The sequence below is a fragment of the Rissa tridactyla genome, chromosome 1 (genome assembly GCF_028500815.1).
Source record: "Rissa tridactyla isolate bRisTri1 chromosome 1, bRisTri1.patW.cur.20221130, whole genome shotgun sequence".
NCBI classification, from domain to species: Eukaryota; Metazoa; Chordata; class Aves; order Charadriiformes; family Laridae; genus Rissa; species Rissa tridactyla.
Genome location: NC_071466.1, coordinates 162789314 through 162850026, shown reverse-complemented (window position 1 = coordinate 162850026; position 60713 = coordinate 162789314). Strand labels below are relative to the sequence as shown.

The following is a 60713-nucleotide window of genomic DNA, read 5'->3' as shown; positions in this document are numbered from 1 at the left end:
GGCGGTTTGCAGTGGAAAGAGGCAATGAGAACGTAAAACCCAGAACCACCACGTCAGCACTTCAAGCTGGTGGGAGGCTGGGACCCGGGCGTCAGGGGAACACGCTCATTGCTTCCGCCTCTGCTGCGAGGAAGGGTGGCTTTTCCCCACAGGGAGGAGGTCGGGCTTCACCTCTGGGTAAGGCACCTGCCGCGCTTCCTTCCCCTCCTGCCACCCACGGACACGAGCTCCCTGCTTTCCTCCTCGCCGTTCCCGAGTCAGGCGGTGAGGTCAGGCGGCAGGGAAGTTCTTGGGTAGAGCTGCCCTGCTTGCACCTGCCTCTCTTCCTGCACTGGAGGGAATTTTTCTAGCGAAAAGCAGCATCTTTCCTAGGAAAAGCTGATTCAGCGCAGCTGAACTGCTTGTAAAAGCAAATGCTTGGGGGGGGTAGTGGTGACGGTGTTCAGCATTAAGCTTGCTTACTGACCCTTTTCCTTCCAGAGACTATAAAATCTGTGTTTGCTCTAAAAAGTCATGAGCTCTCTCCCCTCCCAGTCTTTTTTTTGGGTGCAATCTTCAACATGTCCTGCAGCAAAGCTAGAGGGAGCTAGAAAACCTGGTCCCACTGGGACACAGCCCTCTCCTGAAGTTCAAGAATGACCAAACACACTCTCACTGTGGAAAAAAAAAAGAACTTGCTTTATTTGTAAAGTCTACAAAATACAGAGGAGTCGGGTAGGACACGTACTGTAAGTCAGAAAATAAATAAGTATTTTTTTTGCTCTATATAAGTATAAGATAAAATGTGATTTGCATATATAAAATATAAAGTACGGCTCTGTACCAACATCCTGGCTGTGCCGAGAGGCGGAATGGCAAAGAGGACGTGAAAATAACTTATGTTCGTGCAATAAATAAACCCAAGAGGAGTTGGGGGGGTGAAGGGTGGGCCATGCTGACCACGGTGCCCCCTCCACAAGTGGCGGGCACCTCTCTCCGGGGAGGGATGGAGGCTGCAGCCGAGGGCGGCTGGCGTGGCAATACCCAGGCAGGGGCAGAAAGGGGGAGATCATCTATGGCAGCAGATGCCACGCTGCCTCTATTTAGCAAACCCAACTCTTCTCCAGCCTTTCAGGCTGCTGAAGAGCCAGTTGTCCCACACCAATGTCCAAGCTGGAGGAAAAAAAAAAAAAAAACACCAAAGGGAGGAGTCTACCTGCCTGCCAGGCGGCTCCCAGGAGCAGGGATGCTCTCTGCCCCCACTTCCCACCTCCTGCACCTCCACCCCTCTCTCTGCGTCCACAGCTCTGGCTCTCGGGGGGGACCAGGAGCACCTTTCTGTGGGCTTTGTAGGCAGTGAGGCGCCGGGGAGCCCTTGGTGGGGCCATACAAGCTGGCCTGGGCCGAGCAAAACAGTGTTTATCTCTGCTCCAGCTGCCTCCGCTTCCTTCCTGCTGGTGCTGCTGTGTTTCATAGACACCCGGCCCCGTAGGCAGGAAGAGGCGTGAAGGATGTGTGTGATGGAGAGAGATAAAACAGCACCACAGCTTCTGCCTTTTGCGTTCAACAGCCTGGGCTGACCCGCTCACGTCCCCCAGCCCAAGGGTCCCTCCTCCATCACTGTCACCTCTGGGCTCCCCCAGCCCCACAAGCTGTCACGGCGCTTTCCCACCCCGCTCACCCTTACCAGGCATCAACCTGCAGCCACTTTCTCTCCCCCTCTGACCTGCCACCTGCCCTTGCCATCTCCATCCCCAGAGGCTCCAGCCATGCTGCCACCTCCCTCCCTGTTCCAGCCGTGGTCCAATTGCCAACCCCCGCCTCCTCTCCCCTCCATCGTATCCCCTTCTGCCCCTCGCTGTGAAACCTCTCTTCCTGTTTCCCTCCCCGGAATATGCTCCTGGGAGCACCTGGCCCACACTCAGCTCTCCCATGCCCTCCCCAATAGAGAGAGGTGCCTGGTGTTTTCCTGACAGCTTGGAGCCATGGGATGCTTTCCCCCCCCACTGCTGCCTGTGTAGGCTCATCCTCTCCTGCCTGCATCCCTCAGGTGGGGGTCTGCAGCAGGGGACAGGGCTGGGTTGGAGGGGAGGGGGCTGCGAGGCTTCGGGGGCCACCAGTGTGGTCCTGTCCTCCGCCCCAGCACCCACACCGCGGCAGCTCTCCCTGCACAGGGGAGCTGGAGGTCAAGGGATGGGAGAAGGAGGACTTCAGGCACAGGTCCTGGTGGGAAGGAGGTCAGGGAGGGTAGGGGAAGGGATTCATGGGGGAAGGCACCCCGGGGGGCCATGCCCAGCCGGGGGACGGAGGCCGACACTAGGAATAGGCGGCCTGGTTGGCACCGGACTTGACAATGGTGATGACACTGGCAGTGGCCACCTTGGCGGGGGTCCCGTGGGCGGCCACGGTGCGGGCAAAGCCCTGCAGGGCCTCGTATTTGCCACGGAGGGTGTCGAGCTCCAGGCGCATGGCAGCATTCTCCCGGGCCAGCTTGTCCACCTCCCATTCCAGCTCCATCTTCTGCTTCTGCAGCTCTTCCTTCTGGCAGACACGCTTCACCCGGCAGCTGGCGGCGTAACCCCGGTTCTTCAGCGTCCGCCGGCGCTGCTTCAGCCTCGCCACCTCCTCCTTGGAGAGGCCCCGCAGGTGATGGTTGAGCTCCCGCACCGACAGCCCCATCAGCTCCTCATCTGACAGCAGCGGTGTGTTCTCCCCCAGCTCCCGCTTCACCTGCCGGAGAGAGGGGCCGTCACCCAAGACCCCCAGAACCAGACCCCTGCTCCCCCCAGATGCCCAGTCCTGCCAGTGCTCACCTTCAGGGCCTTGCTGGAGAGCGGGTCTGCAGCCATCCTTGCTTTACGCTGGCCCTGCCGAGCAGCCAGGAGAAAAGCCGGTTACTGCCTGCCTGCGGCCCCTCGCCTCGGCACAGAGGGCACCGGTCCCGCTGGCCCCCTGCCCGGTGCCCACGTCCCCCCCACGGGCCCTATGACTCACTCCTACTCCTTTAAAAATTACGTAGTAATAATAATAACAGCGATAATAATAGCAATAATGACTGCAAAAAATTCATAATAACGGAGGAAGGCTGGTCCTCCCATCCCTCCTTCATCCCGCCCCGAGGTGGTCGGGATGCTGCTTTGCCCAGGGGACCCGAAACGCCCCAGCCCGGCTGCCGGGTGGCCCAGGCTTCCCCCCGGGGAGGAAACGCGGGCGAGATCCGCCCGTGGCTGAAAAGAAAGTAAAAAGCAGCAGCAGCAGGAACGGCCCCACGGGGCGAAACCGCCCGCCGGGGAAGCCACCCAGCCGGCACCGGCGCGGAGCTGCCACCCCACCGTCCCCACGGCCCGGCGGGCGAGGGCAACGCGGCTCCCGGGGTGAAGGGGTCGGGGGCCCGCGGCTACGCAGCGTGGGCGGGCGACAAGTGGCCTCCCCCGTGATTCAGCAGCCCAGGGAGGGGAAAAAAGTCACCGAAGCGGCGCCCGTCCCCTCGCCGGTGGCCGGTCCCGGGGTTAGGAGAAGGGAGAGCCCCCGGGGAGGAGGCCGGGCCGCCGCTCCTCACCTCGGGGAGCCCCCTCCCCGTTAGAGGAACGGCCGAAGGGGGCCGGGAGCGCCCCGCGGGGAGGCGAGGGGCTGGAGAGGGGCGGCGGGAAAGGTGGAGCCGGGGCGGCTGGAAGCTGATGCAATCCGGGCTGGATAGCCGGAGCCGGGGGAGCGGCGGCGGCGGCTCCCTCCGGGTGGTGCCGGGGACTCGGGAGCGGAGCGCGGACTGTCCCGACCGGGGACTTACCCCCCCCCCCGCCCCCCGGCCCAGATCCCAGTCCCGGCGGCGGCAGAGCGGCCTCCAGCCGGTGCCGGGCCGGACCCCGCCGCCGCCGCCCTCTCCCGGCCGCCCCCCGCCCCGGCGGGGTCTCCCGCCCCCTCCCGTCCCCTCCGGCGCTCACCGGGCGGCTGCGCCGGTCCCCTCGGGGCCGCTGCCGAGTCGGGCCGTCGGGCGGCGGCGCCTCCAGCCCCGCTCCCCGCGATTACTCACCCGCGGATTCTTTTCATTCATAAAAACACAGTCATGCGCTGACGTCACCCTCGCCCCGCCCCCCCGCCGCCGCCGCGCGGGGGGGGGCTCCACCCTGTCCTTAAAGCGGCGGCTCAAGCTGAAGGCGCCCGCGGTGACACGCTGCCGGGCTATGAATGCAGCCACTCCCCAGAACTGCTGGTTTCCCCCCAAATTCTGGGGTGACGCACGCCACACGCGGGAGCGGAACGCCCCCGCCCAACCCCAGCACAATGGGGACGCTGCCACTTTAAGAAGAGCACCCCTTCCCTCCCCGCCCCTCAACAAAGATGGCGCCCCCCGCCTTTCCGCCCTCCTCCGCGATGGCGGCGGGCGTGACGCAGCGGCGCTGGCCGCGCTCCCCCGCCCCCATCGCCCCTCCCCGGGGGGGGGGAGCGGCGCCGCTGATTGGCCCGCCCCCGGGGGGCGGTGCGGTGATTGGCGGGCGGGCCGTGCAGCGGGCCGGGGGCTCCGCGCGGGGGAGGCTGGGGGCCCGTCGTACTCCGCGGCCACCGCCGCCACCGCCCGCTGGGCCCCGGGCCCGGCACTGCCAGGCCGCGGGTCCGCCCTCAGCCCCGGGCTCCGCTCCGCCTCCCCCGGCCGCAGGCGCCTCCTCCCAGCGCGGGCAGGTGGCGGAGGCGGGAGGTTTCCCGCCGGGGCGGTGGGGTACGGCCGGCGGGAGGGCGGTGGGCCTGAGGCGCTGAGGAGAAGCGGGCGCGCTTCCCCCGAGGCGCCAGGAAAGCGAGCCGCAGGTGCCGGCTCCGGGCTTCCCCCCCCTCCCCGGGTGGGGCGTCACCCCGGCGGCTCTCGGTTCTCCTTTCCCCGGTGACTGAGTTCAGGGAAGGACAGGGCTCGGGCCGGTCACCGCGTTTCCCTCAGGCCGCGGGGGCAGAAGCCGCCTGAGGCTCCAGAAAGATGCAGTTCTTTGGGCGGCTGGTGAACACCATCAACAGCGTCACCCAGATATTCACGAACCCGTACCGGGTGAAGGAGGTGCCGGCTGCCGAGTATGCAGCTCACACCTGCCTGAGGAAGGAGGGCAGGGTGGCCCTGTATAAGAACAGCCTCGCTCACTCGTGGGATTGCGTGCTGGTGAATCCCCAGAGCCCGCAGGTCGCTTTCCGGTAAGTGATAGACCTTTAGCAGTCAGTACTGAAGCATGAAACGAAACAAAAGAGACGAAATCTCCAATCTCGGGACCGCGGTGCTCCGCGGCTGTGGGTGTGGGGTGATGTGTCTGGTCAGCGGGTGGGCTCGTGAGGAGTGGGAGGCCCCTGCGTGTGCTGGTGGAGGAGCTGTCATCAAAACATCTTGCAAGAACAGGGCAGGACGGAGTCCAAACACACTGAAAACAAGCAACTATGAAATAGGTACCCAGGTCAGAATATCCACAGGTACATGCACTTATACATATTGCTGCTGTAGCATCTGGAGCACAGGATACTTCAGCCCAAAAGTTAATGTTCCTCAGGAAGAGGGGGTGCTCTCTGCTAATGAAGTAGGCTCCCTTTGTCTTTGGAACAAGTGTGACACCAGACAAGGAGGAATAGGAAAGTCCCCAGCACTAATGTTTGGAGAAGAGCTGCTTATCTCACATACGTGGGATGGAGGTTACTTCTTTGAGCAGGACCAACACTGCGTTTGCCTTTCCTCCAGGCTCTTCCAACTCGATAACGAAGCAGATGCCCTGGTGCGTTTTGAGCAGTATGCTGGGCAGCTGCGCCCTTTCTACGAGAGCTCGTGCCAGCCCTTGTCACTGGAGGAGCTCCAGCAGCTCAGTGACTGCTTTCGCAACCACCCCAGCTGGTCCTCGGCACACATTGCAGTGGAGTTCGGCCATCGTGAGAGCTTCCGGCACAACCACATTCTGAGGCAAGGGGCAGGAGGGGTCTCTGGTGGGCCTGGTGCTGGGAACAAGCTGGGGAGGGCAGGCTAGGCCAGGTTACGGTATCCTGGATTGATGTACCAAAGCAACGTGGGCTGCTGCTTGGGAGACCTTAACACCTATGGTTATTGCAGAGGTCGAGTTTAAAAGCGCTGGCCTTGGTGTGTCTTGCCTGAATGACAGATGTGGTAGCAAAGTGGGTCCGATGGTTGCTTAGTGTAAGCTTACTGGTGGGCTTTCAGCCTGCTGCTGTGGACCAGAGCTCTGGTGTTTGAGGTAAAGGATTAAACTGTAGGTAGAAACACTAATTAGACTCTTACAACCCTTGTGGAGCTGCTTTTTGGAGGGGGTTATACCTGACTGTAAACCACACAAGAGGAGGAACAGTAGGACTGTCTCTCTGGAAACAGTTTTTGGCCACACGCTCTTGCTCTCTTTCTGTGGGGAAGTTCATTGAGGATAGGGGAGACTAGTGAGGAGTCAGGGGACTGGGGGACTAATGGCAGCACCTCTGCCAGGTTGCTGACTGTAACGTGTCTCCTGCCTTCCTTTGGGCAGAGGGAGCTGCTCGCATGTAGGGGCGGAGGAAGGAGCAGTGTGTCAGGGAGAGGGTCCATGGCAGGGCTGCTTGGTGGCCCTTCACTGTGCTCCTTCCTTTGCAAGAGGCCAAGCTTTTGTGAACATCGTGGTTCGCACCAGCTGGGCCCGTCACAGGCACAGAAAGTACCTTCGTATCAGCTCCCAGGGTGGCTACATGTCCTTGTCTTCACACCCTTCCTTGGCCTCACGTTGACGCCTCTTTTGCAGCTGTGTGAACAGCACTGACAGTGAGGATGGCTGCACCCCACTGCACCTGGCGTGCCGCAAGGGAGACATGGAGTGCTTGCTGGAGCTGCTGGAGTGCCACGCGCGGGTGGACATCACCGACAGGAACGGGGAGACCGTTTTCCACTATGCTGTGCGAGGGAACAGCCCCCAGATCATTGAGGTGGGACCGACTTCAAAGCTGAGGGGGAGTGGGACTAGAATGGGTCCTCTCTGTGCTGTGTGGAGGGAGACAGGAAAATAGCTGCAGACAGGGGAGAAAAAGTCAAATCTCTCTGCTGCAGCATCAAGTTAATGCTTGAGGCTGATTTCAGCCTTTTTCTTCCCCCTTTACTGGCGCTATTTCCTGTAAGCTGGCTCCATATTCCACCCTGCAGTGGAACAGGGATATTAAGCAAGTTTCCTCAGAAAGTGTCCTTCGTTGCTATTTGCATCAGGGCTTCATCCTGCCTTTCCCCAGGCCCTTGGCTGTCCCTTCTCACTCTCCTCTGAGCAGGGTATTTGCTTCTGGGCAGAGTGCTCCCGTGGGGGAGCATGTGTTTATGCTGCTGTGGGGGAGTGTGTGCTGCGCACAGGACAGTTTGGAGCCGCCGTGGTCTCTCCTGAGCCTACAGAAGCTGTTGTTTGAACTGAACAGCCTTGCGTGGGGGACAGTCATCAGAGCCTCGAGGCAGAGACGGTCTGAAGCCAGAGGCGTTCTCGATTGCTGAGAAGTGCTGGGCCGAGTGGCAGGGTTCGTGAGGGTGTGGGTGGCATTCCACCTTGGTTCCTCAGGTCTCTCAGCTCCCTAGCACCTAGTGTGAGACCAGCTCTCCTCTGCTGCTGCACCCCCTACATTTGCCCAATACCTGTTGTGACAGCTCTCCCTCTTCCTGCCAGACTGTGCGGGGGTTTCCTAAGGAGCGATGGGGGAGGGATGACAATCAGGGCTTGCCATGCTGTAGAGCAGGGCAGTTAAGATCTTTGTATTAAAAAGATTTTTCTGATGGCGGCAACTTGGCTTGTAGTTACAGAAATAATTCCCAGTCTGATCTGTCTCCTGTTTGTTTCTTTTCTCTCTTGATTCCGTGATAAAATAGAGAAAAGCAACTTTAAATTCCTGCTTCTCTTGTGCGCAAGCAGGGCTTGCAGGGTTTCCCCAGCACGGCAGTGGGATATTTTTGTGTAACAAATCAGTCAGCTGGTAACAGGTCTAAACTTTACATGGAGAACAGGAAAATTCCTTCAAACATATCCCTACACGTGTATTTTAAAGATAATCCTGTCTGTATCCAAAAGCAATGGTGGGCTTGCAGGGAAGGTTGAGCCCCTGCTTGCTGACTGACCGTGGTAACTGGTGGGACCGTACCAGGAGAGGAGACTATTGGTTTCAGTTATTGCGCTCATTCAGTTGGGCTGACTTTTGCTCACTCGGTGTTACTGTTCTGCAGCTGATGGTGAAAGTCTTCTAGGCTGTGTTGTTCAAGGTTGTGTAAACCCTTTGTGACTGAGGGGTGTCTCAGGGGCACGTGGGCCAGAGGAATAGGGCACAGAGAGTAGTGATCAGCCCTCTGGGGAGAGAAAACAGGGAGCACTTCCATAGCTACTGTTGTTGGAAGCAGGGGTGGAGAGGACAGGCTGTAGCGTTGTGAGGAGCCCAGTGCTCCGGAGTGTCCTCCGAGCTCAGAGAGACAACCAACACTCTTCCATGTCTCTCTGTATGTATTTATCTATTGTCTCCTCTTCCCAGCTCCTGGGCAGAACCCCGACTACTGGCTTGGACCACCTGAGCCACGAAGGGCTGACTGCTCTGCATCTCGCTTGTCAGCTGGGCAAAGAGGACATGGTTCGGTCTCTGCTGAAATGCCGTGCCAGCTGCAGCGTCATGGGGACGCTGGGCTACCCCATCCACACAGCACTGAAGTTCTCCCAGAAGGGGTAAGGAACCGCTTGGCTGCCAGAACAGGGCTCTTCCTCCAGTCTGGGGACCTGTCCGCTTGCTCAGGGTTGTCCGAGACTGAACCCCTTTTAGGGCAGTGCTTGGTAGGAAGATGTCCCGTGCTGTCCTCTGCTGCGTCACCAAGATGGCAAAAGAACAGAGAAGTGCTGGTGTGGAAAAGCAAGAAACACTTTCAGGAAAAAAAAAAAATGTTTTTCCCTGAATTTATCTGTATATATTATTTAGTATCAGACATCAGCAGAAAGACACAGATGTTTTAAAAAAAAATGTTGGTGAAATACTTTTTTCTCAGAATGACCCATGAGAAGATAATGTACTGATGCTTAAATAGTATTGCTAATTGCTGTACCTCTGTCTTTGAGTGCTCTGATCCTAATAAGCTTTCATTTCAAAGCCTAGTTATTCCTGTCTCCTGTGGGCCAAAGGTACTCTTGACTCTTAATAACGCTCTCTGGAACTGAATCAAAAGAGACACGATGTTTACTCCCTGATTTGTTTTCCCTGGAGAAATTTGATTCTCTTTGTATGTGCTTTATAATACTTAACTTTCATAGAGTGTCCGAGCTCTACCAATAGGGCTTTCAAGTCAACACTAGCTGCTGCAGCATTTTGAAAAGTGCTTTCCAACCTTAGAGATACATTCACAAGTCAAAAATGTACTTAGGTCCCTTAGTTTGCAGTGGGGCTCGATCTCTTGTACATGGTTTATTTGGTGTTGTTTCAGAGTGGAGAGCATATACTTACTTGTTTCTTAAGTGTGCCTACCCACGCTTTCTAGGCACTAGGTACTAGTCGAGTCACAGTAGGTGTGATTTTTCACTTGTAGGGAAGTATACAGATTCTTAATTTAAGCAAGTATTTAACTCTTTCAGTTTTATCCCTACATTTCCACAGAGAGAGAGAGGGAGAAGAGAAGAATTTCCCCTTGGGTCTTGAGAGTTTATAGAAATGCCATATTCCTGTATTGGAGAAGCACCCAGATGTTGCTCCACCACTTGGATTTGGGAAGGAATTATCCTGCTTCCTCCAAACGCTGTGCTGTTTGTACGCTTCCTGCTGCGCCCTTCCTTTCTAAAAAGAGCAAAACAAAGCTGCAGCTGAGGAACTTGCAGGTGTTGCAGGGAGCCTGCTGTTGCTGAAGGGTTTCCTGAAAGGCTCTGGGCGGGAGGCAGCTGCTGATACGAGTGGAGGTGTGAGTCAAGACGGCAGTTACCCATCCCTTCATCTCATTGTCTTTGCCAGGTGTGCCCAGGCCATCCTCGAGGTGGATGCCAGCCAAGTTCGCTCCAAGGACCCACGCTATGAAGCTACTCCGCTACACTGGGCGAAGAAGGCAGAGGTAAATGGAGCCAATGCATGGCCCATGCTGCCACTCAGCACCTGGTTAATTCCTCCTGCTGCCAACCTCTCCCTTTCCTGAGAGCATGTACAGAGCCCTGGGAGTGTCAGAGCCCAGACAGCACCTTGGTGTTTGATTCTCTTTGCCCTGTGCTGATCAGTCCTGTTTGCCACAGGGGACGGAGCAGTGGAGACTTGCAGTGAAACAAACTGATGGGCTCATCCCTAGTATGTCATCCGTGTCTGTCAAACTGACAGCTTGTCCCTTTTCCGTTTTTGGTGGGGGAATTGCAGCAGTGTCACTGTTACCCCTGGGGGGAGCTCTTTTCTCTCATTAGTGGCAGTTTCATGGAAGGATGGAAGGAAGCAGACTGATGTCTTGAAAACTGCAGGAAGTGTGTGAGGTAGGCACAGGGTGGTGGCGTGTAGGTTACGGTCCATCTTCTGCCAGAGATGGGCAGATCGGTGGTGTGATATGCCATGCTGGAGCACCCAAATGGTGCTTGTTGCAAGCAGAGGACGTTCCCTGTGGCAGGACTGTTTTCCCGCCTGCAGTATCACATCCCTCTTAGAAATGTCGTGTGGAGTTTCAGAGCAGACATAAATCTGCTTGGCTTATAAAGAGGAGAATATCAAAAAGCAAACTTTTTCCTTCCAGTCTGCAAGGATTCTGGCTTGAGTAGGAACTGTTTTTTCTCCGTTGCTCTCAGACAGTTGCTGCACTTGCATATAAGTCCCAAAACATCCAGAAGCTCTAGCCAGAATGTGAAACCACCAGCTAGATCTGCGGTAAAACAGAGAAACCCCATCCCCAGTGCTTGGAACAATGCAGGTGGCATCTGCCAGCCAGCTGCATCCAGACTAAGGCTCCCTCCTCTTCCTCTGCTTTGCTTGCCATGAGACCTGGATCATTTGAGCACCCGGGCAGTTGTCCTCATGATCGCTTTCTCTCTTCCTGACCTGCCATGTGCATGCTTGGGCACAGATGACACAGCTGCTGCTTGAGTACGGCTCTGAGGTGAATTTGACCAGCCGTACGGCTGACATGGCTCTGCACATTGCGGTCAAGAGGGGACGCTTTGACTGCGCCATGGTACTGCTGACACACGGGGCCCACACCAACGCCAGGGGTCAGGATGGCAACACACCGCTGCACCTGGCCATGAAGGTGAGTTTTCTGCAGAGGCTGCTGGGAAGGAGAGAGAGATTTTTCTTGAAGGGTCGAGGCAGGGACAGACTCCTTTGAAATCCTAGCTGTAGTCTTTCATGGGATGATCCCTTGTGGGTGCTTTGGCTAATGAAAGAGGAGGGAGGGAATGAGAGATGATGTAGCCAGGCAGAGCATGGCTCTTGACTGAGCTTTCTCTTGTCCCCTAGCATGACCACCTGGATATGATCAAAGCGATCGTCGTGTTTGGAGGAGATGTCGAGATCCCCAATGATTTTGGGGAGACACCGGGGCTGTTGGCAGCCAGGAGCAGCAAAGGTGAGGGAGCATGTCGGCAGCCTTGCAGGGTAAACCCAGCATTCTGTCTCCCCTTGGTGGCCAAAACAGTGTCTTGTGGAGAGGTGAAAACATGCCAAGCATGGGTGATGCTTCTCCAACACGCTTTCCCAGCTTCTAGTTGCTTACAGGGTAGGCACTTCCTGAGCTAGCAGCGTAGGCTTTGTATTAACAGCCCTTGATGAATTTCTCTTCTATGAGACAGAGATGCAAGAGGAAAAGCTGGCACGCGCTCCCCCTCTTTGAAGCCACAGTGTCGGGCACTGCAGGCTCACAACGGGATGATGCAGTGCTGCTGAACCACCCAGGCGTAAGCAGACACGGGGGTTTCTGCAGTGGCAAGAAGTGTGTGGCACACACCCTTGAAGCTGCACAGCATTGGGTACTCCTGCCGTGCACAAGTCCTGATGCTTGGTGTTAGGGGAGAGATACCCAGGACATGCTTTCCCCTTCCCCAGGTCATCCCAGAGGGTTTCGTGAGGGTTGGGGCTGCTGTGGATTTAGCAGAGCCCCTCCCAGCGTGTGCGTGCACTGATTCTCTTTCTGATCTGTGACTCCCCCTTCGTCACCTAAGGTGCGAACCGGAAAGTGCTCTTAGACCTGCTGCAAACTGTAGGGACCGAACGCTGCCACCCACCCAACCCTGACTCCCCAAGCCTGGCACCATCTGCCGCCTCCTTCCTGGAAGGCCAACCTTCCTCGCGGAGCAGCTTCAGCAGCTTAGGTAAAGCCTTCCCTAGCCCTCCCTCGCTCTCCTCCCTTCTTGCTTCACAGTGCTGTCTCAGATCCCTTCTTCAGATGGGCCGTGTGCTGGGGACAATCTCCTAGCTGTCTGGTGTCCTCGTTCAGCTTTTGCAGGATCTTGTCACTTTTCTCTGTTTCTCCTGTGTGCATACTCTGAACTCTTGCACCATAAAATTTTGTCTTCTAGACGATGCAGCTCTGTAAAAAGGAAAGGGACAACTGATTCCCTCATCCCTCTGGAAGAGGTGTAGGACTTAGTTGCTTGCATGTACTTTATCCACTGGGTCGTGTACAGAAGGGGAGGTACTTGCTGGTCTGCCTTGAGGACCTCCCAGTGTCATGCTGGTCACAAGGAAATTAGAAATGCTGTTCATTCAGATCCCTGGAGGCCAGCGGCTGGGAGAGGGAAGGGGTGAAGCCCTAGGATAAGTGACCTTGGTTACAAGGTTTATGTTATGCGTAGGACAAGCCAAAGTTGGGATATATGGTTGTGCCATAGCTTGTGCTGCATACTGCGCAGACTCTGTGAATAAGCCCATGGGTCTATATTAAGTGCTTGGCTTTCCTCTTCCAGGGAGCTCTGGAGCTCAGGCACAGGCAGCATGAGGGGTTACAGAGTGGGCAGTGGGTGAGTTGGCTTGGAGGGAGGCTTTGACCCTTGTGAGGGCTGTGCAGGCAGATAACAGCTGCCTGGGGTCCATTTTCCCTCTCAGGTTGGTGGTTTCCTTTGCAAAGGCGCTCCTGTGGGGCTAGAGGAGAACACCCTCACACTCCCTGGAGTGCCTCTGTGTTGCCACAAGTGTCACTGGCTGGTGACACCAGGATTTTCATCTCACTGTGGACTTGTGAAGGCGACCCCCCAACTTTCAGTTCTGATGCAGTGACAGAGCAACGCCCTTTTTCGTCCTGGACTCTGGCCCTTGAAGAAATTCCTCACCACATTCGTTGTCATCCGCAGCCACCTTCCGGCCTGGGTGCTGGCAGGAGTATTTAACGTCTCTCCCCCTGTTCTTTCTTGTTTTGGTTTCACAGGCTGGCTTCTCACCTAGGCTGGATTGGTGCCCCACACCCAGGGTGGCCTGGGTGTACATCAGCTGTGTGGTAATGACAAGCCACCCTGTCCCCACAGCTCTCCTGCCTAGGTTACCTCGCAGGAGTAGATTTAGGTTTTATCTTACGGCTTGCAGTAAACTGCGTAGTGGGCACGCTGCTGGGCTCTGCCTTTTCTCTCACCTACTGTGCTCATCACCTGCTTCTACAAATCCTTCATCTTTGCCAGTGCATCTCCAGCTGCCTGCTCTAAAGGATGGGGCTTCTCCTCTTTGGTGCAGAGTTTAATCTGGGGGGGTACCTGGTGGCTATGGGTAGGATGGCTTGTGTCTCCTGCAGGGAGCTTTATTTGATTGGGAAGGGAGTCAGCTGTTCTCTGTGTGATTGTGGTAGAAATGATTTACTGTAGGGGTGGGAGGTTTGGGTACTTTGACCAAGTTTTCTGGGGACAGAGAGAAAGTAGGAAGAATAATTGAAGGTTTTCTAATCGATTAAGTATAATTTGGTTGACTAGTATCTCTGAGGCACATATCAGAGGGTTCAGGTAGCAAAGTGGTCTCTAATTTTTTTTTGTCTTTTGCATGTTCCTGGCCCTCTAGGATATAAGGACCTTCTCTATGTTTCCACAACACTCGGACAGTTCTTGAAGGCACCAGATGTTGTGGACTCGCCCAGTGAAGGTAGAAGAAAGTAAGTGAGGAACAGCTTCTGCCCAGGCTCCTGTGCAACTTGAAGGTGAAAGCCATGTGTGTGAATTCTCCCCACCCACACCCGTGGATGTGGTATCCTCAGAGATTACATTATTTAACATCCATTGACCTTGCAGTTTTTGGCAGAACCTTGTGCCTGTTCTTGCCTGCAGCCCTGGAGCTGCAGTGGAGCCCAAGCTCAGCAGGTGAAGCCGCTGCTCTGTCCCTCCCCTCTGCCGCTGGGCATGAAAAGCCGTTTTGGCTTTGTGTGTGAAGATTTCCCTGTCTTCACACGCTGCACTGACCCTCACCCAGCTCCTTTACTGGGCTGTGCCACTGCCTTGGCAGTGCCTACACCTCGCCTCGCGTGGAGCAGTTGGCACTGAAGTGCTGCTGGTAGGATCTTAGGGCTGTCTGCTTTTTAATTATGACACAATATACATTACTGCATAATAAGGGACCTGCACCAACTCTAGTGAGGCATATCTAGCCAGGTCCAGTCTTATTTGCATCTGAGGAAGCACCACTGTATTTATTTGTTTGCTGACTATGCTGTCCACAGCGGCGTTCTTGTTACTGTGGTACACTGTGATTTGTAAGCTGTCCCACAGCTCCCAGTCACCTGTGTCTGTCTCTCTCCAGTCACGATCGCCTCCTGTGCCTGGATGGAGGGGGCATCCGGGGCCTGGTGCTCATCCAGCTCCTTCTGGCTATCGAAAAGGCTGCGGGCCGTCCCATTCGTGAGATTTTTGACTGGATCGCAGGGACCAGCACTGGGGGGATCTTGGCCTTGGCTATTGTACACGGTGAGGACAGAGCAAATAATGGGCCCCTTCTCACTCTTGTCGGCTCGAGCGCTCCTCTGCGCGGAGCAGATGTGGGGTGGGAGCTGCCTCTCTGAGGTTTGTTGTCCCTGCCAAAGAAGGGAAGGGATGTTCTTTAATGAAGGAAAGCCTAGACCTGGCTTTGCGCTTGCTTCTCACATCAACTGGCCTTGATCAGCTTTCTGGGGTTTGGGAGGTGTGTGGTGGCAGAGTGCAATGTTCTCTTCTTCCTACTCTCTCCCTCCATGGGGGTTTTACAGCAAGGTGATCGGCACTTTCTGGTAGTGGGAAAGTACTCTCCAAGCTTGCCTGCCCTTTTTAATCTTTCCTAGTCATGCTGCTGAGGTCTGAGCAGATGACAGGCAGCCTGGGAAGGGGATGGGATTGGGAATGATGCCTCCCATCTCCTGCTTGTCCTGGAGAGTCCCATCTCTGATGTGCTGTTTGTTCTGCCTGCCCCTCCCCCCACCCCCTGCTCCTGCCGATGCTGTTACCCATCTCAGGGAAGTCCATGGACTACATGCGCTGCCTGTACTTCCGCATGAAGGACATGGTGTTCCGGGGTTCTCGGCCCTACGAGTCGGAGCCCTTGGATGAGTTCTTGAAGAAGGAGTTTGGGGAAAACACCAAAATGACAGATGTCCGAAAACCCAAGTAAGTCCTGCCTGGGGCTGCACTGTTTGATGCTCTCCTGAGTGTGCTGTAGACCCCTCTCAGCAGAGATGCTCAGCTTCTCCTTAGAGCAGATCTGTAGGAGTGCAATGTGCAAACTGTTGAAGCCATAAGTACGTTTTTTTCCTATTTTACTCATTCTGTCATGTCTTCTTCCCCAGGGTTATGGTGACAGGGACGTTGTGTGACCGGCAGCCAGCTGAGCTCCACCTTTTCCGGAATTACCCTGTACCAGAGACGAAAACCTCCACGGAATACAAGACAAGTGCATCTTTCAGACCACTCACTCAGCCAGAAGGTAAATGCTGGCACACAGCAGTCCAGCTGGTTGGCAGAGGAGGGGGCCATCCCTCAGAGGCAGAAGATTCTTCCTCCCATTGCTCTGAAAATTGAGGTGTCCCAGCAATCCCTTATCTTGACTTGTAGCTTTGTCCTAATGATGGTTCCCTTTTCTCCTCTTTCCTGCTCCCTTGGCTTCTCTTGTACCAGGAAGAGGGGCTGGCTAGAGAGGTTCATGAGGAAGGAGTCTGCTGGAGGAGTCCTGTGTACAGTCAGTGCCTTTCCCTGGGCTCCCAGGAGCAGATTAACATGGAAAAACTGTGTAACTGAAGCATGCAGCTGCCTCCAGCTTGCTGCTTTCTTTGTCTAGCAAACCTAACCAGTTCACCGTCAAAATAGCAGCAATGAAGCTGGTAGAGAACAAATTTGACCCAGGATATGTAAAAAGTGGTGAGAACATCCTTTAAAACCCCACAAAAGAATCCTGTGCATCCAGGCAGAAGACCTTACTGTTGGGAGAAAGAGGCACAACTATCTAGGGCAGGGTCTTCTGGGATTGCAAGCCCTTCTGCTTTGTGTTGGTGAAGGTGAGGTGGTACTTGCACACGGGAAAGTTGCTGCAACAGGCTGTTTGTTTTCTCTCCCTCCAGACCAACTTGTATGGCGCGCTGCCCGCTGCAGCGGTGCGGCTCCCACTTATTTCCGGCCTATAGGCCGCTTTCTGGATGGTGGGCTGCTAGCCAACAACCCGACCCTCGATGCCATGACGGAGATCCATGAGTACAACAAGACGCTGATCAAAAAGGTGAGGGGAAAATCCTGGCCCTGACTGGTAACTGGGGCTTTATTGGCTCCACTGAGCCTTGCTTGAAGGGGAAGGAGGTTTGGGAACGGATGCCTCTCTAGTGGATAAACAAGTTAGCAGTGCAGCACCCTAGAAGAGAGCATATGGAGCGGGATATGTGTTGGGAATGGTGGCGGAGAGGTGAAATACCTCTTCTGAGAAAGGTGTGAGACGGGAAGGCAGCCCTATTAGCATGTCCTTGCTACTTTCAGCGATGATGATTCAGTTGATGGTTGTGTATGGCCCTTGACATGTCTCTGCAGGGCCTTTTCCTGCCCCAAAAGAAATGGAGAAGACAATAGTAGGGCACTCTGTAAGGCTGAAGAGTGACTGCTTTCTGTGGTGTGGCAAGCTTCTCAGAAAGATGACTAACTACTGGCAGCTACTGCTCCTTGTAGCTGAAAGGGGAGGTGTGTTGCCAAAATGACTGAAAGAGTTGGACTGTTTCATAGTCATCTGATCCTAGGCCTCATCTTTGGGGTGATCCCATGGGTTTGGGTGCAGCCAAGGGTGTAAGGGACGGAACAGTGCAACTGTTGAAGTCATGTGGATTATACCCGTCTCATCAGGCAGCACTAAAGGGGGAGGACGGGGGAGAGAAAAGCCTTTTGCCTTGGCTTTCAGAGCTTCCCTAAGACTGCTGTGAAGGATATGCTCTGCCTTAATTGTTGGTCCTTGCAAACAAATCTTTTGTTTGTCCACAGGGTCAGAGGCAGGAAGCAAGAAAACTGGGGTTGGTGGTCTCCCTGGGGACAGGGAAGCCTCCGCAGGTCCCGGTGAGCTCTGTGGATGTCTTCCGCCCCTCCAACCCTTGGGAGCTGGCGAAGACCGTCTTTGGGGCCAGGGAACTTGGCAAGATGGTGGTGGATTGTGTGAGTACTGGGAGGAGGGGATGGGGAAAGGCCCCTGGGGCTGCTTGCAGGGAGGGAGCAAAGGTTTCCAGTCTTCAGCTTCTTCCTTTTAGAAGAAAATCGTATTTCCTTGGAACTGCTCCAGCCATGGCCAGTTCAAGGAATGGATTTAGTGGGTAACCTAAGAATTGTGGGAGCACAGCAGGTCTGAAGGCCTGTCTGTCTGTTGGGGTTTCAAGTGCCAAGGGAGGTGCAGTTCCTGCAGCTGTAAGGAGCTAAGGTGTGGGAGAGCTAAGGATAGGATGGTGGTCAGTGACCCCAGGAACCTTTGCAGGTGTCAGTTTGTTAAACGTGGTATCTCTCCAGGGAGCATTGATTGTCATCTGAGCAACCTGGACCAAAAAAATCAAGCCTCAGAAAATTAATTTTTCTTTAGAAAATCTTTGTTATCCCCACTGGGGAAATTAGCAAATGCTAGAGAAGTGGGAGTATCGCCAATAAAAAGCAGGAGTTCAGAGCTGTGGTTAGGAGTGTGTGATAGGCATACGTTCTTGGATGCTTCGGAAAGAAGCTTATTAAATGAAAACACTCCGAATGAATGGAGCCAGAAAGACCAGAACTGTGTGATCTTAATTCTGTGGCTTTATCTCCTCTTAGCTTTCTAAAGCCAGAAAGTACCTGGAGAGGTCCCTCTGCTTCCCCTGTCTTTTATTTCAGGGATCCCAGGGAAGCTGTCCCTGGACAGCCCAGAAAGCCTGCAGTGTCACAGGCTCTACTGGTATTGGGCTTGGACAAAAATAGATAGAGATGAAATCCCAATGAGGCTGTGATTCAGATCATCCTGGGGGTTTCTTTTAAGGGAATCCACTCGGTGCTGTGGTGGATGGAGAATCTGTAGGGTGCAATTCCTTGTGTCCTAAGGATCAGGAGCATTGTTCTTATATTAAAAAAAAATAAAAAAACCCCCAAAACCAACAAACAAAAAGCCACCCCGCTCTTAGTGGTGAATGTTGCCATCCAAGATGCACTTGTTCCTCATTTTTCCTCTCCCTCTGAGGCTTGCGCAAGTTCGACTTGGTGCCAAGGGAGCCTCTTGCAGGCAGGGGGAGAGCAGTGTGACAGTCAGGCTCTAACTGTGGGCCTGTTTCTCCTGCAGTGCACTGACGCAGATGGCCCAGCTGTGGATCGTGCCAGAGCCTGGTGCGAGATGACGGATGTCCCATATTTCCGGTAGGAGCTTCCTTTCCGCTCTCTGCACCGACCTATTTTTATCCCTCTCACTTCAAACCTGGCTGCGGCATGCTTCGTCCCAAATTGTGTTCCCTCTAGCAGCATGCCTGCCCAGACCTGTCCCCCCCCCCCCCCCTCCTTGTGCCTCGGTGACATATCGGAGGATGCCATGGCCCAGTGGTGGACTGAGCACGCCTTGTCTGGGGTCGGTTAGCGGGGGCTCCGGGGATGCTGTCTAAGAGGATCCGGAGGGGGATGTGCATCCTGCCCTGTTCCACCACGCACAGTGTGTTCTGAGGCTCGTGCCTTACTTAGGTGCTGCCATTGCTGAGCTGTGGCCCAGCCTTGGAGGAGGGGGGAGGCCTCCGCTCTGCTAGATAAGGGCAAGTGAACACCCAGGATGGCCGGAGCCGCTTTGCACAAGTCTTGTGCTCGGCAGGCTGGCTTCCTTGTGGCATTCGCATCTGTGACCAGCTGGTGATGCTGTCTTGCCGTATGCAGGCTCAGCCCTCAGTTGCACACGGAGGTGATGTTGGACGAGGTGAACGACACTGTGCTGGTGAACGCTCTCTGGGACACCCAGCTTTACATCTACCAGCAGCATGAGCAGTTCAAGCAGCTGGTGCAACATCTCTGCCGATGACAGACCTGGAGGTTCCTGTTCAGTGTCCCCATGGCAAGGAGCAGAAGACACTGAAATGGCTCAGATGTGCCCTTGAACCAAGATGTCGAGGTGGGGGAGGGACTACTACTACTAATAATGAGGAATTAATGATATTTAATAGACAATAGCACACATACACATGTATTCCAGGATGCACCTATGTATTCCTGGGCAGCTGTGAAATGCTGACAGATATCTTCATACTGTAGCCCCATCTCTGCTGCTGTGCTCGGTTTTGCTGCCCTGCCCTCTGACCTTATAGCCCTTCCCAGAAGCCAGAGCCCCCACCTACCTGTCTCGAGCTGTAGCAGCTGGAGTCCGTCTCCTGTCTGTGCAGCACCTCCACTGACAAAGCACCGTGCACCTTCCCACGTCATAGAGCGGGCCCCGGACAGATAAAGCTTCAGAGATTACTTGGCCCACTGGGGCAAAAGTGTTTCGGAGTGTATAGTATGGGGAACAGGAATTATTCTTCCCTCGGCATGCCCAGTTTTAAGGGGAGCAGAAATGCTGGGACTTTCTGCCGTAGATATGATGCGAAATGTTGCAACTGGCCTTGGGAGAAGGGGAAACCTTTCCTGAGCCGGTTGTTCTGTAGCAGCTTTCCCTTTTCCTCTGGGATGGGCTGGCAACACAGGTACTGACTGCACCCAGGCTGGGAGCAGGACCCCACCCCCCCAGCCCCAAGACTGTTTTGTGCCCCCGACTTGCTGTGCTACCCTTTGCTCAAGGGCTGAGATGTGAAAGCCTGTCTCTACGTGCAGCAAGCTCAAGATGAGGGACAATGGCCTTGGCTTGGTAGAGAGATTGTTTCTCTTTATTTGTAACGTGGAATTGAAATGCTCTGAAATCAGTTCCCACCAAAGAAGCTGACCCTGTGACAATTTGGATTTACTTTTTCTACTGATGGAAGTTCCATTGTGAATGCTGCACTACTGAATGTTTCTGCCGTAAATTTTGTGTATTTATAAATAATTTATGTATCTATTTGGAGGCGTTTTGAGGAGTAACCTGGAAAACTGAATTCTTAATCATTTGTTTTTGACTGGACGGACTGCTGTTGCAAACAGTGCTTCTATGCAAGACTAACATGACCTGAAATAAAGAGAGGATTGGCTTTCGTTCCACTGTCATGCAGTCCGTGATTGCCTTCTCTCTCTCTCTCCCTCCTGTAAAGTCCCAGAGGGGCTCTGAGCTGGCAGCCTCTGAATTTCTTACAGGTAGAAAATAAGGAATTGGGCTTCTTGAGACACAGGATCATACCCTTTGTACAGGCTGGAGAGGTGAATGGCCTGTCCCTGCAGCCAGCCCTGGGAGCACATGTGTGGTGTGGGTGGCTGGCTGTCCCATGAAGCGCAGCATTGCACGTGGGGCTTATCAGCTGTAGCCAGCAGAGAGGCTTTGTACCCTCTCCTGTGTGAGAATCCTCTTGGAGCCGGTGAGGCCTAGAAAGAGGACCACTGAAATCCCTTGGGATACAAATGACTGGAGATGGGGCTTTAATTTTGGTATCCCCAGGTGGTTCCTGGACAAGGTAACTGCTGCAAGCCTGCTGGACCTGGTGCCCACCCATTCCTAAGGGACACTGCTGGCAGAAATGTGGGTGCTGAGTCATGAAAAGGGCTAAAAACTGATTATCTGCCTTCTGATCTTCACTTTCACAAATGAGATTGTGGAATTAAGGGGCTTTTAGTGTGGAGTAAAGGTTTTCTTTTTGCTACATAACGGAGGGGCTTACCTTCCTGTGGAAAAACAAACCCCTGCATCTTGGGATGGAGAGGACGTGAGCTCCCTTCTGCTTTTTGCCCCTGGCTTGCATTCTCCCCTTCTCTTTATAAGCCTGCACCATCTGCAGGGACTTCTCAGAGCGATGCTGTGCTTGGACTCCTTGAACGCAGGCAGGGAGAGCAGGAGGGTTCAGGCACAAGCTCCTGCCTGCTGTTGGGGAATCACATTGAGACCAGGAGTGGGAGGAAGGTTGAGAGCCAGAGGGCTGAGGCCTGGGGTGGTGGAGTAGTGGGAAGGGAAGAGGTGAAACCCATTTTGAGCTTTCCTTATGTTTGCTTCCCCCTAGTTAGTTGTTGCCGGTGATGGTAAGCTGATAGGGATCTCTTGACTCACGGTGCTGGCGTGAGACACCTGAAGATGCTCTGCCAGCACAGCGAGGCCGAGCGAGCCACCTCCGAGCGGGGGCAGTGATGGAGGCAGCGAGCCGTAAGGCGGTCACTCTGGCAGGTGGCTGGCTCCGCAGGTGTCGGGGCAGGTGGAGCTGGGTACCGAGCCATCAATAATTCAAAGAGGCGGTCACATGCCCTTGCTGGCTGTTGCAGGATTCCTCTCTTCCCAGAGTCTGGTTACTTCCAGAGATCAAGTTCCAGCCTCTTGGCTGGTGAATTATTAAACTCCAGCAGTGCTCTGTTCCCTTTGTACCACGCCTGTGTCTTCCTGTTGTCCTACCTTGCTAGCTCTTTCCGTCCAGCCGGCTCTGCAGAAGCAGAGTCCTCTGGGCCACCTTGTATAGCACCTTGCGCTCTCCTTTGCTCCTTGTTTCTCCGTGGAAGAAGGAAAAAGGTCTGGAGATGGACCTGTCCTACAGATCCACCATCTCCATCTATAAGGTCAGTGACAACATCAGAGGCTGCTTCCGTCTGCCTGGGGGAGATGTGCGGGTGGGAGGAGAAGAGCTGTTTTCTGCCAAAGGCTCCGTTCAAGGGTGGACAGCTGAGGGCTGGATCCGTCCCTGGGCTGAACTGCAGCAGCTCCTGTGGGACCTGGGCCATGTTTGAGAGCAGACGGCTGGCAGGAGGGGAGGGTGGTGCGGGTCTTAAAGCAGATCTGGGGAGGAGCTGGGCAACCAGGGTGGTTTGGACACGAAGCATGTTTATGAAGGGTGACAAGCCTTGGTTGCCGGTAGGAAGCTGGAGCTGAGTCAGCTGTTTTCCCCTTTGCTGGAAAGAGCAGTCTGATCTCACGAACGCTTCCCTACGCGCATCGGTGCTGCACCAAGGTGGCGAGGGCTGGGAGAAGGGCAATTGCTTCTTCTACCCTCTGATCTGCTCTGCTGTAGGCAATAAACACCTTTGATACCTACAGCAGGTAAGAGCGGAGAGGCTGGTCTGGAGCAATCCGTCCCTTCTCTAAGCTGCCAGGTGTGGCAGGGCACCACATCCTGGCCAGGAAAAAGTCGTGTTTGTGCCTGGATAATAAGCGGTGGCCCTCACCCCAACAGGCTCAGGGATGAGGGAAAAGGCTGCTCAGCTCCCCTTGCGCTTACTCCCCTGTTTGCAGTGGGTGTGGGGCCTCGGGAGACAGCCATCTTCAGGCAGCCACTTGGCTCTCTGACAAGATACCTTGTTCTCTGGCATTGCTCCTCTCCCGGTTGGCTGGAGGACTCAGGGCAGCTGAGGGTCGCAGCTACCTCCGATGGAAGGAGCTGACTGTGTGCCCAGCTGTACATCACCACAGCCATCCAGTGTCGTGGCTGGGGGGCTCTCTGAGTCCCTGCTGCACCCGGCCGAACCGCAGCTGAGGTCTCTGGGGCATGGGGAAGTCTGGCATTAATGTGCTCCTGCCTGGCCACAGAGTATCCTGGAGCAGTTCAACCCCGCGCTGGAGAACCTGGTGTACCTGGGAAACAACTATCTGCGTGCCTTCCATGGTGAGTGGGGTCCTGCATGGCCCGGGCTCCAGAGTGTGCTGCTACATCTGTCCTGGGCACTCGCTGTGCCATCACCCGGGACAAGGCTGCTGGTCCTCCCCTCTGACATGTCTTGAGCTGCTCTTTGGCACTCTTCTGCTCCAGGACCCACTGCTGTTATTAGGCACAGATGGGGAAAGAGAGGGTGCCCTTGCCCATAGGCGAGGTACCAGGGGGTGGCTGTCCTGTGTGCTGCTTGCTGGGGCTGGTGGGAAGGCAGGCCAGGTCCTTACCTCCCCTCTCCTCTCCTCTCCTCACAGCATTATCTAAAGCAGCTGAAGTGTATTTTAAGGCAATCGAGAAGATTGGGGAGCAAGCGCTGCAGAGCTCCACCTCACGCATGCTGGGTAAGGCTCTCCCACTCGCCATCCTCTGTCCTCTGATGAGCCACAGTTACATTTTTTGGCTTTCCCTCTTAGTAAGTCCCTTTCCAGGCATTGGGGGAAGGAAGAGAGCTCCTCTAAATGGTGTCTCACAGTGCCTGGCCCTGTCCAGGCAGTAACGGTCAAATTCGTTGTGTACCCTTGAATATCCCCCAAGGCCCCAGAAATCTCCCCTGTATCTCTCTGAGATCAATGACCGAGCCCAGCTCCTGGGATGGACCTCCAGTGATGGACCTCTCATGGAAACCAGTCCTTGTTGAGACATTCTGCCCTGAGAGTTGAAGTTTTCATCTTGGGGGAACGATTTTGCTCCTCCTTGCAGGTGTGAGGGGAAAGCTGGAGAGCATGGAGTGACAAAAGCTGATGGGGTGTTGTCCTTCTGAGCCTGAAATGGCAGCTCAGGGCTGAGGGGCTTACACTCAGCAGCTCAAATAATTCTGCAGCCTAATGATGGCTGCTGAAAATACGTTCAGGGAACTGCTCCGATACTGAACATTTCAGTAAAAGAACTTCCAGCAGATGTGTCCCTTCTGCAGAGTCCTACCAGCACCGCCCAGCTCACTCTTCTGCTCCCTATCATCGCTCTCTTCCCTTCACGGTTTCATACTACTAACACTGGTGAAGCGGGACCGCACGCAGCGTCAGCAGTGGGTGCTGCAGCTGCTTTCCTGTAGGACAGCCAGAACCGTGCACCATAGCTGTGATGCCACCGGGATTGGAAATGGGGCTCACAGGGGCTGTGGCAGAGTGGAAACCCCCCACCCAGAGCCCATGGAAGAGCCAGAGCTGCCTGCTGGCACCTGGGGCTGTAGCAGAGCTCTGGGCTGGCAGCTTCGTGGGCTGGAGCAATCCCGTGTTGGTAGCGCTGGGGGAGTGGTGGTGGAGCTGAGCCCTGGGGAGGAAGGCTACCAGCTTCTCGCAGGGTGCAGTGAGCAGTGCGTTGCGATATCTGGTGGACTTTCACACTTGTATATCATCAGCCTGAGTCGCATGCCTCCTTGAGCGTGCAAGGAAATGGCCGCGGGATTTTTCTACCTTCTCCTGTCTCTTTCCCTGAAGGTGAAATTCTGATGCAGATGTCCAACACGCAGAGACTCCTGAGCTCTGATTTGGAAGTCGTGGTGAGTGGTTTTCCCAGGGGCTGGTGCAGGTGGGGTGAAAAAGGGACTTCCTTAACCACAGCATGCCGGCATTTTGCCCGATTTGCCCCATCTCCAGCCCTCTGACGCGCCTGCTGGCAGGTGCCTGCCTCCCTGCTATCCCTCCTGCCTGTGACGGAGGGGTGTTGCAGAGCTGGCACGCCCAGAGCCTGGCTGTTGTTCAATGCCTGGTGCCGTTGGTGGACTGTCACCACCTCTCTGCAAGTGCGGTGGCAGGTGTGCAGTGGACTGAGCAATGCCCGGCTCTGAAGATGCAGTGAGGCTGTCATCTCTTTCCCTGAGTGGCAGTGGTGGGACAGGAGTGGAGGGGATGCTAATGCTTCCAGATAGCTGCTGTTTGTGCCTGTGCTGAAGCTTGGGGGTTAATGGTCGGGTGGCTGCTGAGTGCCCACCCCCAGGCTGCAGAGCTGCTCCATGGTAGTCCTAATGTGCCCATTTCTGGCTTCTATATGGAGTCCAGGTGGCAAAGGAGTCACTAGCTCTGTGGGTTTTGCAAGCCCACATATGGTGAAGGGATGAGGGTGATGGCTCCTGTGCCTCTTCCAGGCTCAGACTTTCCACGTGGACCTGCTGCAGCACATGGAGAAGAACACCAAAATGGACGTGCAGTTCATCAGTGTGAGTGATGAACTCCCTCCTCCTCCTCAGCCCTCCTCGTTTCCCTCTCCCCTCCACCAAGGGCTTTAGCTTGAGCGCTTGAGGTTTTTCCTCGACTTTGCTCAGCAGGAGTTAGGGGGGCTTATCTTCTTCTCCCGTCATACACCAACCCCCACCCCTATTTTGGCTGATGATGCAGGGCTAAAGAGGGCAGGCAACTCTTCTCCTTTGTGCAGTGGGACTTGCTGAATGCTTCAATGCGGCTGAGAGACTTGGCATCTGAAAAGCAGAGTTCCTAGCTTCCCCAAACCACAGCCTCTGAATAGGTGTGAGTCCTGTGCCGTTGTGGCCCAGCTGGCCACACTGGTAGGCATTGTCACGGAGGGAGACAGAGGCCTGGGGGAGCTGGGCGCCAGTTCTTGCTCCTGAGATCCTGAGGCTCATTAGCCCTCTGGGACCCTTCAAAATGAAGAGAGAACGGTAAAGAAAGAATTTTTATAAGAGGTCCAGGTGAAGCCTGATTTCAGAGGGACTCAGATGCTCAACAACCCATCAGGGCAGGACCCTTGCTGCATCACAGTGTGGCTGGGTCTCCCGTTCCTCACCCAGCCTGGTTTGTCCCTGGCAGGAAAGCCAGAAGCAGTATGAGCTGCAGTACCAACGCAGAGCCACCAACCTGGATAAGTGCACGGCAGAGCTGTGGAGAATGGAGAGAGCCCGTGATAAAAATGTCCGGGAGATGAAGGTGAGCAGTGATTGCAGGAAGGGGAGTTGGAAAAAGAACTGGATGATTTCTCTGGAGCCAGATCTGGTTTCTGAGCAACCTTGACCTTCCTTAAAAGCCAAGGGGTTGACCCCAATGTTCAAAAGGCAGCAGGCTTATCTGGAAAGGAGGAAACTCCTTTTCTACAGGGTGCTGCTGACCTGTGGTACTTACTCCTGCCAAGCCCTTTCCTCATTTAGCAAGCCTCAGTGTCCAAGGACTTAATCCCTGGCACTCTGCTCTAGCTCCTCTGTGCTGCTCCAGCACTGCGAGTGGACCGGGAAGCTGGCAGACACGACGACCTGTTTCAACCCTCCCCTTGCCGTGTGTGAGCCCACTCCGATGGATTTACGCTGATCCCTTCCTCCCTCTTTCCCCTGTGGCCCAGGAGAATGTGATGCGACTCCGCTCGGAGATGCAGGCGTTTGTCTCTGAGAGCCAGAGGGAGGCTGAGCTGGAGGAGAAACGCCGCTACCGCTTCCTGGCTGAAAAGCACCAGATGCTCTACAACACTCTCCTCCAGTTTTACAGCAGGGTATGGCCCTGGCGTGCCCGGAAGCAGAGCTGGGGGAGCAGGCAGCGTGGCTGGAGTGGGGGCATGCAGGCAGGAGGGAGCCAGGGCTGAGCTTCTCCTTGGGTGAAGGCAGAATCTGTGCGATGGGAGAGGGAAGGGCGATGTAGGTGTTTATTTCAGGGTCATTGTGACCGCAGGGTATCTGCTGGAGGGTGCCTGTGGGGCTCTGTTTAGCCATTCCCACAAACATAATTGCCTGGTTCCTAACCTAATGCACGTGGCAGCCCTTGGCTCCCTCTGTAGCACTTCTGCCCTGTCCATCACCCCTTCTTTTTCCCTCTCTCCCCAGGCCCGGAGCATGATCCTGACCAAGGCGCCACAGTGGAAGGAGCAGCTGGAGGCCAGCCGCAACCCCTCAAACAGCCACTCGCAAGGTCTTCTTGCAGCCTCCCACAGCCAGGGGTATCCATCAGGCCGGCTCACCCCCACCCACCTCGAGATGGTGAGGAGCTCATGGACAGCCTCTGCCTTGGTGGTGGCGAGGCTGCAGCTGCCCCTTTCAGGCTGCAGGGCAAAGCCAGTCCTTGGCTGACCATGGTATTTGCTGTGTCCTTTCCTGGCCGAGATGAAGGGAAGCGTGTGTGTGGACTGCAATGGGGGAATGGGCTGGGTTTGGCTTTTTGAGAGGGACTGGGTATCTCTCAGATCATCTCCCACTTGATGCAGCCCCCGTGGATTCAGCCTCCTTTCCTTCCAACAGGCCCAGAGACCCCTTGGTTCTCCCATGACTGGGAGTAGATCCAGCATCTTCTCTACAGAGCCTTCAGAAATGAGAGTGTCTCCTCAACCAGAGTCCCCCAGGTGGCCACTGCGGAGGACACCATCAGCCAGTATGACCCATATGTGGGAGAAACACAGGGGAAAGACACAGTGGTCGGACCTCTCTGGGAACAGGGTTGGGTTTGGGGAGGGACCACAGCTCTATCAGACCACCGGTCCTCAGCCACATCCCTGGATATGGTGACAGGACAGTGCGTATGGGAGCTGGGGAGGGCAAAGCTGAATGAAGCAGAGGATGAGCTCAACCTTCCAAGCAGGGTCCATCCAGGACAGGTTTCCTGTCTGGCTGTGTGAGGAGGGGAACCCACAGCTGTGCAATTTTCAAGGCTGCTTGAACCATGAGAGCTGGTTCTTACTGGAGTTCCCATTTTGGTAATGAACCTTCCCTTGCGCTGCCAGATTAAATATTACCCTGCCCTACAAAACCCAGCCAGTTACCTCATGTCTCACCTGCTTTTCCTTCCTGAAAAACTGCAGCTTAAAGCATTAAAAAAAAAGAAAAAAGGGGCAGGGAGAGAGGAAAATGACCCAAATTTTCAAATTTGAGCAACCTCAAATTTGAGCAACCTGATCTAGTGGGTGGTGTCCCTGCCCATGGCAGGGGGATTGGAACAAGATGATCTTTAAGATCCCTTCCAACCTAAACTACTCTATGATTCAGTTGCTCCAGCAGGGTTGGGAAGAGGGACAGCAGCCAGACATTTAGCAGGCAGTGCCTGTGCCCTAGACATCTGGCCAAAAAGGACGTAGTGCAAAGCAAGTGGTTTCAGCTTGGGTTGATTTTCTCCTGCAAGATGATTGTTTTACCCTTTCACATGCTATGCCTTGCTCTCTGCCTGCAGAGAAAAGCCATCTACTCCTCTAGGATAATTACTTGACCGGGGAAGCACCAGTCCCTTCGAGGCAGCGTAGGTCTTGCAGGAGGATGCTGGACTCCAGCCAGACCCTTCTGATGCCTCCCTGCAGGTTTGCTCCCCACTGGCCGTACCTCCCGTTCGGGTTCCTTCGGCGAGGCCAGCAGCGGCGGCGAAGGCAGAAGGAGGAGCAGCACGGCGAGAGTGCAGGCTATCGTGCCCCACGCGACAGGCGCCAACCGCACCCTGCTACGGTTTGACCCCGGGGATGTCATCACGGTGCTGATGCCGGATGCGCAGAACGGCTGGCTGTATGGCAAGCTGGAGGGCTCATCCACGTACGTGACTTTGGCGCTGTAAATTGGCCTGGTGCAGGCTTGGCGGGTCTGGAGCTGGGAGGCTTAAGCCCGAAACTATCTCCCTGCTCCCCTCCTGGTGTGGCCTGGGCACTGTGTATCACCCACCATCTGGGTGGGACATCGCCGCGTCCTCGGTCATGGGCTGTGCCTAGCGTGGGGGGTCTCCAAGCCGAGAAGATGTGATGGGGCAGGGTGAGCGTGGGATGAGCTGCCTGAGAAGGTTCCAGGGGCTTTGGGTGCAAGAGCCGGGGATGCAATGACCCCTTCCCAGCTTGCATGACTGAGTGTCTCCTGTCATGGGACCCAGCTCAGGGCTGTGAGCTGCTGGAGTTACCCGAGAGGCCTGGCATTTCTCAGCTCACACCGCAACTACCGCCGCGCCCTCCAGCACAGACAGGGCATGGAAACTGCTGCACCCAGTGGTTCCTGAATTACTCCCCACAGCGCTGCTGGCCAACACCTGTTTGGAAAGCAAACACGGCATCCCTGCACTGTGCCCTGCAGGGAAGCTCCCACTCCGGTGCAAGATGAGCGGGAGCAGTGCCTTTCTTTTGGGGAGGATTTCTGGGGGTGGAGCTGCTTCGCCCCGGGGAGAAGGGATTTCCACAGCTTCCTTGTGTGCTGGCCTTGGCGATCGCGCTCAGTTCAGAGCGTCTCTTCCTGGATTGCACAAGCGTTACTCCTGGGAGCAGGGATTTTGCACAGACTCTGAGATAAACGAGTCCTGCTCCAAGCTCAAGGACTGTCTCGCAATAACCCCGTGCCCCACCTGGGGGTGAAAGATGTACAGAAACCCGGTCGCACGAGATAGTGGCAGCAGCAGCTTGGTTGATGTGTGGGATGGGTGTAGATCAGGAGGGCTGGGCAGCTGGGTCTGAAGAGCCACAAACCATGGTTGCCTGGAGCTCATTCGTCGCTGTTTTTGTCCCCTAGATGCGGCTGGTTCCCCGAAGCTTATGTTAAGCCTCTGGAGGATGCGAGGGACATGGAGGAGCCAGCCACCAGGTAACAGGAGAGCAATTGGCCAGGCAGGAGCTGGAGTGGCTCCTTGCAGGTCACTAACACCAGTGGGGTGCCTGTTTGGGGTGTACCCTGTGGAAAGCTCCAGGGATCCCATGCTGGAACATCTGCTGAGAGCCTCGCTGTGCCCTGAGGTCTAACAGGCTTACCCTAGATGGCTCCCCTAACACGTCCAATATCTTCTCAAAGGTGCTTGTGACTGGGCCAGTCCAAGCCATGTGTATTTTCTCCAGAGCCATCCCACAGATACATGTTGTGGATAGCATCTGTGCTGCCCCCTGTTCCTTGCTCTTTGACTCTCACCCTGCTGTCTTCTCCTCTTGCTCAGGTCCTTCCCACTGCGAAGCAGTCACAGTATGGATGACATCCTGGACCGTCCCAGCACTCCTTCCTCTAGCAATTACTGGCCTGCTGCTGCCCAGCCCAGTTTGCCGAGCCCACCTCCCCTCTCGGTGGGTGCCAGCAGTCACCAGAGTGGGGCGGCCACCCCGGTCAGCTCTGGCTCCAAGGTGAGTGCAGGAGGAGTGACTGGTGTGTGTCTGTGTGTGGAGTGGGCCACATCTGACTTTTGTCCTCCAAGGCACACCTTTTCTGCATTGGCCTGCTGAGAAAGTAAAACACCTTCCAGATGTTGGTCTGTGACCTCCTCCCTTCCTGACTTAAGGGGTCTTGTTAGCACTGGCCTTTCTCACCCAGTCTGTTCCATGCCACCATGTCCCAGTGGCCCCCGCCAGTCGGCCTTTTGTGTGCAGATCCGCAGTCCCTGGCTTTCCTTCCTAGAGGGACTGCTTTTCTGCCACTGCCCTTGTCATTTCTCTCTCTTTTTGCTCACCAGGGGCCCTTCAGTTCAGTTCTTTTCTCCATGACCTCCCAGCCTGATTTCTGGTGGCTCAAGGGCAGCACCTCTTTCTGCTAATAGTAGGACCATGGAATGATCAGGCTGGGCTGGGAGTGGGTGACCAGCTAACAGAGATGCCATCCTTCTCCCTTCAGAGAATGGAGAGGAGTTTCATAGGGCTCCTCTTTTAAATTCAAGCAAGAGTTGGGTTAAATCACTGCTGGGGTAGGGGAAAAGCTAGGGGCAAAGGCCGAGGGCACAGCCATTTTTGAGAGCCTTACAAGTTGTGTCCAACCCATGGCTTGTGGATGGCGTGCTGACAAGGAAACCCTCCACTTATCATTGCATCCAGCTGTGATAACAGAATTGACTGTTGAGGACAAAATTAAAGTTGAAGACAGTTAAAGGAGAGGATCTGGGAGAGGGAAAACCAGTGCTGCCTGTGGGGCATTACTTGCTCAATCTCAGAGGCAGCTGGAAAACCTCATCTCTGGTCACTGGTTCCAGACCAGTGTGAGGTTGCAAGCTCAAAGGGCTGAAAAATGCCCATTTAATTGCTCTTTTTTCCCTTCATGTCTTGCTCTGTGGTTTCAGGGAGTCTTGGGCTGCACAAGGGAACAGGATCTGCAGCCTATCCCTGGCTCTGGGTCACTGGTTTCCATCCGGTCCCAGGGCTGCGGTGTAGGGATAGACCTGGGATTGAGCAATGAAGTGTGTGGGGCATTTGGAGTACCATGGCAGTGCGATTGAGCCTCATTAGAAGTTTGGAAAGATTCAGCCTTGCTCCAAACTTCTGCCCAAGACATCCTCCAGTTGAGCCAGGAGCAAATGGGTGTGTGTTTGACTTCCCAACTGGAACTTGGATAGCCACATGTGGCTTTCTTGTCTGCCACCAGTTACAGAAACTGGTGTACTGTAGCAGGCCAGTTGTCACTGATCCTTCACTATCTACTGGCCCAGGATAAGGGCCACAGGGCTTAGGTCCATCTGTTTCCATCAGGTTGGTCCACATTTAAACAGTATGTGGCGTAGGGTATTAGCTACAACTCTTGAGTTCCCTGTGGATGGAGGAAGCATCTGAGGGCACCGACGATAAACTCCTTGCCAGGATGTGTGGGCAACATGAAGGGGGCATCTCTGGCTGTGCTGGCAGGGTGAAATGTAGCTCAGACTGTCACTGTTTGCTGTGCTCTTCAGACATGACACTTTGGGCATCTGAGGCCTCTCCTTTCTTCCCCAAGACAAAGGGAGGTGTCCTAGGGGAACAGGCAACCTGTGGTGTAGGGACCTCCCCCCACCACAGAAATCAGGGTGTTATCTGTAGTGGTGAATTTGTGGGATTATGCAAAGTTTGAATGCCTAAGGAGTCAGAGCCCCATTAACAGGACTTGGGCTCCTAACTCACTTAAGTGTTTTGTGACATCTTCCTCTGTGTGTGCGGTGTTTCCTGTCCCACTTTTGTCTCGCCACTCCCCTCCCCACCCCAGATCGCTCACTGCTGCCTTTATTTTCACTGCAGAAATCAGGAGTATTTGATCAGCCCCCCGAACTCTTCCCACGGTGAGTGAGGCGTGGAGCTGCGCTCTGCAATCATCGGGGTGGGGGGAGGATTATTACAATACTATAATTACTTAATCCTGGATTATCAAACATGGGAGGAACAGAGAAGTGTCTGGAGGAAAGCAATGCACAACCCACCTTCCAGGACAGGAGGTGGGCCCACAGAGGTGGGCCATTCTGGCTGACTGGGAAGGCTCTCTCTTACCTCTGGTAACACAAGGTTGGGCCTGAGCACGCTGAGCAGATGGCCAGACCTGCATGCTCCTTCTAATCCATCTTGGAAGAGTCACAATAGCAGCTTGGAGCGTGGAGTTACATGATTTGTGTAGCTCTGCCTGCTTGGAAAGCCCTGAGGTGCAAGGGACATGGCTTTTAGCTTTGATGAATCAGGTTTACGGAGATGAGACTTGCCATAAATCCCGCCTTTCTTTCCCCCTTGCAGCTGGGTTGGTGTCTCCATGTTTCTGGCATGGTGCTGTGGCCTCTTTCTTCTCCCTGACTCCTTGCTTGGAGCGTCAGGGGCCACAAGCGTAGAGTGCTACCGCAGGGACAGCCTTATACTAGTGTCCCTTCTTCATCCTATGGAAGAGGGAAGGTGAGAAGCCCTGAGGAGAGCCCAAGGGGAACCTCATGTCAACCAGCAGCAGGGTGTGTTAAGGAGGGAGAAAACACAGTCAGCAACCAGCTTTACCACACTCTCCTCCTTGGCATGGTGGCGGCTGTTTGCCAGGACTGAATAGCTTTTGCTTGGTCAGCGGGACCCCTGCATGGTCTTCACAGATTTCCTGGTGGTCACCTGTTTCCTTTCCCATTCCAGAGGTACCAACCCCTTTGCCACAGTCAAGCTGCGTCCCACGGTCACCAACGACCGCTCGGCACCCATCATCCGATGAAGCGGAGCTGCGGATGGCGGAGAATTTCAGCCAGGAAGGGGGAAGCATACAAGCGACCCCCAAGCTGGGCAGCAACCTTGTGCTACCACTCATGGAGTGACCTCTCTCTTCCCCTCCCTTCCCTCCGGGACGTGGCGACCCATCTCGCCTGGCTGTCTGGCGTGCTTTAGCCAGTGGCAAGATCCCTGCTGCTCTTTTTGGGTATCCCCCTGTCCCCCCCCACCCCGTGTGATATTACTGTGCCTGAGCGGGAGCAGTCCTGGTGCCAGTGGCTGGGAGAGGGGATGCTGTGGGTCTGGGAGGCAGAGGGACAGATGGGTAAGATCATCTGTGGCATGGGGCAGTGCTAGCAGGACGAGGAAGGCGAAGCTTTGCTAGCCCTGCTGCGGCCAGAGAAGGACGCTCGCCGAACAGTCCCTTCGCTATCGGAAAATGAACCCCAAAGGGAGGAGGCCACAAGAAGGCCTCTGGTGATGTGGTGCGACTGCCGGGGTCTGCGGTGTGCAGCTCTTGGACCCTTTGGCAACCCTGTCCGTTTGTAGCCGCATCTGCCCCTTCTCCCCCCGCCGTGGCTCCTTGCCTTGCTGGGCAGCCCTGGGGCAGGTGGCAGTGCCCAGCGCCGCTGCCCTGCTCCTTTGCCTATTGTCCTGTGGAAAAGATTTGAGTTTTTTTAAATAAAATGGAGAATGTTGCTTCCGTAGCTGTCCCGGTGACTGGGTTTTCACCTCAGAGGACTCAGAGATGTGGAGTCTCCGCCAGCACTGGGGCCGTGACGGCTGCCTATGTTGAACACCGCAGTGCCGTGGCTCCGGCTGGGGCAACCTCCAGCCCAGAGGGCCAGGGCAGACATGGAGGACACCAGGGGGGCTGCACGACCCACCGCCAGCCACCCCCGGCTGCCCCCAGCTGTCCTGCCACTGGAGGGCAGCAAGTCCACACTTCCCGGTTGCCATGCGTGGGCAGGCTTGGCCTGGCCTGGGAGGACAAGGCCTGGTGGCCATCTTCTCCACGCCCAGGCCGTGAGCCCCAGGGCTGCTCGGTCTAGGCAGGGGGTGGGGAAACGCTCCCCTGGGGGGGCCTGTGGGTGCCCCACCAGCCTGGCCCCACCGCTGGGGGCCAAAGGGAGCGGCGGCAAGGGAGGGAGCGCCAGCAATGGCCAGGGCTTTAGCCGATTAGCCTTATTAATAGAAATTAAACCGCAGCTGCGAGCACTGCAAAGCCCCTGCAGGCCCTCCCCCCGGGCCCTGCTGCCATAGAAGGCACAGCAGTGGGGGCTGAGGGGCTTTGGGGCTTTTACAGACTGGGCTTTTCCTTCCCTCCTCCCTGAAATCCCACCTGGGATTGTATTTACATCCCACCCAATGTAAAACGGGTCCCCCCATGTGTGGCCATAGACTGGCTTGTCCCTGGTGCCCACCATTCACCCTCCTGGGTGGCAGCTGCTGAGGGGGTTCATTTTGGCAGGGGGTGGGGGGGTGTTAGTGAGCTTCCAGGGGTGGGCTGGATCCTGCCCTTCAAGCCACAGACGGCAGCAGTTCCTCTGCTGGTCCACCTTGTCTGTGCTCTCAGCCGGGCACGTGCCCTGCAGGACCATGCCAGGGCTTCTCCATCCTTCTGCCTGGCGGCTGAGGAAGCAGGGGGAGGAGGGGGGCTTCGAAAGCAGCCCCCTTCCCCCATTTTTACCCCTTACTGAAGCATGGGCCTGTGCCTTCACCCTCTACTGACCCTCTCCCCAGCATCCACCCTCCATCACAAATACCCCCCCTCCATCACCAGCACCCCCCACCCTCACCCCTGCCTCACCCCCTCCCAGTCTGCCCCTGCCCCTCTCTGCTGGGGAAAGGCGAGGAGCCCCTGGACAGCGGGATTACCGGGGGATTCGGGCCACGGCAGGCAGCCACCTCCTCCCCATTGGCTGGAAAAGCCTCTTAAAAGTGGAGAAGTGCTTTCTGCCCGCTCAGCACCCGCCACTCTCCGCCGACCTGAAGCCATAAGCAGGTGCTGACCCACATCCACACTGGGCTCTCCGTGGGGCACTACCTGCACCCACAGGAGGTAAGGGGGTCCCACGCACGGGGCATCCCCCTGGATCGGCCGCAGGTGGCTTTGCTGGGCAGCATTGGAGCTGCAGGAAAGCAGGCTGAGAGGGGGATTACCTCACTAGAGAGGACATAGCTGCCCTGAAGGAAGGAGCCGGGCACAAGAGACTGCTCGACAGGCACTGGATTCCTGCAGGCATCACCCCGTGCCCAGCTGACGGCGTGCCCACCATGGAGCAAAGAGCCAGTGGGACCATCTAACCGGGCGCCCGCATCCAGAGCCGGGAATCGCCAGCCGGAGGGAGAAGGGAGCGCTGCCAACAGGTCTGCTTGGCCCTTGGAGGCTCAGCCCGTGCTCGGGAGGTTGTCGCTTCATCGCGCAGGTCAGTGGCATGGAGGGGTGCTTGCTTCCTGGCACCATCTGCCGATGGGACAGCTTGTTCCAGGCCTGCACTAATTTAATTCGCTAAAGAAAGCTTTCCCAGGGCGTTGTCTGTGAGCTGGGGAGGCTGGTGGCATGAACTGTGGCCCTTTCATTTAATGAACAGACCCCCCTCACCCCATACTGTGTGGAGGCACGAGGAGCCACCCTAACATTCTTGTTGACTCTCCTGGATGCAGCTTCCCTGGCACCGCAGGGCTTTGCTGGACATTGTCCAGCACCGACCGCTCTGTGTGCATCCAGGGACTGAAAGCCACAGCTGAACCTGCTGTGTCCTTCTACCTCCCAGCCTGGGCTTGTGACTTCTGGTGTCGGTGCAAGTCTTCTCCTGGCACCCACCTGCAGCTAGCTCTGCGTCAGTGCCTGCTCTGGCCCACCTGCGTGTGATGCACAGGGATGGGCAGGTGCCCATGCTGATGAGCTTTTAGGCACGTGTGAACTTACTCATGGTATTTTTACCTGTGAATAAAGCTCCTTAACTGAGGATAAAATAAATAGCAAGCTGTAGAGTGTGCAGAGGCAGGGTACATGGTGTGACTACCATGTACAGCCGTGAGCAGAAAAGCCTGCGTATGCTCTGTGGTGTTAGGACAAGGCAGCTCTGAACTGCTTGGCTCAGAGCTGGGATAAATCTCCAGCAGAGCTAAGCTATAGAGCATATTGGCTTTGGAGGCATCTCCACAGGTGAGCTCCTCTGGTGTACCTCATCTTTTTAAGCCAACATCTATCTGCAGGCAGGTAAAAGCCCCTTCATGCCTTACTGTACAGTTGTTTAGCACTGAGCAAGTGGCGCCTGCAGAGGAACTCATCCAGCTCCAAACTCAGATGGACAAATATTTTCTTGCTAGGAAGCTGCAGGAAAAAAAAAAAAAGTTGGGAGAATGGCTTGGGTAAAAAGGCTTAGGGTGTGTTTAGTGTCAGTCGCTCTTATTGGGGATAGCTATGTGCAGCAGGTGATGCAGTGGCGCAGCATCAGCACAGATCGAGAAATCATTGTGCTTTTGCAGCAGGTCACCTTTTGCGCAGCTGTACTGAGCTTGTTAAGTCAGGTGGAGCTGAGAGAGGAGCAGCAGGCGGGTAATGGCAGAAGCTGAGTGAGACTGTTCCGTCTGACTGTCCTGCTGCTAGTGATCCAGATAACATCCGAAAGGGTGAGGGGGGAAGATGTGGGGGTCTGGAGAGTGTATAATTAATCTTTTCTTCCTTGCAATGATTCTTTGCCTTTAAAATGTCTTTGTAGCACCCTGTTGTCAGTTAATGCATCTGTCCCTTGGCCCAGTCCCTGAGACCTGGGCTGGCAGGGGAGAGACTTGAGTAACCTGCGCCGTCCCCGGTGGTTCAGCCCAAGAGTTGTTAGGATATGGCCATCCAGAAGAAGAACTGCCCCAATCAACACTCAGAGCCAGATCCTGCTCCCTTTTTTCATGGCTGATGGGGTCCTGAAAGTTTGGGGATCTCTGCTTCAGGGACCTGTGGTTGTGGCAGATGCCTGGGTACTGCCATGAACAAACCCTCAAGTGTTTTCAGGAGCAACAGTCCTTTGGGGGAGGGGAGGGAAGGAGGGAGACAGCTGTGGGTGGCTGGTGGCTCCGATTCCACCCTTCCCTCCTTAGGTCAACCTTGGCTTGGGCACCTGACTAAAACCAACCAGTCAAGACCATTTTGTGCCTCCTCATGTTGATGCACTGTGGGTGCAGGTGCCATGTCCCTTGCAGAGGGGTCCAGAACTGGCCTAGCTGTCTTGTCTTGAAAGTCCCTCCTCCAGCACCCCCTAAACTACGGTTTCAGACCCCTCCCAGAGCACTTCCCAGCCCTGTTTCCAGCCTTGGCTCTGCATGCTGAACGTCCTGCACCCTGAGAAAGACCGGTCATTCTCCTTTTCTGCAAGATTCAGGGATGTCGCAGGGTAGGACCACCTCTTGCCAAGCAAGGGCCCTGTACCTGGACTCTGCCGCAGCATGTGACATCTGTGCTTTTGCCTATAGGGTTTGCACTTGTTTAACCTGCAGAGCAACAGCAGTACTATGGGAATCAGGGCAAGTCATCCCCATTGCTTAGAGGACACAAAGAAGAGGGCCTGCCTTGAGAAATGCACCCAGATCCAAAGTTCCCAGGTGCTAGTCCTTTGTGTACTGTCCATAGCAGTGTCCGTGTCTCCAGTCAGCATGTAACTGCTGGCATTTCTCACGACTGCCAGTGCCAAGGGATGGGGACATTGCTGCCATCTCATAGTCCTTCAGCCAAGGGAGCTGGGAGGAGAGAGGACCCACACTGGGGGTGTACTGCCAGCAGAATGGTCGTAGGGCAAACTGGACCTGGCAAAACCCTTCTCAGGCATGGGGGAAGCCCGCCTGGTTTTTAATACCTGTCTGATGCTACTTAGGAGCATCTATAATCAAAGGCCAGTGATGTTTTTGCATACAGGTGTGAAAATAAGCCTAGCCGACCAAGAAACTGAGGCCAATGGTGCTGGAAGGGGCATGGTAGAGACCTGGTGCCTAGGGGAGAAATGAGAAAAACATACTCACAGCAGCCAACTGGAGCAAAATTCCTGGGCAGCTTAACAGCTGCAAGAGCAACTCACAAGACACCCCCCTCTAATTCCCTCCTTCTCCCCCCTTAGGCTTTGTTCCGGCCCCTCCGTGTAGGTACAGAGCCCTAATCTCTCTGGCATGCAAATAACCACCACCACCGGTTTGCCCATGCTCTCCCCCTTCACCCATTTCCCAAATCTGGCCCCTTGCGGCAGGGAAGGGAGGGCAAGGGAGAAGGAGAAGGCCTCACACAGAGGCCTCCCAGAGGAAAGCACAGTGGGGTTAATGGACCTCCTGTGCCTCACTGCTGGAGGCATCTGTAGCAGGGCAGGTCCTGGAAGGCTCCCAGCTGGAGAAGACCAGGAGGGGAGAGGTTCAAAGGAAGATCTTGGCAGCTGAGCGAGGTTCACATTGTTGGCTCTCACCTCACACCAGCCTGCAGGCAAGGCTGGATATAGAGCAAGTGGGGTGCTACAAATGCTGATACCTCACCACATCAGATGCAGCTCTCCAGTCTAAGCCGAGAGCTGTGACCCTGCTTGTCTGCATCTGACCAGGGGTTATGGGGCTGTGGGCTGCCTCGAGGTCAGGGGGACCTTACCACCTCCGCCCAGCTGTGGCTTGACCTTGCACCCTGAAGCGATCCTGCCTTGCCTGGCACGATGAAGGTGCTGAGAGATTATATGGTTCCTCCAGTGAGGCTCTTGGAGCTTGGAGATGGTGGGCATGGAGAGTAACCTTGCAGTAAAGGTTTTCCCACTGTGCTCTTCTCTTCTTGCAGTGCCTAGAGATTTCTCTCTCTCTCTCTCTCTCTCTGTCTCTCTGTTGCCCTACCTCCTCCCGGGCTGCCTTTCCCCTCCCAGGCTAGACAATGGGGAGAGCTGACCCAGAGGAAGGGCATCTCCCAGCTCCCGTGAAGCCCCCGGATGGTGGCTGGGGCTGGATCGTGCTCCTTGGCTGCTTTGTGATCACCGGCTTCTCCTATGCCTTCCCGAAAGCCGTCAGTGTCTACTTCAAGGAGCTCATGAAAGATTTCCACGTGGGCTACAGTGACACAGCCTGGATCTCCTCCATCATGCTGGCCATGCTCTATGGGACAGGTGATGACTGCATACGCTTCCCCCTCCCTAACTTATGCCTTCCCTGCCCTGCTACAGGCCCAGACCTTGTTCCCATGGGCTCGCCTCACACCCACTGGCCTGGTCACAAACCAACACACAGAATACAATTGTCCCACCACTTCTCTTCTAGAGTGTGCTACATTTCATGTCCCTGTTTCCAGGAGAGCTCTGGGGTCACCCCACCTGCCTCTCAGACAGTTAACATGGGGTTTGCTGCCATTGCTGAAGGGCTTTCCCTATCACACCAAGCCCCTTCTTGTTCCCAAGGAACAGAGGGCTGAAGGCAGGGCAAAACGGAGGTCTCCACACCATAGCCTGTCTCCCTTGGCCAGGCCCAAGGGCTGTGTATCTAAGCAGCCAAGCAATGATCTCCGTCATTAGTGTTTCATCTTCCCCGGGTGCCCTGCTTGGGAAGGCTGCCCCTTCCCAGTTGTCCTACTGTGTCTCCTCTGCTTTCTCCCAGGACCAGTATGCAGCATCATGGTGAACCAGTTTGGCTGCCGGCCCGTGATGCTCATCGGCGGGCTGCTAGCTTCTTCTGGGATGATCCTGGCATCTTTTACCACCAATATCATTGAGCTTTATCTGACAGCTGGTGTGCTGACGGGTGAGAGCCCCACGAGCTGGGAGGGATAGACTTATCTGGGGAAAGGCCAAGACCATGTTGTATCTCCCCTTAGCGTTGCCATGTCTAGCATCAGGTCTCCCCTCACCTATTTGCACCTGCTCAAGCATCTAGTCCTGAACATTGCACCTGTGGGAGATAGATCTACTGCATCTATACAGATGAGGCCTGTGACTGAGGGGAGAAGGACAGACAAAATGCAAGTGGAGCACAGTGATCATGGCAACTGGGATGGCATCTGTATATAGGGGTAGGAGAGGGAGGCAAAGTTCCTGTTTAAGGCACAGGTCTTGTCTAAACATGGCCACAGCTACCTAATTCAAGTACAGTTCAGGTAGACAGGTTGTTTTAGCCCATCTTCTCCAGGGGTAACCCACCAACGTGAAGGAGCAGAGACTTGACTTGAGCAGAACACATGAATCCCATCATGGGACTTCAGGACTAGGATAGTCTGGGGGGCGGTTTCAGCTTGTTGCAAACCACGTCTCATGTTCTTTAATTCCCTGTCTCCCTCCTGGCTCTCACCCTCATGTAGGTCTGGGTATGGCATTGAACTTCCAGCCCTCACTGATCATGCTGGGCACCTACTTTGACAAGCGTCGGCCTCTTGCCAACGGACTGGCTGCTGCTGGGAGTCCTGTCTTCCTTTCCTCCCTCTCTCCGCTGGGGCAAGTGCTACTGGAGAAGTTTGGTTGGCGAGGAGGGTTCCTTATCATGGGGGGCCTTCTGCTTAACTGCTGCACTTGTGGAGCAGTCATGAGACCCCTGGATGCGGGCATGAAGCGGAAGATGGAGAAGGCTCAGGACAAATATGAAGCCAAGGAGATGCTGCCCATAGGAGGGAAATCAGAGGAGGGAATCAGCACCACTGATGGAACCAAGAAAGCCAAGAAAGCCAAGAAGCAGCCCAAGAAAGGAAAGAAGCTCCTGGATTTTAGTATCTTTTCCAACCGAGGTTTTATCATTTACACTATTTCAAAGTTCATTCTGGTCTTGGGTCTCTTTGTACCCCCCATATTGCTGGTCAACTACGCTAAGGACACAGGTGTACCAGATACAGAGGCTGCATTCTTGCTCTCCATCATTGGTTTCATAGACATCTTTGCCCGCCCAGCCTGTGGCATGGTGGCAGGCTTGAAGTGGGTCCGCCCTCACGTGTCATACCTGTTCAGCTTCGCTATGCTTTTCAACGGCTTGACAGACATCTGCAGCGCCAGGGCTAGCAATTATACGGGGCTGGTCATCTTCTGCGTCTTTTTTGGCATCTCTTATGGCATGGTGGGGGCATTGCAGTTCGAGGTGCTGATGGCCATCGTTGGCTCCCAGAAGTTCTCCAGCGCCATTGGGCTGGTCCTACTTATCGAGGCTTTCGCTGTGCTCATCGGTCCACCCTCTGCAGGTAGGTCTCTTGCTGCAAAACACAGGTGATTCGTTTGGCTGCCATTCCACGGTATTGTAGGTGTTGGGCATGGGCACAGTACTTGAAGAAAGACCCTATTTCTCAAATTTAAATTTCCCCTGGAAGCTGAGATCTGAAGTAAGAGCTCCCAATCTCATTCCATGAACCACAACACTTAAATCTGAGCAGGGGCAGAAAATGGCAAGTGCTACTTCTCTCTCTGCTTTGCTCAGAGACCTGAGCAACGGGAGGCATACAGAGCTATCCAGTGGCATGACTTCCACTGTCCCTCAATCCTGATCAGGGGCACTTCCCTCTCATGCTGGGATCCAGGTCTCTGCCTTCACTGCGAATGTTGCATAAAATCATGTTATGGGTAGGGTCAGGCACATGCTGCAGGCAGACCTTTGAGAGTCTTCAGCAGGAAAAGACAAGGATCTTTCAAGTTCTCCTTGGTGTCCGTGGCCTTTTGATTACTGCTGTGAATAATGGTCTCAGTTTTTGTTGATCCCAACCCCAAGGCACAAGCATTCTGGTGTCAGTCAATTCAAAGCAGTTTGTAGAGCCACCTGAGGCATTTGCTGTTCCTTTTTTTAAAGAGGATGAAGCAACTCACAGCTTCTCAACCAACCTAGTCTAGGCCACAGTCCCAGGTAAGGTCCACGCCCCACAAACAGCCCATAAATAGGCTGTTGAATGGGGAGAGACCCTTCACCCACGAGTCTGGTGTAGGTTCCTATTAAGTGTCTGATCAGGTCTGAGAAAGCTAAATCGTGCTAAAGGATCATTTTCAAATAAAGTGTAGTTTCCTGCACGTTTGATTTGTGAGGAAGGGTCAGGGACGGACCATGGGCAAATCCCCAGGCAGGAACCATTCTGTTGCTTGCTGCACGCCTTCTCTTTACCTTCATCAGCGAAGACTTCTGTGTGAATGAGTTTTTTCCCAGCATGTACCTCCAGCTCTGAGTGAAACTCTCCCTGAGCAACTCCACCGAGCTCTCAGGTAAAAATTGGTGGCCAAGAGAAAAGACCCCCTTGATGCTAACAATAATTCATGTCCCATCTTACAACCTGTGGGGCAGTCGGCTGTCCCAGGCCAGGGGTGGTCAAGAAATATGCATCTCGGAGGCAGCTGCAGAGGGATCATGAGGGGAGAGGGGGATTTAACAGCGCCTTGCCCCAGGGAGCGAGGCACAGCAGTGGGTGGTGATGGGGGACACCCCTTTAACCCTCCTCCCTCGGTTCAGCTGTGCCTTGGTACTGTGCACACGCACAACAGGACACAGACGGTGCAAGGCCACCGAAGAATGGTGTTGGGGGGAGCCAAGTTGTGTTCCTACCTTCACCCCGGGGGGACCCACTGCCACAAGGACCCCCCCCGGTATGGGAAGCTTGATTGTGCTGGCAAATCCCACAGCTCGGAGTCGGTGGAGCAGCGCTTGGCTGGAAGAAAGGGGGGGGGGGTTGAACAAAGTGGCTTTGTTTGGTGTAATCCTCCTGAGCTGCTTCCCACTCGGTGGGGCTGAGGGGGTTTGGCACAGGATAAGCTGCACGCGCGCGCGTGCGTGCACGCAGGCTCCTCGCCCGCCATCCAGCTTGGGTGAACAGGGGCACATTCAACCGGGGAGGAATTTGCCACGTGCCTCCCATGACTGCTCCAGGAGGCACCTCAGCGTGCCCTGGGGCTGGTTTCAGGCCACACACCACAGTGCAGCAGGGACTGGGGGGGGATCACATGCACAGTCAGGAGCACGCAGGACTGGGAGGAAGCCTCTGGTCACTATGAGCCCATCCTATACTCAGTGGGTGCCATCCTGACCATAACGGGGCGACTGCTCAGGCTCCCCAGCAATGAGGACTGAGAACCCTCCCTCCAGTGCCAGCTCTGGTGCATTCAGGAGATGTGCTGAGAACATTTATTTGGCAGAGAAATCAGGTGTGGGCCAGCCAAAGGGATTTCTCTGCCAAAGAGACGTTTCTTCTCTCCCTCTGAATGTTTTCCTGACACGATAGCTTAAGACATAGCAATGCCTTCTCAAATTTTTCTTTTCTGAGACTGGGCAAGCCAAGTCTTCAGAGGCTCATCTCACCTTGGCAGGAGGAAAAAAAAACATGACGTGAGATGATAACATCAGTGTGTCACAATTATTTAATCTTGCCCAAACAAGGGAAAACACGAAACCCACACTCTTACAGTACTTTCCCTGGTGGTATAGTGTAGCTCTTGCCCAGAATGATTTTTAGATATTCAGGCTCCTTGCTCTTCCCTTGAGAAATGGGTCCTCAGCCAAATGCAGGTGCTGCCATCCTCTGCTGGGCTGTCCATGCAGGAGTGTGTAGGCTGAAGCTAACTAACTGTCTCATTTCTTCAACCATCAGGCCGCTTGGTCGATGCTCTCAAGAACTATGAGGTGATCTTCTACCTGGCGGGCTCAGAGGTGGTGCTCTCTGCTGTCTTCCTGGCCATGGCCACCTACTGCTGCCTGAACCGAGGGAAGAAGAAGGAGCCTCCCCCGGAGAAGAACCCCCCAGGTGGTGGGAGTGACACTGAGGAAGCAGAGTCTGACGTGCAGGAAGCTGAGGAGCACAGCAGCGACAACCACCAGCTGCCCCACAACACCGACAACACGGTGGTGGCGGCCAGCGAGGAGGCCAACCATGTGGCAGAGGAGCAGAGCGGGGAGGGAGGCGGGGGTCCCGAGGGGCACGGGGAGGTGTTGGCACGAGACGGCTGCAACGCTGACCAGACGGTGGAGAGGGACAGTTTTTAGGCAGGGCAGAGCAATGGCGATGTATAAAACTGGCCACGTTTGCGTGCACCTCAGCGTGGGAGGGTAGGTGGGATATGGGGGTGGAGACAGTTGAGCCGAAAGCAGGTGTAAGAAGTAAGAGGGAGAGATATAAGAATAGCTGGCCCTTATGTACATATGTCCACATACCTACCCAGTGATACGTCTACTTGCATCCTGCACCCATGCTGGTACAACACAGGCTCAGGGCAGCCCAAACACCAAAAAGAAAATAATAATAATCATCTTCTTTCCTCAATTCCAAACCAGCCCTGGAAAAAGTCTTTTGAAGAGGCTGCCAAGGACTCTCCTTTTCCTTCTGCATTGTCACCGTACAGAACACAAACAATTAGAGACTCTTTGTAATCAGATCTGGTACGCATTGGTCTGGTGTCAGTGTTTCCTCCGCCCCACTTCCCCCGTCGGGATAGCGCCGGGCTAGCTGGAAGCAGGCTTAGGAGGTGGTGTAATTCATAGCTGTCATCTGGGCCACCTCCAGCTGCGGCCAGCACGGGGTGGGGTAGGCACTGCGTTCCCTGCAATACCTCCCTGGGGCACTACCAAACCGGTGGGACACCGGCTCCGACCACCTGGAGCATCTTTTGTGGGTGGTGAAGCCAGGGCAGTGACACATGATGCTGCTTTTCCGAATAGGGAAGCGCTGGGTTAGAGGCCGACGCTGAGGTGCCAGAAGAAGATGTCTAAGAAAGGCTAATGCCATTAGGTGAGCGGCCACGGGTCGGAGCCTCGCCGACAGGAATAGCAGCGAGCCAGCTTTATCTAGGCTGAAGTGAGTCCTGCTGACGTGTGAAGGGAACAACTTGGCACATCTTGGGGGGGGGGGGGGGGGTTTCAGGGCAGGTAAATAACCGTGTCCCAAGCGATTATCCACTCAGCAGGAATGCCACCAGAGGCGTGTTTTCCTTTTAAATAGAGAAAACCCTCTTACGTAAAGGAATCAAAGGTAAGGCAAGAAGGACAAGCCACAGCCCCTGGGTGCCACTAACGAGGGTGCTGGAGCACGTGGTAAGGCAGGCATGACCCCCTCACCCCTGCGGCAGTGGTGGATTTCTAGATCCAGAGAGGACAACCTTCCCCGGCATGCTAAAACCACTCCTAATCTGCTTTAGGACTGGATCTCTTATAAACATCCCCCCCCCAGGCCAAAGCCCTTTCTTCCGGTTTCCTGAACTGCTTCACCTCAGAGGCCCTGGGGGAACCTGTGACTACAGCGAGGGATCAAAAACTAAGCAGAAGGCGACAGGGAAGGCAGCTCGTGGGACCATCAAAAAGGGGGTTTCATTCCAGACCAGACTGAGCCCAAATTAACGGGCAACGGGAAAAGCCTGCAGGACCCGTAAAGCTGTTTAAACCCAGAGGGCGAGCAGGGATGTGGAGGAAAGGGTTTCATTCTAGATGCTCCCAAGCATCTCAAGCAGTAAATGATGAGCAAAATAAAGCTGCTGAAGAACGTCAGTTTAAGAGGAGACCTAAGAACTGGGAAATGGAGGGGAGAAGGTAAAGCCCATGCCAGGCCCATGCCCTGTCCCACCTTGGCTACCACCACCGTTGTTCACTCTGATTGTGAGCCCATCACAACAGTGACTTTGGGCTTTTTCCTGTTCAAAGCCCCGTAGAAACATCCCAACTCAGACTCAGCACCACAACAAACCCCAGGTGCAACACTCTTGAGAGAACGAGCAGCAGCAGCAAAGGCAGTGGAGCCCTGTAGGCACCCATTCACCGCTCCCCAAAGTTGTTCCCTCCTCCCAAGGTAAGATCACTGTTTCTGCTCTGCCAGACCAAGTTGTCCTGCAGCCCTTTCCCCAGCAACCCCAAACCCCATCCCCCGGGGTTGGGTTGCCCTTATTCACCAATACCCCCCTCCAAGAAGCAGCCCATGACCCCCCGCAGAGGTCCAAGGTCCACAGCATGAAAACAACTGCTCTCATCAGTGCCAGGCAGGTCACGGGCACAAGGTCCCCTCTGTTTCCTTGTCACCAGTCAACATTTCCCACCAAGCCTCCTGCCCTTAAATCTTTTCACAAAAGCACAAAAAAAAAAAAGCCCTTAGGGCACCAGATCCCCCCACAGCCGGTGCTGTAAGATACCCAGCCCTCTTCCTTCCCCTCCACCACTCAGGTTGCAAAAAACCTGGCTACGCTGCCTTCCACTTGGCATTGTTGGCTTTGGCCAACATCAAAACGCTGGAGCCTTTCCTCTGTTTTCCTTAACTGCTCCGTATTTTGGCACGACAGCTCCGAAAGAGGATCAGGGACTTAAGCGTCGGCTCAGGCTTGTGATGCAACAGCTGAGCTGTGTGGAGGAGCTAGCTCTGGAGGGGCACAAGGATGCCACTGGGCTGGAGGGGTGGCTTTTCAAGGCTGCTGTTCCCCTGGGAAGCCCAGATGCAGAGAAGGCTGGAGTCACACAGAGAGCTGGCCTTGGCGCAGCATTTATAAACCTCCTCCCCCTGGAAAGCTGTGCTGCAGTGAGCACCGCCTCTTGGCGTAGAGATTATCCACCAGTATGCGCAAGAATAATGGCCAGCACATGACCCTCCTTCTTCCCATCATATTTTAACACTAAAAGCAAAGGAGGATGAGCAGGAAAAAAAAAAAAAAATAAAAATCACTAAAGAAAACCCACGAAGGACAGGAAACGAAATGTCACATTTTTCTTTATTAGAGACAACAGTCAGTACATCAGAGTCCATTTAAATCTTCCAGAGCAGCTTGACCATGGATGGCTTTCTTCCAGGCACCCACAGAGATGACAAAGCTCCAAAAAAAACAAAAATCAAAGAGAAAAACAAAACAAAACAAACATCTTGATCATAAATTAATGCCCTTAAATAACTTTATTTCCCTACCACTAAAACGTAATGTCAGAGAAGTCCAAACCCCTTGCCTCTGGGAAGCACACCACTCCCGGCAGTTGTGCTGCCCACTAAAAGAGAAAGTGCCATCTGCATGTGGGATGAGGCCGAAAGGATGGAGGGAGGAGAAAAGGAAAGAAGAAGGAAGCAGCCTCACTTACCTCGATTTTCCTTTTCCCCCCTTCCCTTGTGCTGGGGAACGGGATGTGAGCTACTGCTTCTGGCCCAGAGGCAGCACAAAATTGTTGTGCAGAGACAAGAGCAGAGGGTGGCACGCTAGTCACGCTTTGCGCTAACAGAATCTCAAGGCCTCTGCCTAAAGGCCATGTCCTCCTCTCTCCGTGAGGCTTCCCATCTCTCCTCTCTAGTTTAAGGATGGGATGCCTCCTTCGCGGTTCTAAGGTGGCTCCTCCTGGTGCCTGCACAAGGAAAGAGCGTGCAGGGCTGGCTGCACATTGGTCACTGTCCATCGCACGGTGCCATAGGAGAGGAGAACGATGGAAAGGAAATGCGTGCAGCTTTGCTGCTATTCCCAGGAACCCGTCTGCCTCAAGACAAGCTCGCTCACCTCAGCATCTCTGCCAAGTATGGGGGGCTCCTTCCTAAGTCAGGTCCCTCCTTCCCACAGGGAAGGGCAGAGCCACATCCTGCAGGATTCTAACCCTGGGGTGTGGCTATGGAGCGTGCAGACAGTGCCAGCTGCGCAGGAGCTCAGGGACCACGAAGAGGATGGCAGCCAGGGGAAGAGACTCCCAAATCTTTGCAGCACCTCAGCATGGCAGGCAGCTACTTCCACCAGCCCCTCAGATGGGGGGGGTGATCAGATCACCTGTACCACCACCAGTTCGAGGCATCAGCTCGGACTTGCTCCTATTTCTTAAGAACAGCAGCACAGAGAGCTGGGAGTGGCAGCAGCCATCATCCTGCAAAAATCGGTCCTGCAGCCCATGGGGACAGGTGGAAGGGATAGAGGAAGCTTAAAACAGGCCAGAGAATGGGAAGCTTGAAGACGGTGAGCAGTGGGGTGAAGAAAACAATGCTGGTGTGAACGCTTCCCCATAGCACAAGGAGAAAACAGAAGGGAGCTGTTCTCACCATTTGCCATCATCTCCAGATGTTTAAACTGGCTTCCATGTGCCAGAGGGGAGTGGTCCATCCTACCTGCTCTGCAGTGTCCTGTCTGCACAGTCACATGGCAGCATGGTAGGAGATTTTTCCTCCTCACACCTCAGTACCCAAGTTGGGCGACTTCTAGAGGGGGAAAAAAGGAATATCCAGGCAAACAAGCAAGGGAAGAGAGAGGAAAGCAGAGGTCGGTCCCAATCCAACCAGCTACCCCCCACCCAATGCAGAGGAGGAATCCCAGGCTGGACACACACAGAAATCACAGAGGATGAATGGCCATCCGAAATATATGTTTTTATAACAGTCTGCAAAGTCCTTCCTCTGGCCATGCTGGCACACTCAGGCATCATCAATGAGCTTTTCACCATTTGCGTCCTCCTTCCCGCTACCCTCTCTCTCGCTTCCTCCTTCTTCTTCTTCTTCTTCTGCCCCATCTGTGTATGTGTCCTTCTGCCCATAGTTGAGAGTTGTGCGGGCAAGGTCCACCTCAATGGGAAAGACATCCGCATCTCGGAGCACGGCATAGCAGTCGTCATAGTACTTGGACATCGTGGAGACAAAACGCTGAAGCTGGAACACGATGTCTTGCACTGTAGCGGAGACAAGTTGGGAACAAATCAGGCGAAAATCCCCTTCACAAGCAGAGCAATGAAGGCTGTGATCAAGCCTCCCTCACCAATGTTACAGTCTCCTACACATTCACCCCTTTTGGCCCCTGAGGGCAGATGTCTCGAGCACAGCCACGGAAGAGTTATTCAGCAAAGACTTCTGAGCTGAGATGAAGGAGGAGCATGAAGGCCAAAGCCATGTCTGCCTGACCCCTTCAGGTGCTGGACACAGCAGTGGTACTCACCGTGTTTCTGGTCCAGAAGCTCTATTTTCTCTAGCACGTCCTTCCTCATCTTGGCAAAGCGCGTGCGAGCCTCCTGCCGGCAACGCAGGATAAGGCGGTATTCGTAGTTCCCAGTGCTGACCCGGTAGAGGGGTTCGCCCAGAGCCTGCCAAAAAACACGGGGCCATTTTAGACTCCCATAACAGCACTTGTACACAGAGTTTGCCTACCAATGCGGACGCACAGTGACCTTGGATTATTATAGCCCCCTCAAGCTCACTGGAGCTGCAGTCAGGAAGCATGAAACATTAGGAATGCTGAGGCACGTCAACAAATTGGCAGTCAATGGGGCCATTTTGAAGGCCAAATACACACCAACCACGGTAAAGAAAAGCATCACTACGAAGCAAAGACAGAAGGACAGGCACCTTTCGACCCAGCATGAAGAAGTGGAATGGCTTTTTATCTGAACTATTTAGACAGGCACTATGAACAAACAAGTCTAGAGTCTGAGGGATACATTAATTTGTATCAATCACACAAAAAATCCTGCCCTTCTCTGCAAGCTTCACCCTATATTGATAACCTGACATACTCTACATCTACACAGGGAACCCTGTGTGGTATCTACAACTATTAGACCCAACGCTGGAAACCAGTAGGGATGGACCTATACATTGTCCCACAAAAGTGTTTTGAGAGAAAGGGGTTAGGTCTGTCAGCAAAACAGCGTTCTTCTCTTGCACCTGTAAACATAACATATGTAAAAACCTGTGTTACCGACTATGGCTTGGCACACTGCATGTGCCAACACCCAACTCTGCTGGGAAAGACTGGGATTCTTTCCTTCACATTTAGCAGGAAAGATATAATTAAATGTTGTGTTAGGAACGTTTTATTCCTTTCTGGCACTGGGAATTGGGCATTCCAAGAATTCGAATCCCTGCTCTGAGATCAATAACTAGGATAAAAAATGATTTTACTTGTAAGCAGGGAAACTGGGCACATAGGAAACACCTTTAGCTATCTTAAACAGAGCTGTTAAGGATTAGTCATAAAACTCTAAATCAGACAGCAAACTGTTAACTGAGAATGTTGCCAGGATTTGTTTTTTTTAAGTCTTCTGATTTTAAATTACCTATTTTGAGGAAAAAATACTATTGTTAAGAGAGATCCTTTAATCAATTTTCCTCAACTACTAATGCAGCTTTCGCATGTGTTCTGCTACAGAAGCTAAACCTCCATTTCTCAGAAACAAGTCCAGAATTAATGATAAGCTGTACACTACACACAAATGGAATCTGTGAAGATAACACTTTAATCCTTCTTACACAAGCTAATATTACTTAAACACTGAGACAGGCAACCACTGATCAAACAAGCTGCAGAGGAGACGTCTAGTCCCTCTACTATTCCACAGCACCAGCAATTCATCGCAGTTATCGGCAGTGTTTCCTAGGTAGCATTTAAGGATCTCCGATTTCTAATATATTACGAACAAATGTGTGTAATTTATAGGACGTATTCGCTAGTTCGGATGCACACAGGCACAGGAGCGCTTTTGCAATTACAAGGCAGTGTAATTACAAGTGCAGGGAAGCTGCAGAAACAGAGTATGCAGTTGTCATTGCCACAGGATCGGTACTTACGATGCAGCTGTATTCTTCATCATCCATCTCTTTGACTTTCAGGCAGTAAGACTTTGTAGAATGATGAAGGAAAAAAAAAAAAAGGCAAAAAGCAAAACAAGAAGGAAATATTAAGAATTAGAAGCAATTTCATTATCACCCACAGCCATAGGGTTGTACTATTTCAAGCCTTCCGTCAATGCTGCAGCTAGGGACACTGGGGAAAGCACAGTGGGATCAGAGTGTATTAAACATCCCAGGTGGATCTATTTAGAGAAAGATGGGGAGAGAAAACGGTAGGGGAGAGAGAAGATGCTTAATATTTATATTACAGGAGCAAACACTTAAAAAAAAAAAGTAAGAGAAAAAGATCCTGCATTCATCTACTGTTTGGGAAAACACAGTACCAGAAAAGTATGAGGAGGGAATAATTAAAGAGGGTGAAAACCAAAATAAATTGTGGGAAGGACTGATGTGGGAAGAGATGCTGTCATATTCACTTGCCTTAGGGCTGCAGCTCCAAATATTCTCTGAACTGGTAAACAGAAATAGATTCCTACAGTTATAGAACAGATGCACTTACTAACCCTACCCTGGTTTTTGGGGTGTAGAAAACAAGGGGTGAGTGGAATAGAGAAGGGGGGGAAAAAAGCATGGTGAATGAATGAAAACAAACATGATTTGACAGTGGTTTAATCTGGCTAAGGAAAGACTATCCAAAACTACCTAAAAATACGGACTCTAAGGCTGAGGAGTTATTTAGGGGAGTTCAAGAGCATAAGTTGCATAGGAACTCTTTACAAATAAATAAGGAAATTAATTTTGCCATGTAGAAAATAAGTCACCTGGGTTCTGGGATCTCTCTCTTACCAGTGAGAACTACTGGGTCAAGAGCAGGTGTCTGAATCTGAGTAATCCAGCAAGGGGCAAAGAACTGAAAATAATGCATTCTTGCATAGACTGTGGAGGGACGGACATGTGATTGTATAGGCTGTATGTGACCCTCAGGATACGATTCTAGGAAACGTAATTTCAACCACCATTAAAATAATTAAATAAATAAAGAGCAGCTCACCAAATATTCAAACTTGACGTCTAGGTATTTTTTGATAGTCAGCCTTGTGTCAGGAATGGCTTTATTCAGATATGTATTCAAGTCAGTAAGCATCTGCAAGGGAAACATCCTGTTGCTGAATGTAAGACCAAAAAGCATGACTACAATCCATCAAGTGCAACCTCCTAACCGGCATAGGTCATGAGACTGCCTCGAGTTAAGTCTTTTTAACTAGAGCGTATCTGAAAGAAAATAACTCATCTTGACTCAGAATTGCCATGGTTAGAGCATCCCTTACAGTCACTGACAAGTGGTTCCAGCGTTAGAAATGCATGCCTCACTTCTAGTCTGAATTTGTGTTCTTTCAAATAATCTTGTTTCATTTTCAACTAGTCCAGGAAAACACTCTCCCTGATTCAGAGGCCCACTATCCAACGCTGTCCATCCAACACAGCACATATAGTGTGTCCAAATCAACATTTAATACTCTCTTTGCTAAACTACGTGGACAAATCCTCTGGAGACTCTCACTTAAATATATTGATTGAAATCCTTAAATTGTTCCTGGATTGCTTACCTAAACTCTTGTAAATTTAGTGACATCTTTTAATTATGGGTACCAATATCAGGGAAAAGGCTCGAGGGACTACACTAATCAAACTACCCTCTCATCCCCAAAAGAAAAGGAGTAATATATTCACCTGCAAAAGTCAAAGGAAAAAGATTAATATATTCATTATGTTACCTCTTCGGTTCTTTATGAAGAGAGTTCCCCAAAGGAAAGCAGACCAAGACAATTCTTCCCAGACTGAATGATTTGTAAGACCACACCAGACCCTTTACTCCCACGGTTAAATTCTTTACCGGCTTAATTGTCTTCAGAAGGTGAATCCCAAACTTCTCAATGTTGCGATGGGCATCAGCAAATTTCACGAAGGCTTCACTGGCAGCTGGTTGCGGCTCCCGTACACCAATGACAGAGAAAACGTCTCCGAATGCTGGATGGGGGTAATAAATACAAACAGATGAAAGAAGAGGTTGACCCCAGAGAAGAATTTTGCCTCCAACATTACAACTCCTTCCCATAACCTTGCAATTAGCTGGGGAATGATGCTACATATTCCTTAAAGGCCAGAGGCTGGCAGGGCATTTCTTCAACATCTCATGTGAAAGACGAGGCCTGTGTTAGCACCACAACTGCTAATGCCAGGAGAGCAGCCCTCCCCAGCTCATTTCTGCAACACTTAGTTTGCTTTGAGTGAGGGAATCGCACATCTAAGTGGTGACTAAAACTCCTGAAACTGGAGGTCAAAGACTTCTGCTCCCTTCACTCAAGATTCTTTACCTCTGTGTGTCTGGGATAGCTCAAAGAAAGCCCTGAGAAGACTCTTGGTGTGCTCTGTCAAGCCTGTGATGGAAGACAGAAAAAAACATTTAAGTCATTTCACTGAAACACAATGGAGGCATCTTTTTCTCTGATCTGGTGTCTGAGGGAAGACACAATTTACCTTTGTATAACTCTGCAGTCCTCTCCAGCTCCTCTAATCTCTTCACTAGTCCATCTAAATGGAAACAAGAATCAGAATGACAACAGTCAAATCCAGGACATGGTTAAGACTTGACTGACTGGAAGAACACCAGTTTCATATTTTTGGTTCAAATTTCTCTCACCTCTAAAGCCTGGCCCCTGGTCCAACATGGGAAGCTTTTAAAGTAACTGCCAACTAGTTTTACAGTGTGGCGTATCAGCATTCACTAAGTGGGTCCCCACTTTAAATTAATTTGACCTTAGCTAACATTTAAATGGCCCCAATGACAGGATATATCATTCAGGAAGGGCGGAGGCAATCGTAACAGTGAGGTATAGCAGAAGGAAAGAATTATGAAGGAATAACATGGAACATGCAAGTAACTCTAAAAAGTAGGTTAAGCACAAGAGGGTAAGCATTCCCTTCAGAAAATTGTCCTCTGGGACAATACGTACCATTGCAAAGTATGGCTCGGCTTAACCCCAGGGCATCCGCTGTCCCTGAGCTCATGTTCTCTACCAGTCGATGCTTTACCTTCTTCAATACTAAAGGCCAAAAGACAGTTGCAAACGAGGATCAGGGTCATTTCTATGGGCATGAAAAGCACACTCGCATACTTCACCACTTTTTCAGGCATTGAATAAACTGGCCGGTCTGAACTTAACTCACTATTGAGGTAGTGAGCAGAAAAAGAATTACCATACAAACTAGATGCTCCGTCCGGCCATGCATAGCACATCTTTAATCTTCTGTCTGTTCTGCTCTCAAATCCTATATACTTCAATCAATTGAGTTCAGCACTTCTTTTGGAAGACTATTCCAATAAAACACTTTGCTATAAGCTACCTATCATGATATTTGGAACTAAACTTTGCTTACGCTACTTGCTGCATTACTTCAACTGAAGTCAGGAGACAAGGCTAAAAGCAAGACAAATAGGATTTAATGCTCAAAGTTATCCCTTTTCTTACTTTTATCTTTTGGATCTTAGTTAAATCCTTTTGTCACCCCTTGATGGAATTCATTTCTATCTTTGGTGGTCATACCCTGCAAATTACTAGAGACAATTATGCCCTCTTTGGAATCAGATGAATCAGATACACTTCTTTAGAGGCAAACTTGCAGGGGTGCCAAGTGCCTGCAGCTCCCAAGAACTCAGCCGGAGACACAGTGTTTAGCATCTCTGGAAAACACCGTATTCTCATTGCACTTCTATTTCCCCAGAAACCTATCTCAGTCCTCACCATTTTTCTGAACCCCTGTCAATTCATTAGCACCTTGATCACCATGAAAAGAAATTAAAGGAAAAAGAATAGATCTTTTAGGAAAGTGAGAAACATAGACTATACAATGGAGACAACTGTGTAGGCTCAGTTCAAAACAAACACTCTGTTTTAGAAATAAAGCCTCCCCTCTCTCCTATACAATTTATGGTTGTACAAAACTCAGTGTAGATAGGTATTTCATCACTGTTCTCCAAGCTGAGAAACTGCAACCAGTGTTTTTCAATAGATGCACTTCTGTGGACAGCTGAAACTCTCAACAGATCAGCACAATTTACAGGTATTCAAAATAAATAAACTAAATTATTATCTAGTTGAGTTTCATCATCCATGCTAAACACAGCACAGAAAAACAAGCCTCCCACAACAACAGTCAAGCCTCAGTTTAACTTTCAAGACTATTTCAAGAAGGAAGGATTATTTTTTTTTAAAACTGCAATTCTCTTTGACAGTATCCATCTGAAAATGACTGAGTTAAGAGGAAGAACGGAACCAGAATTTTACTTTGGTTTTATCTGGGACCAATCTTTCACCCCTCCATGTCACTTTAACAGTCTAGGGAGAAAGAAACCAGTCTTACCAATATCCAAAGACTTGCCCTGCTTTGGATCGGCCTGAAGCTTGTTGTAGTGAATCGTCACTTCTCCCTGTAGAACGAACAAAGGCAAAACTGCTGGCTGGAAGCAAGTAGCAGTGGCTTTCTTTACCAATGGACAATAAACTGTGAACTATGACCCAGCAGCTCCAGTGACCCCCTCCTACCTCTCACCTTTACCATCTGTATCATCTTGGCCACCTCCACCTTAGTCTTCCCTTTGACGGACTTCCCATTCACTCCTGTGATTTCATCACCGGCTGCTACGGTGCCGTCTAAGGCTGCTGGAGTGTTATCAAATACCTAGCAGAGAGGAGAAAAAGCACAAGTACACTGGAATCAAGAGGAAGAGGAAGGTGAATGCAGGGCTGAAGAACAAAAAAAAAGGACAACTGCATTCTTCCTATTTAACTCAGTTATATTTTCTTCCTGGTGAAGTCACAGTTTTTCTCCTTTCCTAAGAGGTGGGCTGATCATCTTGTTCTCTCGGGAAGTTCTTGCCTCCAGGACGTACCTCCTCAAGCTTCGGATTTCTTGATGTCGAGAATGTCACACTGTCCCCTGTGAATTCTAACACGCTCTCCAAGGAGAAGGATAATTTCAGAAGTCTTAATTTAATTCTTCCACATCTATTAGGTACTAGGGTAAGGAAATCTTATTCACTGGAAAGTGAGATGATGTCTCCCACTTTGAGAAAAACAAACAACATAGGACTCTCCATGCTTTCCATCTCTCAGGCCAACACTGTTTTCACAAAGATGGTTGATTCTCCCTCCCCAAGTGCTCACCTGGACAATGTAGAGACAGGGGCAGTACTGTGCGCCTCCCCCAATGCTGATCCCAATCAGGTTCTGAGAGTCCTTCTTCAGGGTCACTGTCCCAGGTACAGTGGGGATCCCCCTAAATTAGAAAGAGTGGATGAATAACTGAACACGGTAGGCAGGGCTACATGTATATGAAACAACTCTGGTATCTGAGTCAATACAAACTGGAAACATAATGGGCACTGCACGTTTGAATTACAGAATCACAGAATGGTAGGGGTTGGAAGGGATCTCTGGAGATCATCTAGTCCAACCCCCCTGCTAAGGCAGGGTCACCTAGAGCAGGTTGGACAAGGACACATCCAGGCAGATTCTGAATATCTCCGGAGAAGGAGACTCCACCACCTCTCTGGGCAGCCTGTTGCAGTGCTCTGGCACCCTCAAAGTAAAGAAGTTTTGCCTCATGTTCAGACGGAATTTCCTGTGTTCCAGTTTGTGCCCACTGTCTCTTGTCCTGTTGCTGGGAACCACTGAAAAGAGTCTGGCCCCGTCCTCTTGACACCCGCCCTTTAGATATTTATAAGGATTGATGAGATCCCCTCTCAGCCTTCTGTTCTCCAGGCAAAACAGACCCAGGTCTCAGCCTTTTTTCATAAAAGAGGTGCTCCAGTCCCTTGAATTCATCACATTATCTCTGCCACAGAGTCTATGAGCATGGACCAGCAGAAAGACCCTCTGGGCTATCTTTTTTGAAACTGCATGCAAGGATGAGAGGTGGGAGAGACACCCTCATCCATCACTAGGCACCAAGGAAACACTACTATGTTTTAGGGAGTGTTTAATCTGCTCTTAGTGCTGGAGCGAGAGGAAAACTGGCACAGCATAAATGAGATGCAAGACAAGCGCTCCATGTCAAATTCATTGCTAATCTCATCAAACCTTTTACTTGCTCAGTGTTCTCCACACTTGCTGGTGTTCTCCTCCTTACAGACATAAGGAGTCTAGAGCTTCTCTCCACTTCTTCCTGCCTCTTATTATCTTTCCTCCATTGTAAATATTTTTTTTTCTCTGGCTAAGGTCATTAATTTACAGAAAATTTGTCAGCACTGCTTTGCACTCAGAAATGCATGGTAGTCACTCCAGGGTAAACAGAAAGTGCTCTGCTTTGCTCACCAGCACAGCGATGCCTCAACCCCAGTCCCCAAAGGGAGAAAGAAATCAGGACTGAACTCTTCAGCACACAGCGTCAGGAGGAGGTAAATTTATCCACTCCCATTAGGTCTTGGCTGCAAAGACTATTTCTATTGTTAGCAAACAGGAAAAGACAAGCGAAGTACTCACAGCTTATCTTCTTCAATATCATAGTCCAAATCTGCAAACATTGTTTTCGGTTAAGAGGAGCCTGTTCACCTGAAACTGCTTATTCCAAACTCCCTGGGAAGAAAGAACAGAATAAACCCCAATAAAACAGTGATCTCAATAGAAAACTGCAGAGAATCAACCTGTCACCCTTGCCAATCCCCCTCCCCTCCCCTTTTTTTTTTTGGAAAGTCATATTATGGTTTCTGTTCTTATATTGGAAGTTGAAAACCACGTCAAGCGTCTCTGATTCTCTGCTCTGAATGAGACAGGAGAAAGTCCTCGAGTTTAAATGCTGCATGTTTCAAAACCCACAGGTGCGCAGTATTTCCAAAGCACAGAACGAAACATGGTCCATTCTGGAAGCTGTTCCTTCACATGCTTTCGCTGCCCAGCGCCACGGCTGCTACTTGTATTTAGTTTTATCCCAAGGTCTGTTAAACATCTCTGTTTTGTTCTTGACTTCATAACAATTTATGTCACTTTTTAACACTTATTTCTTACCTTGGGAGGCTACACAAAGCTTTTTGCAACTCATTTTCAACAAAAAAAGGCCTCATTATTTCCTTATACGCTCCCCCCACCCCTCCACCATTTAATTTTCTATTTAATTTCGCACAGTAATTAGCAGACGAGGTTTGGTTGCCCTCCTCCTTCGGCAGCACCAAAGGCCGGGTGACGCTGCCCCGAGGCGGTCACCGCCACATCACACCCCACCGGCGGCCGAAGGGCCAGGGCTTCGCCGGCAGCTGGCCATGGCTGCCTCCCCTCCTCCTGGCAGCGGCCTCGCACGTCGGGCCCGGCCCGGCCCTTTGCCGCCGGGTGCTGCCGGCGTGCGCGCCACCCCCCCCGCCCTCTCACCGGGGCTGGGCCGCGGGGCGAGGGCCCGGCATGGGGGACTCGGCGCTGGGCCCTGAGGAAGGGGTGTCCCGGTGACCCGAAGCCCGCAGACCCGGGGAAGGGAGGGTATCACCGGGCACCGACCCGGCCGTTTGTGGGAGGGGGGTCGCCATGACAGGCCCCTGAAGAAGGAGGGGGAGGGGGGAGTGTCTCGTGCTCACCGGAAGCGGCCGCCCGGCGCGCGGCTGCCACCCACCGCCCGGCCCTGACAACCCGCCGACACGTCACCGCCGGGGCCAGCCCGGAAGCAGCCCGGCGGGACCCCGCCCCCTCCGCTCGCGCCGCGTTGCCATGGGGACGGAGACCCGCGGGGGCGGGGCCACCTCGCTCCTGTCCGCCATCTTGAGAGCGGCCGGCGGCGGCGGCGCAGGCGGTGGGGTCCCGGCGTCAACACTACGATCGGGCTCCCCTCCGTCTAAGGGGAAAGGGTCTGTCCCCTTCTCCGCTCAGGCTCAGGAGCTGGGCCGGTAGAGAGCTGCTCCTGGGAGAAAGCGTCCTTCACGCGTGTTGTGCGTCCTTCACGCGTGTTGTGTGTCCCCCTGCGTCGTCCCGAGGCCTTCGGCCCCCTCCGGCCACCACAGCGTGCAGGGAGGGAGGGCTGGGCAGTATGGTGGGGCTGGGCTTGCAGCCACCAGCACAGGTTTTGGGCTATGTCCAACTCGCTTTAGGTTTCTGAGGTACCTCAGTCACCGTGGGGCACCCGGAGGCAGAGCCTTTGGGCTCAGTAAGTCGCAGAGGGGGAGGTCAGTGGTGGCAGCAGCTGAAGAAGAATGTGAAACCGCTGCGTTGAACAGGTTTCACGGCACAGGTGAAATGGCAGCACCATGGCTTGTCCTACTTCTGTTATTAGTGGGTTGTGGCGAGCTACCAGCTGTTCACCAGGAGGGGCACCCAGAGTGTGCCCACCTCAAGGAAAAGATGTTCTCTTGCACTTGTCACTTCGAAAAAGCGACAAGGTGATGCACCCTGCGGAAATACACCCAGTGCTGGCCTCCCATGGAAGGGAGTGTTTCAGAAAGATGTTTGTGAATGTGAACACGTCCCAGACTGATGATTCAGATGACAGCAGGGACACAAAGAGCTTTGAAACTGGTTGGCACAATCACCGCTACTGCTGGCAGACCAGCAGCGACCTGTGAAAGCAGTGATTTGGAAGTCAGTCAGCACAGCTGTATGCAAAACCGCCACGCTGCCATGTGTATGGCAGGATTGCCAAGCTTCTGCGCGTTTTTCTCCTCTGCGATGTGGGGGTGGGGGTAGCGGTTAGGTGTTCAAATGAATTTTCTGCCTTCATCAAGACAACCCCATCACTGGGAGAATGCTTTGATTTCCCAGATGAATGTGGTTGCCTGTTGCATTATGTGTCATCTCTTCCAGCCACTGCTGGCTTCTGAGCAATTACCAAGCTGTGAAACCTGACTTACTGACGCAGATCAAAAAAAAATTAAAAATTTCACTCTTTGAACTGAAAACTCCTCTGTGACCAGGAACAAGGCCAATGATGATGACCTCTCTTGCTGGCTGAGAGGGTAGTTAGTGTTTGCCGTGTGCAGCTCCATGAACCTCTCGACGGTGTACATCAAAACACCAACTGAAGCCACCCACACTGCTGGAGTACAAGGGCAAGAGCGTGTTGTTAATAACCACTTTGAAGTCCTGGGTCTAAGAGGTGATTTATTTATGAAGGGAAGCTGAATGAGAAATGCAGTCCTTCAGGTGGGAGCTCACTGAAGAGAAGAGACTGACATCCTGACCCTGGACGCTGACAGGAGTTTTACATCAGTGAAGCCTTAGAATTGATGAGCCGGGCCCTGATCTCTGCATGTGAGGAGCTCGCTGGGGCTCAGCGGTACAACAACAATTGACTGCTGCTGAGGATGGTACGGAGAAGACAGAGCCAAACTCTTCCTCTTGTCTTTTGCATAGCAAAAGACAAGAGGCAGGGGTGGCAAGTTGCAGCATGGAAATTACATTTAGATAAAAGGAAAAAAAAATACTGTAAGGGTGGGTAAGCACTGTAGCAGCAGCCCAGAGAGGTACTGGAATATCCATCCCTAGAGATGGTGAAAATGTAACTGGAGAGATTCTGCGATGCGGTGATCCTGAGAGAGACCCTGCAACATTTGGAAACATTTCCTGTGTAATTCTCTTTCAAATTCTTGAATCAAAACAACTGTCCATAACTTTCTTCTTCTTAAATACTTACTTTGAAATGCATTTTTTAAAAAAATCTACCCCTCTGTCCTCCTCAGAGAACAGAGCTTCACTATTGGCAGCTGGGCGTTAACATATTTGTGATGCAGTTACATTGCAGCCCCCAATAAACTCCAGCCCCTGGCTAGCTGGGCACTGCTGAACACAGAGGAAACCCTGCATAACCCTCCCCAAAGCTGACAGTTAATACAGACAAGAGCTGATTAAGCAAATGTCAGACAGCAGATCATTGTCAGAGGCAGAAGTCGGGCCTGCCGTGTGTCCATGCCACGTCAGGACTGCTCCGTGCAGTGGGTAGGGGTCTGGAAGTCCCACGCTGTCCCTTTGCTGTCTCCTGCTTCGTGACCGTGGGCTTTGCAGGGTCACCCAGAGGAGGTGACCACCAGACCAGCCAGCTGGGCTTCATTTGTAAGGGGGCAGCTCCACCACGTGGGCGCTGCTGAGAACTTCTGCTGCAGGAAGGGGGCCTGGATACTGGGTTTGCAACAGTGGGGTGTTTCTTCTACTTTACTGCAAGGGGTAGGGGGGAAAGTTTCCCCCACACCTAGGAGAACACCTGCATAACATAAATCATTTGGTTGTGCCCAAGAGGATTTCTCAGAGCCTTGTGTGTCGCTGGGTAACAGACTGGTTAAAAGAAGTCCTGGGACACTATTTCTTCTGGGTCCACTTCTGCTACTGCAGCTGGGAGGGAAAAAAATGGGCAGTGAATTTCTCCTTTTGTGGCAGCTCCTGCCGTTAGAAAGAAAGAGACAGAACT

The 60713-nt window shown here is 53.1% G+C and overlaps 5 protein-coding genes across 12 annotated transcripts; 3 read left to right on the top strand and 2 right to left on the bottom strand.

Moving 5' to 3' along the window:
* Positions 1-655: 655 nt before the first annotated feature.
* Positions 656-4319, bottom strand: MAFF (MAF bZIP transcription factor F). Of its 3 annotated transcripts, none has more exons than XM_054188475.1 (3): positions 4010-4319; positions 2793-2846; positions 656-2709 (listed from the first exon to the last, which is right to left on the bottom strand). In XM_054188475.1, the coding sequence occupies exons 1-3, from the start codon at positions 4028-4030 to the stop codon at positions 2296-2298; spliced, it is 489 nt and encodes a 162-aa protein (XP_054044450.1). In that variant the 5' UTR covers positions 4031-4319; the 3' UTR covers positions 656-2295. The 3 variants fall into 3 exon arrangements, with proteins under 3 accessions (XP_054044450.1, XP_054044452.1, XP_054044451.1); XM_054188477.1 differs by having other exon boundaries at positions 3921-4318; XM_054188476.1 differs by having other exon boundaries at positions 2793-2850; positions 3922-4012.
* A 192-nt stretch (positions 4320-4511) lies between these two features.
* On the top strand, positions 4512-20492 carry PLA2G6 (phospholipase A2 group VI). 2 transcript variants are annotated; one of them, XM_054188467.1, is made up of 16 exons: positions 4512-5151; positions 5684-5899; positions 6720-6900; positions 8467-8654; positions 9919-10015; positions 11000-11182; positions 11392-11500; positions 12093-12242; positions 13912-14002; positions 14644-14807; positions 15329-15479; positions 15659-15795; positions 16427-16581; positions 17325-17492; positions 18628-18701; positions 19203-20492. In XM_054188467.1, the coding sequence occupies exons 1-16, from the start codon at positions 4943-4945 to the stop codon at positions 19342-19344; spliced, it is 2415 nt and encodes an 804-aa protein (XP_054044442.1). In that variant the 5' UTR covers positions 4512-4942; the 3' UTR covers positions 19345-20492. The 2 variants fall into 2 exon arrangements, with proteins under 2 accessions (XP_054044442.1, XP_054044443.1); XM_054188468.1 differs by lacking the exon at positions 12093-12242.
* Positions 20493-20569: 77 nt separating this feature from the next.
* BAIAP2L2 (BAR/IMD domain containing adaptor protein 2 like 2) lies at positions 20570-33522 on the top strand. Of its 2 annotated transcripts, XM_054188470.1 has the most exons (14): positions 20570-21983; positions 22948-23023; positions 23323-23409; positions 24505-24566; positions 25152-25223; positions 25831-25947; positions 26354-26500; positions 26829-26981; positions 27240-27369; positions 28286-28511; positions 29466-29537; positions 29881-30061; positions 31910-31950; positions 32768-33522. In XM_054188470.1, exons 1-14 carry the CDS (start codon positions 21945-21947, stop codon positions 32841-32843), a joined length of 1479 nt encoding a protein of 492 aa, XP_054044445.1. In that variant the 5' UTR covers positions 20570-21944; the 3' UTR covers positions 32844-33522. The 2 variants fall into 2 exon arrangements, with proteins under 2 accessions (XP_054044445.1, XP_054044444.1); XM_054188469.1 differs by having other exon boundaries at positions 20570-23409.
* Positions 33523-35191: 1669 nt separating this feature from the next.
* On the top strand, positions 35192-43774 carry SLC16A8 (solute carrier family 16 member 8). Its single transcript, XM_054220207.1, has 5 exons — positions 35192-35265; positions 38722-38958; positions 39443-39586; positions 40140-41003; positions 43383-43774. The coding sequence occupies exons 2-5, from the start codon at positions 38730-38732 to the stop codon at positions 43772-43774; spliced, it is 1629 nt and encodes a 542-aa protein (XP_054076182.1). The 5' UTR covers positions 35192-35265; positions 38722-38729.
* Positions 43775-46456: 2682 nt separating this feature from the next.
* On the bottom strand, positions 46457-57987 carry PICK1 (protein interacting with PRKCA 1). 4 transcript variants are annotated; one of them, XM_054224485.1, is made up of 13 exons: positions 57901-57987; positions 56822-56914; positions 55505-55616; positions 54891-55019; positions 54702-54768; positions 53294-53383; positions 52818-52871; positions 52655-52717; positions 52174-52307; positions 51331-51423; positions 50277-50327; positions 48649-48793; positions 46457-48385 (listed from the first exon to the last, which is right to left on the bottom strand). In XM_054224485.1, exons 2-13 carry the CDS (start codon positions 56860-56862, stop codon positions 48135-48137), a joined length of 1230 nt encoding a protein of 409 aa, XP_054080460.1. In that variant the 5' UTR covers positions 56863-56914; positions 57901-57987; the 3' UTR covers positions 46457-48134. The 4 variants fall into 4 exon arrangements, with proteins under 4 accessions (XP_054080460.1, XP_054080468.1, XP_054080470.1 ...); XM_054224493.1 differs by lacking the exon at positions 57901-57987 and adding an exon at positions 57701-57844; XM_054224495.1 differs by lacking the exon at positions 57901-57987 and adding an exon at positions 57459-57561.
* Positions 57988-60713: the final 2726 nt, after the last annotated feature.

Coding starts and splice junctions, on each gene's coding strand:
- MAFF (XM_054188475.1), bottom strand. CDS start 4,030: ATGAATGAAAAGAATCCGCGG. Junction 2,847..4,009: donor TGAATGAAAAGAATCCGCGG/GTGAGTAATCGC, acceptor GCTGCTCGGCAG/GGCCAGCGTAAAGCAAGGAT. Junction 2,710..2,792: donor TCTCCAGCAAGGCCCTGAAG/GTGAGCACTGGC, acceptor TCTCTCCGGCAG/GTGAAGCGGGAGCTGGGGGA.
- SLC16A8 (XM_054220207.1), top strand. CDS start 38,730: ATGGGGAGAGCTGACCCAGAGGAAGGGCATCTCCCAGCTCCCGTGAAG. Junction 39,587..40,139: donor GACAGCTGGTGTGCTGACGG/GTGAGAGCCCCA, acceptor ACCCTCATGTAG/GTCTGGGTATGGCATTGAAC. Junction 41,004..43,382: donor CATCGGTCCACCCTCTGCAG/GTAGGTCTCTTG, acceptor TTCAACCATCAG/GCCGCTTGGTCGATGCTCTC.
- PICK1 (XM_054224485.1), bottom strand. CDS start 56,862: ATGTTTGCAGATTTGGACTATGATATTGAAGAAGATAAGCT. Junction 54,769..54,890: donor AGATGATACAGATGGTAAAG/GTGAGAGGTAGG, acceptor TTCGTTCTACAG/GGAGAAGTGACGATTCACTA. Junction 50,328..51,330: donor ACGTCAAGTTTGAATATTTG/GTGAGCTGCTCT, acceptor CATTCTACAAAG/TCTTACTGCCTGAAAGTCAA.
- PLA2G6 (XM_054188467.1), top strand. CDS start 4,943: ATGCAGTTCTTTGGGCGGCTGGTGAACACCATCAACAGCGTCACCCAG. Junction 5,900..6,719: donor CGGCACAACCACATTCTGAG/GCAAGGGGCAGG, acceptor CCTCTTTTGCAG/CTGTGTGAACAGCACTGACA. Junction 16,582..17,324: donor ACAAGACGCTGATCAAAAAG/GTGAGGGGAAAA, acceptor GTTTGTCCACAG/GGTCAGAGGCAGGAAGCAAG.
- BAIAP2L2 (XM_054188469.1), top strand. CDS start 23,193: ATGGGGAAAGAGAGGGTGCCCTTGCCCATAGGCGAGGTACCAGGGGGT. Junction 28,512..29,465: donor AAGCTGGAGGGCTCATCCAC/GTACGTGACTTT, acceptor TTTGTCCCCTAG/ATGCGGCTGGTTCCCCGAAG. Junction 31,951..32,767: donor CCCCCCGAACTCTTCCCACG/GTGAGTGAGGCG, acceptor TTCCCATTCCAG/AGGTACCAACCCCTTTGCCA.